Source organism: Engystomops pustulosus, chromosome 6 (genome assembly GCF_040894005.1).
Source record: "Engystomops pustulosus chromosome 6, aEngPut4.maternal, whole genome shotgun sequence".
In the NCBI taxonomy this organism is placed as follows: Eukaryota; Metazoa; Chordata; class Amphibia; order Anura; family Leptodactylidae; genus Engystomops; species Engystomops pustulosus.
Window position 1 is genome coordinate 48,911,811 of NC_092416.1, and position 60,948 is coordinate 48,972,758.

Consider the following 60,948-nt stretch of genomic DNA (forward strand, 5'->3'; position numbering starts at 1 on the left):
AATTGCAGCAGACTCAAATTTGGCCCATGCTTCCCGTGCATGTGTATATAAAGAGATAAACAAACATTTACAATAGTCGGAGATCAAAAAATATGCGGGATAAACAACGTGTTGAGGATCACTGCTGGAAATCCTTGTGTGCTTGATGTGGTTTTCTTTAATGCTTAAGCAATCACAACCAAAAAAAAATTATTAAAATATCATACAGTCTTACATAAATTGAGGTATCATATACTTAAAGAGGTTGTCCACTTTCAGCAAATACATGATATGGTTTGTATAAGGAAAAGTTATCCAATTTTCCAACATACTTTCTGTATTAGTTCATTGCGGTTTTCTAGATCTCTGCTTGCTGTCCTGCTATAGAAAGCTTCTTTGTTTACTTCCAGTGGATTGAAATCTGTTCATGTGAAGTAAACAAAGAAGCTTTTTATAGAAGGACAGCAAGCAGAGATCTAGAAAACTGTGAGAAATTAATAAAGAAAGTATATTGAAAAATTGCATAACTTTTCCTTACACAAACCGTATAAAATATTTGGACAGCCCCTTTAACACCATTTTGCTATGTTTTTTTTTTTTTAATTCAAGCTAAATCTAAAATTCTTTACTATGTTAAAGAGCATTCTTTCTGATACAGAGCTTCCAATCACATGTATGGACACCGAGTTAAAGGAACCTCCTTATGTGGAAAAGACCAATCTGTGGGTGGTGCTATTCAATGACTGACATGACTAGAAATATACTTGTATATGAAATATTATTAATCACACATGAGGACTACCCATTGGGCATCTAAGCATAGAGTTTTCTGTATATATTTATACTTTGAATTCAATATTGAAATAATATCTTATTGGCTCCTAGGTTCCCTCTAGTGGTGACTGCTTACAGCCAAAAATGTATCTTTGAGGCTACATTCATATGAATATGTGCTATGCCTGAGCACTGCTCACCCTCCCCTCTCCATGGGGACATCTGGTGTCTGGCCGTACTTAAAGGGAAAAGATGGAGCATACTATATTTTTTCCCGGTGTGTTTGCACACTGTAGTGTGGCCAGGCACCATAGGCCTCTATGGAGATGTATAGGCCAGCTATACTCCTCCATAACGCCCTTGTGCATGGGGCCTTACTCTGTTTGCAGTGTATGGAAGACATCACAGAAGCTAGTCTCCATTTATCAGTTCTAAAACAATTGAGGTGTGTTTTGTGCCCAAAATGTCTCAGGTTCATCATTGCACCAAAGCACAATCATGCATGCAACATTTTGGCCCCAAAAAACATTGCACTTACGAACATACAATTTTTTTGGCACAAAAACATGCTTCAGAATTTTGATAAATCCCTCCCATACAGTATGCAGATGGGAATCTGCTAAAAATGTAGAATACAAATCATAAAACAGCCATAAATAGCATGATTTATCCTTTACATACACTGGAGCAGATATACTAAAACTGTCTAAGGCCCAGTTCACACCTACTTACATTCTTACTTTTTAGCTAAAAATGGAAGGTGAATGGAATATCTTCCATTTGCCTTTTATTCCCAACAGACTTCACTGTATCTTCCGTTAGCTTCTGTTACGCCTCAATTATTTATTGCTGAAGAAAGATGTTCTGTGCAGCTGTTCCTGCAATGCAACCTGCCTAGCCTAAGTGTGAACTTACCGTAGCCTAAAAGTTAGATGGTGCAGAGTTAAACTAAACAGTCTCAAAATATCTAAGATTTATCATGTTATCTGATGCTGCATGATAATTCTTTTACATTATTGTCTAGTCTTACTTTGCGCCTCTTGTTGACTTAGTTCATGCCAAAAATGACATGTTTTTTAGGGGCATGGTGTTATAACCTAAGCCATGCCCCATTTCAGCACAAGTCATAAAAATGTCAAAAAAGTTTATCTAACAGCTAATAAATGTAATGCAAGGTCATGTTAGACGGTTTTTTTTGGCGTAAATTTTGCCTGAATTATGGTGCATTCTACTAAGTATATCTCCCAGACCGGTTTATTAATTTATGCAAAGTTTGTTGAAAGGTTAGGTACACTTTTGTAAGTTGTTATACAGAGGATGGAATGAGTATGAATGAATATGTTTGTTGTATTTTAGTAGAGAACTTAAAGTGCTATATAAGGGCAACAACATTTTTCACTAATAGCTTTTTGAAAAAATGTTAAAGACAAAAAAATATATAAAAACTATACACTGTTTATGTTTGGTGTGTTTTTATAGGAAATCTACTGTCAAAATGAAAAACCAGGGACACTTACTCATACTCCTTCTAAAATCAACTTTTTAAGTTATGCTAATTAACCAGATGGGCAATACAAGAGCCCCACCATGCTCTGTCTTCAACAGCTGTTATACTGTCTCACCCTCATCTAAGCTCCCTAAGCACTTCCCAATTGTGTACTGCTCAGATAGCAGGAAGAGGGAAGGGAGAGCATAGATGGAGTGGTGGTGGGTGGGGGGGGATCAGCCTGTGAAGACAGAACATGCAGGGGCTAAGGTAGCACTTTTGGCTCATTGGCATACTTTAAAGTTGATTTTTTAAGGAAGGTGGCCATGGGTAACAAATGTAATAAGATTACCACAGTCACAGTGCCTGGGTCTATAAGTGAGTGTCCCTGGTTTATCATGGTTCATGGTAGATGTCCTTCAAATGAGCTTGCCCCATCCACATGTTTTAGAGACTTTACTATCGCATTTATACTGCCTTCCTGTCTTCTAAAATGTGACCTATAAAAAGCCACAAGTTACTAAAATACCAATATAAGATCAAAGCAATGTATGGAAGATGGGCAAAAAAAAGCACAATCACAGCTCATAAAGTAAAATAGAAGAAACAAATAACAGCGGACACCATAAGGCCAGAAGTAAACATTTCCTCAAGGAGGGACCTTCTCGTAACCCGTTCTGTGATGGAACCTATCATCTCCTTGCTTGCATAGTTTACCTCCATCTAGTGCCAAACCATGTTGTAATTTCCAAGTGTAATTATTTAACTTGGAAGAAATAACTGTGAAGTGGATGTTAGCAACGAGCTATCTGTGCGCTAAATATGAATAAACCCGTCTTAGTAAAGGAGGTGGTGATGCAAGACGGCCTGGTGAGAGCAGGGGTAATAAAGTTAAGACACAAACAGCATGTGAAAAGAAAACTTGTATGAGGTGGACTTAAACAAAAACATCTGTTCCATCACGTCTTCCAGGTATCGTAATTTCACATTCACTGTCTCGGCTGATAAACGGACACATCTGGGCTGTTCGGAGCCTGTGGTTATAGGTTATGAGCGTTCATTCTTTGGTTTTTGATAATGATGTGTCTACATAGATATCATGTCTGGTTTAGCATATGGCTTGACTGCTTGGTCAATGTCAAAGGAATCTTCTCATTGCTCGTTAACATACAATGTTAGGCCCTTTACACACGTACATATGATCACTAGGACCATACCGGCGTAGCACAAAGCCTGGTGCAGAAGGGAGGGAGAGTGACTACTCCCCTCTCTCTATGGAATGTCAAGTGGCCTTACTGTGGAAATGTCAAAATGTATACTTTGAGACACTCTGTGCTAACCGCACCGCGACTGAGTGCCATAGAGATCTATGCGTACGTATCAGTTTTCCCCATAGGCTAGTGAGCATAAAGGAGTAAATACATAGCCAACCAAAAACGTGCCAGAAAACCAGATGACTTTGAGATTGTAATTAATAGTAATGGCATTAGGAGGATTTTCCTCGTCAGGAGTGATAGTGGTAGCATGCAGCCATGGATGAAAGATAGGCAGCTCTTATTACAGAAACCCTAAAAAATTGGCAATGGAACAAGACTGCACTGCAGCTAAGTCCATCAGGTGACTAGGCTAGATGCAGGGCTAAACAACGCTATATTGAGGGCTTTGTTTGGACTTTAAAGCATTCCTATCTATTTTTTAAATGGACTATACATAAATCAATAGTACATAAGAAGTAACACTAATTCTGATCCTGTATTTTGGTGCAGTTTTCTCCTCTGCGGGCTCTATCTCTGACTCTCAATTGTTCCCAAGCTGGTAAATAGAGAATAGTTACAGTACTTTGATATTTCCCATCCACTGCACACAGAAAGTAGAGTATCTGATCCGTATCTGCCCCTATTGGTGCCATTAATCCAATGTTTAAGAGGTTATAAAGCATTAATCCTAATAGTATGTCACAGTGCCATTAAGGAAGTATGGAGACCGACTGAGCCCTCTCCATACAACACATGTGTTTGCTGCAAATTCCAGGAAATTGTTTGCTTCTGTCACCAATTGCGGGTGTCAACCCGTTAACTGCTGCCAACGACTACCGCCACCATATTGGATCGCCACTCCCAATGAAGTCATCAGGGAGTGATCATCCATTCCCATAACAGCCTGGAGTCTCTATAAGGCTCCAAGAACGGTCATACACTGTATGAGGTCTGTAACAATGTACCAGTGGCAAATCACAAATTCCTATACTGCGATATGCTAGTATAGCTTTGAATCCAAATGTGTTATTCCTGACCCTTTCTCTCAATATAAAAGATCAGCGATGAAGGATAACCAAATATAAAATGTGTATTTTACCAGGATAAGTTTATGCTGCATACGATAGTCTTTATGTGACCATCCTGTTGCAGTAGTAATGTAGTGCTATGAGGGTTTTGCCATAAATCTTGCAATAAAGTGCGTATTTTTAACATGAATATTAGAAATTTTCATAAGGTAGTGTGAATGGGTCACTTCTGTACCTTTCTCCCTGTTTATGTACATCTAGACCTTTAACATTTTTGTGACCATAGATAAGCTGAGGCACATGAGAAGGCGCTGAAGCCGTGACCTGGCCCGTGACTTGGCTCGCCAGCTTGTGGTCCACATAGAGGCCTATGGTGCATGGGCACAGTGCGGTAAGCACACCGTGTCCTGACGCACTGTGAGAGAGCTATGTGGCCACACCGCAAGAGACAGAATGGGGCTCATTTACTAAGGGTCCGAATCGCGCACTTTCGTTGGGTTTCCTGACGATTTTCGACTTGCCCTGAATTCCCCCGGGATTTTAGCGTACGCGAACGGATTTTGGCTCATCGGCGTCGGCTTTCGCACAACAGAAATCGGGGGACGTGGCCGACGTAGCCATTGGTGAACTCCGGTGGACCTTGGCGCAGCAGCTACACCTGGTGGACATCGGGCGCGCGGACCTTAGTGAATCCCGGCAGAACCGTAATCCTCGTCGGACAACACGCCGCGGGATCGCGACTGGACCGGGTAAGTAAATGAGCACCAATGGGTCCTTTTCCTGTCTCTCAGTTTTCTATGGAGATGGGTGGGTTGTGGAGTACTCACCCCTCCCATCTCCACCCAACCACAAACTTTGTATGAGATCTGGCCTGGGTGCATAAGGTCTTAAGCTGGGCATGAAACTATCACACACTGATAAAACTTCAAAATTAATAACCCAATACTTTACTTTAACTATCTTTCTCTTGACACCTGCCCCCAAGAGAATTTTCTTTGCTCATATATGCTATCGGAATATAGGAATATACAAAGATGATTGCCAACATGTGCTGTCTACAAGCGTTATAAACAGTGATTCAAATGCACTTACACCCATTAAAGTAATGGTTCTTGAATGTGCATCTTGTTAAGATCATATTGATGTGTGGGCGCTTATCCCCTGTAACTGTAATACCTAGTCATGCAACTATAATTGAGTAAAGGGCATCAGATATCCAATATTTTTTTTCATAGAGGATAGGAATTAAAATGCCAATATGGCAAACATTTGGAAGAGTTTACAAATTATGTATTCCGAGAAGATGCTTCTTCTAGATCAAAAGGGGCCAACAATGCAGTTACATCATGTACTTTCAGTAACCTGAGGCAGTAACATTTAGACAATCTGTACTTTTGGTACAGTGGATTAGGTTTTGCATTCTTATTTTGTACCTACAATTAGTTAAGCTTTTATAATTGTATACTCTTTAATTATACTTAATATAAAACAGGACAAATTTCTGAAAGGAAATCTACCATCAAAATTAAGTATGATAAACTGGGGTCACCATCAACCCACTGCATTAAAGAGTTTAAAGACATCAAGAGATGGGGATATTTCCCTAACACACCCCTCTGAGCCTTTATGCTAATTGGCATAATTTTAAAAGTTGCTTTTAGAAAGAAGGAGGCCATGAAAGCAAATATAAGAAGATTACCAATGTCTATGTGCCTTCATCTTTGAGTAAGTGTCCCGGGATTATCAAGCTTGATTTGGGTGGTAGATTTCCTTTAAGCTTTATGACATATTGTCACACAAAATTATTATTATAATAATCCTTTACAATAATTATATATGATAAACAGAACTGTTTCTTGATTGAACTTCATTTTAAATGGGTTGTACCAAGTCATCCCTTATCAAAAGGATAGAGGATCGGGGAGGCTTTTCCAACCATTTCCTACCAACGAGATCAGGACCCCTGCAATCCATAGAACGGGAGTCCCATTCTCACTAATGGGTGGCACCCTGGAAATTGCCAATGTCCAGAGATGGGCGAGAGCTCTTCATGCAATTTTGATTCAAACTGAATCATTTTATAAAAAATACTTAGAATTTGACTTTGATGGCCAAAAATGTGCTCCAAACTGAAAATATTTACCTTCACATCTCCTACATGTAATAGATGGACATGTGTAGAGTTCACAACTGCCTCATATTGATATGTTCACATAAATAAATCAACATAATAACAGTAAAACAGAAATAACTAAATATCTGCTTTTCAGCTAGAAATTTTAAGTCACAACCTGCAAAATAAATCTATAAAACAGTTTAAAAAGTAAAGGCACCCGTAAGACCTATATAATTTTGAAAGCAGACAACCAGGCGATGCATTTGACAATTAACATTTGACCACCCTCATGTAACTTTGTGACAAATACAAATTATTAAAGGGAACCTACCACCACAATTCTACCTATAAAGGTAGAACGGGTGGTAGGTGGATGTAAGGGACGTGAGGATAGCTCTTTTTAGAGCTAATCCTCATGTCCCCGCTAACTACTGGTAAACTTTATTCAACTAATATGTAAATTTAGTTATGCGGCTACTGGGGCGTGGAGTAGCCAGGCACGAGGCTACACGCCCCGGCTACTCCACGACCCAGTAGCCACGTTACTCCTCCTACCGCGGCCCTGCGTTCTGTGGATGAGGGTGCGCAGCTATGAGGAGCTGCGCGCCACACACAACAGGGTAGGAGGAGTAACGTGGCTACTGGGGCGTGGAGTAGCCCGGTTACTCCAAGCCCCAGTAGCCGCATAACTAAATTTACATATTAGTTAAATAAAGTTTACCAAAAGTTAGCGGGGATGTGAGGATTAGCTCTAAAAAGAGCTATCCTCACGTCCCTTACATCCACCTACCACCCGATCTACCTTTATAGGTAGAATCGTGGTGGTAGGTTTCCTTTAAACAAAAAGTGCACTGAAAATGCCTTGATAACGTACGTTTTTACATAAAACTCACATCGAAGTGGAGGTTTACGCACAAATAGGGATTTAAAAATTATCACACAAATTGAGCGGATTTATATATACCACAATACACAACATTAAGAATTTACACTCCCAAAAATGCTAAAACAAAAACTGTGACATATTTGGTTTCTATCCACAATTGTGTTTAAAAATATATCACATACAAAATTTTTCCAGAAATCACCATGTAAACAAGATTAACTTTTAAATTCATACACACTACCATCTTCATGCAACTTTGCATTTTATTGCTGTTTGTACAATGTACAATGTACAACTCCAGAATACTTATATAAAGAAAACATACTTTCCTAAAACAGCAAGATATGAGGAGATAATACATGCCCCAAATATATTCACCAAAATATGCAGCAAAGGGAACGTTAAATCCACAAGGGGACTGTGGGGAATTGCTCTGGTAGTTGACAGGTAGCAGTGCAGGAAGCAGTGACACACGCAGGTTTAAAAGTCCAACTTAAGTGTTTATTCACACTTGCAAAACAGAACACAAATTCAGCCTTGGCTTAGGCACATGCAAAAACATTATAAAAGTAATTCCTGCCCGGCTAGGCGCTGTCTAATACATTTGGAGGACCCTAGCTATCCGGGTACCAGGCTGCCTGGCACACGCTCTTGGCCAGCAGCAAGACAGGAGGCCCTCAGTTACCTTTGCTGTGAGAATGCAATCTCGCTTTCAGCTCTCCAGGTAGGGCCTCCCCTACTGCTTCTGGCCTGCAGCCTAAATCAGGCCCTAACGAGGCCTGTGAACCGCACCTGTGGGTTATACAAAAGCCCAGGACCGAAGCCCGGGTGGAGTAGGAGTCCCACTACCAGCCTACCCCTACTCCATAATAAGCAGGCCCAGTACGGACATTACAAATGTGTCCATGTTAGCTAGGCCAACACAGACAAAACAGACTATTCCTGCTTATCATGTCTGCATTAACCCTTGGGTTACTGCAGACAAACCCAGGGCTTTTACCACCAGCATTTCATCTGCCTGTAAGACAGATAGCGGTTTTCCCACACAACACCTCTCACTTTCTCACAGGGACACAAAACTATTTTTGCAGAAAATTGCACTGAGCTTTACACAGATCTATCATTGTATTCTCCTTACACAATGGTAACCCAATTAAAAATAACTATATATCCACAAACCAAGCTAATGAGATAGCAAAAGTCCCTTTTAGATGTGCGCCATTGTATTAGCCGCACAATAACAAAACCCTATGTCATAACATAGGTGTAAATAATGGAGGATGGTGTGAAATAAAAACTTTATTAAAGAACCTGTGTATTTTTTGTGTTACATATAGCTTTATGGACATGTTCTGGGTCGTGGTGTTAATATGTAGCGACATTAGGCGAAGAGGATCGAAAGTTCATTGTATCAGTCAATTTTCGCAAACAAAAAAACTATCACAAAAAAAAAGGCAATAAGAGAGAAAGTGTGTTCTTAGATAGTTCTGGATAAGAGAGGGTTAAAAACATGAATATTAGTTGGGATATTATCCCTTATCAAAATGTAGTAACATATAAAGTGAATATTTCCATTATCTGTGAGGTGCAGCAGCTCCTGTGTGCAGCAAACTCTCCCTGCAGCTGCAGGCTAAGAATCTGGAAAACACTTCAGGGGGCTGTATCTCTGGCTCTGTGACACATAGGACCTCAATTCTATTTTCTTATGAAAGAAGAGAGTCTCCTCTTTTATATGAATCTAAACTTGTGTTTTTACATGTCAGGAAAACAGAGATATTAACTGTTAAAATGCAGTCGGGAGTGGGCCCTGCCCACTTTGCCTACCTACTAGCGCGAACCCTGATCAGGGGAGAAGTGGTTACATTTTAGCACAAAAACAATGACATGGCATTTTCTCATAGACTTACATTGAGTCCCCATAATATTCTATGGCAGCAGGGTTCCAAAGTGTAAACAAGTTTCCAGGCAGCACCTGTCATTCTAAAAGTCAAGCTGTCTGCTTGTCTGGTAAACAAGTCTGTTTTTCTTCTGCAAAACAATTTACAATACACAGTCAGAAATGTCTCTCATTGTTCATTAACCCTTTCTACTAGTCTGTACAGATTCAGTGATAATAAATAGAATGTCTATAACAAAACACTATAAATAAATTCAAGTTATTCCTTGATGTAAAAAGTATGAAGTGCTGAGGATGCATAGGGGAAATATTCAAATGTCCACAAATGTCCAAATTTCAATGCTCCTCTGATGCTCCTAGAACACTACAGCTGCAGATAATGATCCAGTTGTGTTTATTTCTGTCAACTGAAAGAAAGTGCACATTTCATTTTCATTGTATTTCTACAGTCATGGCCATGAGTTTTGAGAATGATACAAATGTTAATTTTTACAAAGTCTACTGCACAATGACAATTTGCATATACTCCAGAATGTTATAAAGAGTGATCAGCTTAACAGCTGACTGCTGGTGCTTGGCATCATTGTTTCTTTTCTGTTAACCATGGTTATCTCTAAAGAAACGTGTGCAGTCATCATTGCACTGCACAAAACTGGCCTAACAGGGAAGAGTATCGCAGCTAGAAAGATTGCACCTCAGTCAACAATCTATCGCATCATCAAGGAATTCAAGTAGAGAGGTTCCATTGTTACTAAAAAGGCTCCAGGGCACCCAAGAAGGACCAGCAAGCGCCAGGACCGTCTCTTAAAAGTGTTTCAGCTTTGGGATCAGGCTACCAGCAGTGCAGAGCTTGCCCAGGAATGGCAGCAGGCGGGTGTGAGTGCATCTGCATGCACTGTGAGGAGGAGACTCTTGGACCAAGGCCTGGTGTCAAGGAGGGCAGCAAAAAAGCCACTTCTCTCCAGAAAAAACATCAGGGACAAACTGATATTCTGCAAAAGGACTGGGTGTGGACTGCTGAGGACACAACAGGGTAGGAGGAGTAAAGTCATTTTCTCTGATGAATCCCCTTTCCGATTGTTTGGAACATCTGGAAAACAGCTTGTTTGGAGAAGACAAGGTGAGCGATCCCACCAGTCTTGTCTTATGCCAACTGTAAAGCATCCTGCAACCATTCATGGGTGGGGCGGCTTCTCATCCAAGGGAGTCGGCTCTCTCACAGTCCTACCTAAAAACACATCCATGAATAAAGAATGGTACCAGAATGTCCTCCAAGAGCAACTTCTCCCAACCGTCCAAGAGCAGTTTGGTGATCAATAATGCCTTTTCCAGCATAATGGAGCACCTTACCATAAAGCAAAGGTGATGACTAAATGGCTCAGGGAACAAAACATAGAGATTTTGGGTCCATGGCCTGGAAACCCCCCAGATCTTAATCCCATTGAGAACTTGTGGTCAATCATCAAGAGACGGGTGGACAAACAAAAACCAACAAATTGTGACAAAATGCAAGCATTGATTGTGCAAGAATGGACGACTATCAGTCAGGATTTGGTCCAGAAGGTGATTGAGAGCCGCCAGGGAGAATTGCAGAGGTCCTGAAGAAGAAGGGTCAACACTGCAAATACTGACTTTCTGCAGTAACTCATTCTAACTGTCAATAAAAGCTTTTGTTACTCATAATATGATGGCACTTGTATTTCTGTATGTGATAAAAAAAAAACATCTGACAAACACACATAAAAACCAGAGGGCAACAAATCATGTGAAAATATAATATTTGTGTCATTCTCAAAACTTATGGCCATGACTGTAGAACCTAGTGTCATGCTCCTCCCTTCATGCCCTGCACAAGGTATAATTCAATGAATCAGCTGTGACTGAAGTGTTCCTTTAAAGTTTGTAGCTTCCATAAAGTCCAAGATTGAGGCTTCTGAAGTGATGCTCCCCTTCAACCTCAAAAAGTGACTCTTCTCAACTCATTTGCATAACATAACTATTTTTTATAGGTAAACCAAACATAAAAAATCAAATGAATGAATGGAACCTTTGTTCACATCCTCAAGAAATTATTCCAGGTGGATTTTTATCTGTGCCATAAATGTCACAAAGAGCTTGGAAAGGCTATGGCTTAGCCCCTTGATATGCAGATAATCCTTGTGCAGATCCACAGCACATTAAGAGCTCATCTGCTGCAGAGATCTGCGTGTCGCCCACCGATTTCTGGCATGGCCTTCTGTGACCTGTGAACATACCCATCGTGCATTGGAAGTAGTGCCACCCACAGTTTCCCTGTTCCAGTAAATGGCATACAACAAGAGTATACAGAACTCAAAGGATTCATTTTGAGATTAAAGATTTAAGATTAATACAAGAGGCCAAATTATGTCAACTTTACGTCATTTAAAAATACTCACATCCGCTTCCATTCACTAGGTAATTTCCTTGTCAAACATCACTTTGGATGAGAACCGACTTGCTGTCACAGCATTACTTGTTTTCATATTGCGGTTAGTGATTTATCTGTCCTACTGGGCTCTCATAATGATTCTATTGTAAAGAAGATTCAATGTCTTAAGTCCATCTTCTGACTAAAAAAATAATCATCATTTTTGAAGCTCAAGATGATTTTGAGCATTTCAGAATTTTTTCCAGTATTAGTTCATTGATTACATATGTTTATACAAGAGGGGCTATATCATCTTTGTCTACTCTGACAACGTATCATTGCAGTTCACAAAGTTTTGGTAAAAATTCTCAGTTGCTTCCCATGCTAAATTTTGGATTCTAAAATGCAACACTGCGTGCAGGGGTTATAATTTTTAATCAATACTTAAATGGCTAGGGTGAAAAACCATTGGACTACAGCAAGAAAATGGTTGGATGCAGGAACGACAACAACAAAACTTGTCAATTGGGTAACAGGAGAGTACAAAAACAAACAAGAAATCCAGTGATTCAAGATGATGTTAGTTAGGGTCTGGGTCGTGACATAACAGCAATCCAGAAGATGCTAGGAGGATTGTCTAGGAACCTGATGGAACCTGGAACAGTGTTTCAAAGGAACTCTTTTCCCAAAATTTGGAGAGTGTGTGGGAATTTTTGACCATGCATTCAGAAAAGTGTGAGGTCAGTAACTTATTACTTAGAAAGCTAATCAGTGACGTCGAAAATAGGCTCTATGCCATAGAGTCTATGGAATGTCAAAAACGTGATAAAGGACATGAGGGCCTTGCTTGTAGTCTCTGTTTCTGTTACTTCCAAAGGTGATCAATGAGGTTGAAAATGGTCTCTATACAGAAGGTAAAGTACGTGATGAAGGATGAGAGGGCCTGGCTTGTACTTTCTGTTTTAGTTACCTCTAAAGGTGATCAATGAGGTTCAAGATGGGCTCTGTACAGAAGGTCAAGTTCTCGTAGTCTCTGTTTAAGATCAGTAGGATTAAAGTTGGGCTCTATGTGGAAGGCCAAGTTCTTTCACACTAAAATACTCCAACTATGTCTTTATGGACCTTGCTTTGGGTACTGTGCTACAGTCATTCTGGAACAGAAAAGGGACTTTCCGCAAATTTATCCAAAATGTGTGCATTTTCCGCTCACTGACACTATGGAGCCAAGTCCATTAATGTTCTCCTGGCCTACACCAAACTCAGACTCGGACACGACACAGAAGAGTGATTTGTTTCTTATGTCATAGAACATGTTGCAGAATGCACTGGAACACTTTTCTGGCATTTGCTGTAATCCCCATCTATATCTAGAACAAGTGGAAGCAATACCATATAAGTGACAAGTAATTCAATCTCTTGGTGGTGGTTCTTTTTACGTTTTGTAAAATTACTAGATCAAAGTTTTGGATTGACCTAGTCAACACAGATTCTGCAATATTACATCTGAAACCATGCTGTGTAAATTTGCAATGATAAGAGATTTCTGGAAAGAAACATATACATTTTCACAGCACTGCATACCTTCATATCTGACATTAAATTCATACCCGTCTGGACAAAATTACACAGTTTACACTCAGAAAAAAAATGGACAGGAACATAATGATCCACAACACTGATGTTTCCATGGCTCTCTCGAGGACAAACTGAAAAAAAAATACACCTAACTAGTTATGTAACAATACAAGCATGAGTCATCAATTAGTCTATAGCCGAAAAATATGAAAACAAAAACCATGTCTACAATACACTATAGTACTTACTGCATAAAGGAAGACACAGGTATTAAATAAAAGTATGATAACATGAGAATATTACATTTATATCTGAAGATGAGTTCAGTTGTTGTATAGTAGTACTAAGAATAAAATATAACCATTAGAAAAAAACATTAAATCATTAAAGGATCTCACCTGAGTAACTGTGTGCCCCGAGAACACACCTAAACTATATTTGTTCAAACATTTACCTATAACTGGAATGTAAAAAATGACATGTAAATACACATGTATAAATTTATAAAAACGACTCACACAATTTTTTGAAATTACATGAATGCCTGTGAAATAATTTTTTGATACACAATTTGGTTCTACAAGTAGATCTTTTTGAAATTTGTTCCATCATGGTTGTTGATGTCCTAGTTAAGATGTTGATGGGTCCAACATATCAGTCAGCTAGGATTTAGGCTGCATTTACACTGACATATGCTGGCTACGGCCAGGCGGGCATACGTCAGGCGCCATGGAGAGGATGAGGGGACACCTCTCCCCTCTCCATAGCAATGCATTGGGTAAAGGCCATAAGACAGGAAAAGATAGAACACGTCCTATCTTATTCCCGTGTACAGAGCGATGCGGTGCCGCACACTCTGTGCAGCCATTGTCATCTATGGGTGACGTATGTATGACTGCACTACCGTACCAAATAAGTTAGTGCAAATGCAGCCTTATTACAGATCCACTCAAAATAATGCATTAAGCTAGCGTATACAGAGGAAGAATTGAGGGTTGTATGAGGGAGAGACTGGGAACAAAAGGTCAGACACAAACTGCGAGCTCTAATTCTGAACCCATCAACCCACCCTACCTACTTACTAGAAACTACCCTAGTAACTGGGCGATAATCCCTGCTTAATTCTGTGATTACAAGTGATACAGTAGGCGAGGACAAGACAAACAAACAAATAAATAAGAATAGTCAAAACCTACAGGACAACTCAGTACCAAATTGACAGACAATAGGAAAAAAACAGAAAGACTAGCTAGAGTGTCAGTGGATACCAGATATCAGTAGGACATAATAAGCACAAGCTTGGTCAAGTGTGAACAAGTACTGAGGGTCAGATCCCAGGACCTTTTATGTCCTGTTAGAAGGTTAGAGGATTCTGTCAATCAGAGCAGGTTAATTGTTAGTGATCTGGGAAGAAGAATACTGGGTGTGGTGCATAATCAATCCATACCGTTAGAAAGAAATAGACCAGTGTTCAGATAGAACAACACAATCAGCGCAGCCTCTGCCGCACCTACAGTAGCCGATTGAGGAGAATGCTGAATATTACATGTTTCTTTCATAATTTATTTATTCTCTTGCACCCACCCCCTCCAATTCCTTAATCTTCAACTGCATGTGAGGTCATGTAATCTAAATGTGATATAATATAGACATAAGTCTACGTTTATGCCTTTGTTTTAGTTAAAGGCGAGTTTCAAAGTTCAAGATATTTATGACCTATCCTTCAGAAACTGGTCATTAAAATCAGATTGACCAGGGTCTAGAAATCAAATGGTGCAAAGTTACGTAAAGCAGTCTAGACACTGCTCCAGATGTATCATAGTAGCTGATGTTTATTATTATAGATGTTTATTATTGCACTATTAGACTAGCCTAGTGTAACTTTACACCTCCTATAAATAGGCATAATCCATACCTGAAAAGTTCAGTCCAGAATACTCCCTCATTTAGGTAGATGCTTGTATTGAGCTACAAAGACAATGGGGCACATTTACTAAGGGTCCGCGGACCGCATTTTCATCAGGTTTCCCAACTTTTTCCATTTTGCGCTGCATTTAACTGGGGTTTTTGGCGCACGCAATCGTATTTTGGCACAATCACATCGACTTGTATGCGACACAAATCGGGGGGAGTGGACGTCCGTCAACCCGACTGAATCGGACAAAGCGCGGGTTTTAACATTCAAAAATGTGTCGCAAGACAATGCACTTACATACACCGGGAAAAAGATGGTGAACTCCGCCAGACCTGAGCGGGGAAGCGACACATGCAGAAAATTGGACGCATGATCTTAGTGAATCACGGCAGCTCCGAATCCTTGTCGGACAACGCATCTCGGGGATCACGACGGGACAGGTAAGTAAATGTACCTCATTGTCTAACCCATTAAGTACAATGGACACTATTAAATTGCACTAATACCACAAGAAAAAGTTGAAATAAAAAGTTAAGAAAATATAAACTTGTGTTTTTCTTTACAGTATACACATCGATACCCATCATTCCTGAAACAAAGAAGAGGCACAGATTCTTTATATACCAACAAGATGCAGTAATCCCCTAAAGCCTTAGTTTTTTTGAGGTAAAGTAATCTTTGTATTAAGGGAATGAAATATAAAACATACTGTTTTTTATATAAGTTTTCAAACTGCTTACACCTTGAAGCCATTATTTCTCAAGGAGAAAAGCCCAGAAAACAGCAAATAAAAAAATCATAAAAGTAAGTGCGAACAGATGCCTCTGAAGCAACAGTTCTTATAGAAAGTCATGTCTCTCTTCCTTGATATTCACAGCAAGAGGTATTCAAGATGCCTAGACATCTAAAACATAGGTGACCTCTAGCACCCCAGCTGCGCCTATCCTAGATCTCTAATCATCTTCTGTCAGCTCACATTGTGAATGAACATTACAGGGAAATATGTTTCAGAAACTACTATGTGGACTGATGTATTTTGATATGTTGCTTTACTGTTGGTTTTTATCCTGGAAAATGAACAATAATCTAGCAAGCGGCCTGTGTCTTAAATGTTTTAATTTCTGTCCCGTATTCACAGCATAGGTTATAACAATCTGATTGTTGGAGAAACGACCAATGGGACCCCTACTGTTTTGTATACATGTGCCATTTTTTATGAAATATTTTTTTTGGGGGGGTGACTTGACCCCTGTGACTTGTTTTACGCAACATTTTATGAAACTCTGTTTCATCATTATTTTATAGTAGAGATGGTTGAAGGTTGAAAGAAAGATGTTGGCTCATCAAGTACAACCTATACCCTAAATCCTACAGTGTTTATCCAGAAGAAGGCAAAAAAAACCTACAAGGCTGATGCCAATTGGCCCATAGAAAGGAGAAATTTCTTCCCGAGAGTCAGAATAAGGGTGGTCTAAAATTAGCGTGTTTTTTTTTTTAACATTAGTGATTTTTCACTGAACCCACTGTGGCTTATGGACACATACAGATTGGTCTTCTCTTCCTGGTTTCAGCGATTTTTCACTGATGCCTTACTGACCCATTCTTTTCAATGGGCATTTTCACACTTAACGTAGTTTTTTTCCACTGATCCAATGTTGTCAGTAAACCCAAAAAGAACAAGTTCTAACTGATCACTGATTAGTGGAAAAAAAAAACCCTGAAGTGTGAAAAAAACATTGAAAAGAATGGGTCAGTAAGGCATCAGAGAAAACCGATCTGTACGTGTCAATAAGCCAATATTGGTTCAGTGAAAAATCACTGTTTTGAAAAAAAAACGCCCAAGTGAAACCACCCTGGATCAATATCAACTATTTACAAAATATTTTGTTCCCAAAACCATTGATAATTGTGATCTCATGAAATAAATCCAAACCCTTTTTGATGTATTTTCCTTTTTTAGAATTAAATTACGGTATGTTACTGGTACTGTGTAAAAGCTACAACACCTTCACTCAAGGTACCAATGGTCCACCTTCATTCAGACCATTCATACCAATGTCACTTATATTTTAGTCCTGATATATAGATGTTTCATATGTGTTTTTGCTGTCGGGACCAGTAGGTTACCAGGAAAATAGGAACAGACTATGCAGTAATTAATCAGTATTTATCACAAGATCATCAGTCTGTACAACTAACCACAATGAACTAGGTGTAATATGCTCCATTGAGTCACTTAGTACTCATCAGTTGTGACAGTAAATTTGGTGACGTGTCATAGATTGGTGATAGGTGCCAAATTTCTTGTCTTGCTCTCAAGAGGTATAAAGTAAATAGTAATATTCTGATGGTGGTGTAAACGTAGACACAAAGGTAAAGGTCAGAATTTCTTTGTGTTTCTGTTATATGCAGAATATAAGCAGCCAAACTAAATAGGTATTAATGTAAAAAAAAAAGTTATTGCTTTCTAGGGGATACAGGACATTGGTAGATCTCTACAGGGACCAACACTGATCAAAAGAATTTGGGTCTCAAGTCTATGATGTGGAATTTCAAGATATCTTGGTAGACCCCATGGGGGCTGGGATGATTGCAAAACGAAAATGTGAACTTTTCCCTGCAACTCTTGTTTCCAGTGATGCATCTCTCTACTTGTCTTCACATTGATATCTCATCCAGCCAAGTTGCCCTTGCAGAAGACTTTAATTTTTTGGTCACCCAAACCCCCAGGAGGTTATTCCTGGAAGACCCCTTTAAAGTATTGTTCCCATTTATGTGTCACAATTCATGACCTTCACAACAGTTTAATTCACTTTTGATGTTCTCTACTTTCCAATATACATTGATAGTTAAATAGACTTTTCTTGACTTCTGTGGAGGTTGTTACTCTCTTGACAAAGTACAGAAACATGAAACACTGACAACTGCTCATAGTTATTGGATCAGTATCATGTTGAGTTAAACGTTTTCTAGACTTAAAATATGAATGACCAAGAGCACAAGTCATGAACATAAGATTGTTTTCTGTTGTTTTAAAGTAAAAGAACATTTGCAACCCCTTGAAACTATAAATCCGAATAAATGGAAAGTGATTAAGTGATCCCTCCACCCACTGATGTCCCTCCAATTTAGCAGGCTGTGCTGAGATGTAATATCAGATCACCACAGTCTAGGCAGGCGGTTTAGACTAATAATTCCTCCTGTGTCCTACGCTGGGATATTTTTGTCTACATTCATGGCAATATCTGTTGTCATAACCGCTGCTTGTAATCGAATTAGCAACTATGGGTGGTCACTCGTATCTGTATGATAGTACGTTGTCTCGTTCCATAAATAATGTAACATTTGCCTTCAGGAAATATTTGTCTTCAGTTACAAGTGACCCCCTGTAAGACACATCCTTCTTCAGTGGTCACCTTCATGATGACATAAGCATACATTCCCTTTAGAGCTTTCTACACAAGTCATCTGTCTTCTTTAAGTACGTGGGTCCGATTTCCATACCACAAGGACTTCTCATTAAATCAAACTTTGCTACAAAAAGGAAAAAAAATCATTCCAGGAGACTGTCTGTACTGCAAGGACTGCCTCAATGTGGATGTGGACAATAGGGTATTGTAGCTGACACTTCAAGGGGCTTAGGTAAAAATGGAAAAACTAATACTGAATTTTCTACAGCTCAAAGCAGTGCTTAGGAGTTATAATATACAGTGAGTCTTTGTCTCTCCATATATATGGTAAACCCATTGAAAACAAATTAAATTTAAGTGCCCTACCTGGAATGACTAGTGTCTGAAATATTATACAGTTTGTAACAAGGCTGAAATATTCCCAGTTGGTAATTTAAGAGCAGTGTGGTATAATATTCAGAAGAGAAGCGGTGAAGACTAATTTTCCAGTGTGTAGGTAGACTGTCAATTCAGTTAGCCGCACACGTTCGCCTATCCTGGGCAAGACGAGAGGCTCTGTCTGAATGCCAGGTACTGACTCACGTCTCAAGAGGGCAAAGGATGATTTCAGGGGCCCTGGAATGAATAAAAAAACACTATTTACGTTACCAGTGTTTTCCCCGGTGAATTGAACGTCAACATTACGTCAAGAGATTTTTTTTTAAAGTATATTACTTTTAATAGCTACTTAAATTAATAACCAAGCTGGTCATTCATGTTGTACATGGCATGTCTTATGCATATATACATGTGGACAAAATTGTTGGAACCTCTCATTTAAACCACAATGGTCACAGTAATAACTTGAATCAGACAAAAGTAAAAATAAATGAAATTACCTTGCTTTTCAACCATGCTTCAGCAGAATTAAAAAAATAAAAAAAATTATGAAAATGATGGTTCCCTTAAGTTAATATTTTGTTGCGTAACCTTTTGAGGCAATCACTGCAATGAAACGATTTCTGAAACTTTCAATGAGACATCTGCACATGTGAAAATGAGCAAACTGCTCCAGTTGTTTGGGTTTTGAAGAGTGCCATTTCCAGACAGCATGTCTCAGCTCCTTTTAGGTCAGGGCTCATAGAAGGTCATGTCACGGGTGCTCCTGCACCCACGTCCCGGGTCGCAGGCACACCCGTGCCCCTCTCTATCGTGCCCGCTCACCCTTAGGTTCACTCACCTCTAGATGCTCCTGCTCCCATCCCGGCTTCCCATCCTAGGGGGCGTGCGCACTCCGGCGCTCGTAGATTTAAAGGGCCAGCGCACCACTAATTGCGCTGGCCATTTCCTGCAGTAGAATAAAAGCCAGCCTCTCCCAGCATTCCCCGACGAATCTTCATGCTATATGCCTAAGAGAGAGCTTGTTCCCTTGCCGTATATATCTGTATTGCCGTATATCCGTGTATTGATCTTAGTGTATTGACTAAAGTAAGCAGCTCCTAGTGCTACAACAGACGCACCAGTGCAACAGTGTTACATTGCTAGCGTTATCGGAAACCTCTCATAACGCTAGCAGACACTGCCGCAATATACACTAGAAACGCCGGACCGCTTTATTAGTATTCATAAGGGGGTGGTCCGAGGCACTGCCTCTTCCCTGGACCGCCCCGTCCACTCCGTTGGCCAGCGGTGACTGTAGTGACAATTTCTGAACACATTCTCATGCTGAGAGGTTGTGAGATTGTAAACTTTTCAAAAGAAAGAGATTTGAAGACATAGGGGCACATTTACTAAGGGTCGCGCTGCTCACTTTCGTTGGACTGTGCACCTTTTTCGGGAATTGCACAGTTTGCACAGGTATTTAGGAAATGTTTGCGCTGGGATTTTGGAGCAAGTGATCCTTTTTGGCAGAGCTGCACTGGCTTCCATGCGTCACAATTTAGGGGGCGTGCCGTAAGACGATTGATTCGAACTGAGCGCAGGATTTAACTGAGTGGGGAAGCGACACATGCAGGATTTCGGGCGCCCGATCTTAGTGAATATTGGGACAATGCATTATCATCGAACAACAGTGAACTAAATGTAATGTAAGTAAATGTGCCCCAGTATTTCATGGAGAATCTTGGACAAACTCTATGTAAAACTGTATTTTAATATTAAAGATAGGTGTATATAAGACAAAAAGTACATCTAGCATGGTCATTGAAAGAGCCACACAGAGTATCTTACTGTACAGTAACATTAATGATAGATTCCCAGCCCCAGCGCAAGCAGCATGTGTATAGGAATTATGCTGGCTCAGTGCAGGTGTGATATTTAAAGGCCTGTGAGAGGTAACACTTGCTTTCGCTGTGATACTGGAGTAATAGGATAAATGCCGCTAGACAGGAATGATCAAACAGCTGATAAATTGCTGGCAGAGGTGGGTTACGGCATCTAATGGATGGTGTTCTAGAATTTAATCCTGGAGGCATTTACCTTTAGTGACCCGGTAACCATATGTGGAGAGGTAATCTCTTCAAGGCCAATTCTGATTGACAGCTGCTTGGCTCCGTCCTAAACAACAGAATTCCCTTGTGGCCCCGTGACTTGTAAATCTGCAAATGCTAAAAGAAAAATGTTAGGCTGAAATGTATTTTCTAAGGCAGTTTTGGCCATGTATATAGAATATGAGGGCTACGGTTTACATTAATAAAGCAATAATGATTTATAGCAGGGTCTGTACAAGACTCGGGGGTGCAAAAATTGCTTAGGAGAATCACCATCTGGCATCCAGCGATACAATGGATTGCAGCTCTCTTCGATGGAGTTTGAAGGAGGCTATACTTAAAAATTTCTAGGAAAACTCCTGCATTTACAACTAAAGGATATATTATAACTATATCTATACAATATAATTGACAAGAGAAATTTTATTTATCCCTTATTACACTAGTTGCCAAAAAAGTTAGATGTATTCAAAGTTATTAAAACTTTGGTAAAGTGTCTAAAAACAATGCCCCAACCTGAGCTGTTATAAGCTTATATCCTGAGACCTGATCATAGACGATAGGAGGTGTACCAAGATGGCAGTGCCCTACAGTTGGCAGTGCAGTGACGTCACACACTGCGCCACCAGTGCCAGTATGTTGCTGACACACACAGGAAGCAGGGGGCGCCAGCACCAGGGAGCACATGGGGGAGCCATTACACCATTATACAGGCTGTCAGTCATGTGTATAGGAGTATCTCATATATACACAGGCTGTAGGGAGCACCAGCACCAGGGAGCACATGGAGGAGCCATTACACCATTATACCTCACATCATTATACACACTGTCAGTCAAGCACTGGGGGTGTGGCCAGAGCCGGATCATCATTGGCGCTATTGGAGCGCTAGCGCCGGGCCCCCGGATTAATTGATTGGGGGCCCCCGGCCTGGCGCTCCAATAGCGCCAAAGTGCAGTCCCCTGCTGGGCCCACCGACGGGCCCCGACCCTCTATTCAGCAGTCGGGCAGGGGCCTCGGTCCGTCCGGACCGGAAGCTCCTGCCCGTCACTATATAGTGCTCGATGCGGCCGTTTCAAGCCGCTCGAGCACTATAACTGGAGCGATGTGGCCGGAAGACAACCCCGGCGCACATCGCTCCAGGAACTAGGATGCGCGGCCGCGCGGTGACGTCATCACGCGCCCGCGCACCCCTTCCTGCCCGGACGCGGCAAGAACATAGAAGCAGCGGAGCCAGAGGTGAGTATAAGGTTTTTTTTTTTTTTGAAAATCAAACAGCAGTAAAAACATGGTGGGGGCTTATTGTGTAAAAGCATTCATTAGGGGTGAGGGGTGGTCGGCGGGAAGAACATGAAATAATTTATTGTGGCAGCATATAATATATAATTTATTGTGTGGGGGGCAGCATATCATAAAATTCATTGGGGGCGGAGCGCAGCATATCATATAATTCATTGTGGGGGGGCAGCATATCATATAATTCATTGTGTGGGGGGGGCAGCATATCATATAATTCATTGTGTGGGGGGGCAGCATATCATATAATTCATTGTGGGGGGGCAGCATATCATATAATTCATTGTGGGGGGGCAGCATATCATATAATTCATTGTGGGGGGGCAGCATATCATATAATTCATTGTGGGGGGGCAGCATATCATATAATTCATTGTGGGGGGGGCAGCATATCATATAATTCATTGTGGGGGGGCAGCATATCATATAATTCATTGTGTGGGGGGGCGGCATATCAAATAATTCACTGTTGGGGAGCAACATATCAAATATTCATTGTGGGGGGCAGCATATCATATAATTTAGTATTAGTATTCCAATATTCATTCTAGTATATTAAATTCTTAACGCTCCACGCTGTACTATTACGGCATGGAGCTGTTAAGCATTTATCAAGAAGGATCACAAATAGTTCACAAGGCGAGGGGGGGGGGCACTATATTAGATAATTAATTGATTATGGCAGTACATTAAGTAAATGTATTTTAAATAATTACTTGAGGTGAGCAGCATCTAAAATGGGGCACCACCGTATATTAGAGAGGGCTATAAATAGGTAAATTAATTAAAGGGGGCAATAAAAATGAAGTCATTCATTGGGGGGCAACACATATACCGCATATACTCATGTATAAGCCAAGTTTTTCCAGCACAAAAATGTGCTGAAAAACCTCACCTCGGCTTATACACATGTCAATTTAAAAAAATAAACTTAATACTCACCTTGCAGCGCCCAGATCCTTGGCGCGGCTCCTCTTCTTTCTTCTCTATTTCTTCTCTAGCCATCAGAGTCGCGTCCATGCGACCTGCCGGATGGCGCACGCTATGATGCGGCAGTGTAGCCGTATCATAGTGTGTACCGGCCAGCAGATCGCATGGACGCGACTCTGACTGCTGTTACAGCAAATAGAAGAAAGAATAGGAGCCGTGCCGAGGATTAGGAGTGAGTGAGTATCGCCGGACGGTGAGTATTAGGTTTTTTTTATGTGCTTGGCATACAGAGGGCTGGCTGTATACTACTTGGGGCAGGCTGTATACTACATGGGGCTGGCTGTATACTACATGGGGCTGGCTGTATACTACATGGGGCTGGTTATATAGTACAGGTAGCTGGCTCTATACTACAGGGGGTTGGCTGGATGTATACTACATGGGTACTGGCTGCATACTACATGGGGACTGGCTGCATACTACATGGGGACTGGCTGTATACTACATGGGGGCAGGCTGTATACTACATGGGGGCTGGCTGTATACTACATGGGGCAGGCTGTATACTACATGGGGCAGGCTGTATACTACATGGGGCTAGCTGTATACTACATGGGGCTGGTTATATAGTACAGGTAGCTGGCTCTATACTACAGGGGGTTGGCTGGATGTATACTACATGGGGACTGGCTGCATACTACATGGGGACTGGCTGCATACTACATGGGGACTGGCTGTATACTACATGGGGACTGGCTGTATACTACATGGGGCTGGATGTATACTTCAGGTAGTTGGCTGGATGTATACTACATGGGGGCTGGCTGGCTGTATACTACATAGGTGCTGGCTGTATACATATACTGTATATATGATATATGTGGGGGCACAGTGTGGTCAGTTGTGGTGTGAGGGGTATATATGATATATGTGGGGGTACAGTGTGGTCAGTTGTGGTGTGAGGGGTATATATGATATATGTGGGTGTACAGTGTGGTCAGTTGTGTGAGGGGTATATATGATATATGTGGGGGCACAGTGTGGTCAGTTGTGGTGTGAGGGGTATATATGATATATGTGGGTACAATGTGGTCAGTTTTGTATGTGAGGGATATATATGATATATGTGGGGTCAGGTGTGAGGAGTATATAGGATGATGCCAACCATGTCTGTTTTATAAACCTGCAGAGATGAGTCATGGATGGAAGAAGCCTCATGGAAGATCAGAAAGAAGGGAAGAGACAACATCAGGGACGTCACCTGTAAGACATTGGATCACACTGCAGCCTCTGTGCAGGACTGGTATATACTACTATATAGTCACTATATGGTGGTACATACTGGTCTGTGTGAGGTTATCATATAGTATAGTATAGTATTGCAGTATTATTCGGTCATTATGTAGTGGTGATAATCATGATGTAATGTTATTATTTGGGCTTGTACAGAGGTGTCACTTGTGATATTGTCCTCTGCTCAGTGGTGTTTGTATAATAACAATATGGTGGTAAAGATCAACAGTAAATGGAGTTTATATGTGGTAAATTATTGGTAATACTGGTCTGTGTATAGAGGCTTGTGCACATTATCAGGATGTTGGTATTATCTTTATGTTGTGGTGATGCTATGTGCTGCATTTTGGAGGAATCATTTATAAATTGTAGCGCTAATTGTTTGGAATACTGGTCTTATGGTAGTTTTAATTGGTTACAGTATTGTGGTGCCATTATTTTATAATAGTATGGTGGGAGTATTTTTTTGTTTCTTATATCTCTAGAGCTTTGAAACAGTATAACTATGTGGTATCTTTTTACTTATATTGTTGTGGGAGGGGGCCCCGCATTGGCAGCAGAGCTGGGGGGGCCCCATCCTAAATTAGGTGCTCCATACCGCTGGGACCCTTAATCTGGCCCTGGGTGTGGCTGTGCCTCCCACTCATGAATAAGCTTCCCTTGCCCTGGAATCTGCCCATACAACAGGTTACCACCACATATGGTGTATTGGCACACTCAGGAAACCACTGAAAATGTGTACATTTTTTGAAAAACACATTCATTCATTTAGCTAAAAAAATTAAAATTTCAAAATTGCACACAATTTTGTTTTATACCCTGTAAAACAATTAAAAGGTTAACAAACTTCATGAAAGTTGTTTTATATACATTAAGGGGTGTAGTTTCTATAATGTGGTACTTTATAGGGTTTTACTTTTATTTAGGCCTCTTAAAGTGACTTGAAACCTGAGCGGGTCCCTCAATAGCGTGATTTTGTGTTTTTATGAAAAATCGCACCTAAAATTCAAAGCCCCATAACATCCTACAAAAATGAGAGGATGCAAAAAAGTCCTTGTCAACATAAACCAGACATTCGGGTTATCAAGATTCTATGCTGTTATAATTAGGTATGGAATAATTAGAACATTTAAAATTTCGAAAATCGAGAATTTTTCCAAATTTTCACCAAATATCAGTTTTTTCATAAATAAACGCAAAACATACCACATAAATTTTTCACTAACATGAAGTACAAAGTGTCACGAGAAAACAATTTCAAAATCACTTGAATATGTTAAAGCATTCCGAAGTTATAACCACTTATAGTGACAAAGGGCAGATTTGAAGAAAAGGCACGTGTCAGAAGTTAAGGTTAAGTTAAGTTAAAGGGGTTGTCCGAGTTTTGAAAAAAAAACTATATGTGGCCGGGAGCAGGCTGCCTAAAACAATAAAGATGTACTTACCTTCCGTTGCCCTCCGGTATCCAGCGCTGCTGTCGCTCCGGTCAGGGCGTCATGTAAACAAACATGGCCGCCGCAGCAGCGCTGCATTCAGCTTCCGGCCGGACCCGACAACCTTCCGGCCCCCATACACAATGCTGTGAATAGGGACGGATAGGCGTACCCGGCCACGGCCGGCCGGAAGCTGAATGCAGGATACCGGAGGGCACCGGAAGGTAAGTACATCTTTATTGTTTTAAGCAGCCCGCTCCCGGCCACCTATAGTTTTTTTTCAAAACTCGGACAACCCATTTAAGGGGTTAAATAAAATGCCCAGTAGCAGCCTCCCTTCACTAATAAAATATACAGTAGCCGCCTCCCCTCACTAATAACATGTCCCAGCAGTGGCCTCTCTTCACTAATAAAGTGTCCAGCAACAGGCTCCCTTCACTAATAATAGTCCTACAGCGGCCTCCCCTCTCTAATAACATGTCCAGTAGTGGTCTCCCTTCACTAATAACATGTCCAGCAGTGGGCTCCCATCACTAGTAACATGTCCACCAGCGGCCTCCCATCACTAATATCATGTCCAGCAGCGGACTCCCTTCACTAATAACATGTCCCAGCAGTGGCCTCTCTTCACTAATAAAGTGTCCAGCAACCGGCTCCCTTCACTAATAATAGTCCTGCAGCGGCCTCCCCTCTTTAATACTATGTCCAGCAGAGGCCTCCCCTCACCAATAACATGTCCAGCACTGGCCTCTTCTGACTAATAACATGTCCAGCAGCAGCCTCCATTCACTAATAATAGTCAAGCAGTGGCCTCCATTCACTAATAAAATGTACAGTAGCAGCCTCTCTTTACTAATAACATGTCCAGGAGCAGCCTCTTTTCACTAGTAACATGTCCCAGCAGCAGCCTCCTTTCACTAATAACATGTCCAGCAGTGGCCTCCCTTCACTAACAACATAATAATAATAATAATTCTTTATTTATATAGCGCACACAGATTACGCAGCGCTGCACAAAGCTTGTCAAATTGGTCCCTGTCCCCATGGGGCTCACAATCTAAACAACCTACCAGTATGTTTTGGAGTGTGGGAGGAAACCCACACAAACACGGAGAGAACATACAAACTCTTTGCAGATGTTGACCTGGGTGGGATTCGAACCCAGGACTCCAGTGCTGCAAGGCGGAGTGCTACTCACTCAGCCACCGTGCCGCCCAGCAGTCCAGCAGCAACATGTCCAGCAGCAGTCTACCTTCACTGATAAAATGACCCAGCAGCGGCCTCAACTCAATAATAACATATCCCAGCAGTGGCCTCCTCTCGCTAATATGTCCAGCAGCGGCCTCCTTTCACTAATAACATGTCCCAGCAGTGGCCTCCCCTCAATAATAACATGTCCAGCAGAAGCCTCCCCTCACCAATAACATATCCAGCAGCAGCCTCCTTTCACTAATAACATGTCCAGCAGCGGCATCCCTTCACTAATAACATGTCCATCAGTGGCCTCCCCTCACTAATAACATGTCTCAGCAGCAGCCTCCCCTCACTAATAACATGTCCAGCAGCGGCTTCCCCTCTCTAATAACATGTCCAGCAGCAGCCTCCTTTCACTAATAACATGTCCAGCAGCAGCCTCCCCTCACTAATAACATGTCCAGCAGCAGCCTCCCCTCACTAATAACATGTCCAGCAGCAGCCACCCTTCACTAATAACATGTCCAGCAGCAGCCTCCCTTCACTAATAACATGTCCCGCAGCGGCCTCCCCTCTCTAATAACATGTCCACTGAAGACAGCAGCAGCCTCCCTTCTCTAATAATAGTCAAGCAGTGGCCTCCCTTCACTAATAACATGTCCAGCAGCAGCCTATTTTCACTAGTAACATGTCCCAGCAGCGGACTCCTATCACTAATAACATGTCCAGCAGTGCCCTACCTTCACTAACAGCATGTCCAGCAGTAGTCTCCCTTCAATGATAAAAATGATCCAGCAGCAGCCTCAACTCAATAACAACATATCCCTGCAGTGGCTTCCCCTCACTAATAACATGTCCATCAGCGGCCTCCCCTCACTAATAACATGTCCCAGCAGCAGCCACCCTTCACTAATAACATGTCCAGCAGCAGCCTCCCTTCACTAATAACATGTCCAGCAGCAGCCTCCCTTCACTAATAACATGTCCAACAGTGGCCTCCCCTCACTAATAACATGTCCAGCAGCATCCTCCCCTCACTAATAACATGTCCTACAGCTGCCTCCTTTCACTAATAACATGTCCCAGCAGTGGCCTCCCCTCACCAATAAAATATCCAGCAGCGGCCTCCTTTCACTACTAACATGCCCAGCAGGGGCCTCCCTTCACTAATAACAAGTCCATCAGTGGCCTCCCCTCACTAATAACATGTCCCAGCAGCAGCCACCCTTCACTAATAACATGTCCAGCAGCAGCCTCCCTTCACTAATAACATGTCCAGCAGCGGCCTCCCCTCTCTAATAACATGTCCAGCAGTGGCCTCCCCTCACTAATAACATGTCCAGCAGCAGCCTCCCCTCACTAATAACATGTCCAGCAGCAGCCTCCCCTCTCTAATAACATGTCCAGCAGCAGATTCCCTTCACTAATAACATGTCCAGCAGCAGCCCCCTTAAACTAATAACATGACCCAACAGCAACCTCCCTTCAAAAATAATAAAATATATATATATATATATATATATATTTACCTATTTTGTCTTCACTGTCTTCCACTCCAAAATTCCAGCTCCTCCAGGCCTCATCTGTCGTTGCAGCGTCGTGTTGGGTCAAGTCAAGTAACCAGGGCGGGTTCAATGGTGGGTGAGCCACGGACTCGAACAAGGTACCAAGGCAGGCCTGGGAGAGAGGGGGTAGGAACAAGGCAATAGATGGGCCACCTCCTCTCTGCCTTGGAATGCAAGTTAGAGTCTGCTTCAACATATACAAAGTTAGGCTACATTCACACTGCCGTTGCCCGCCGTACCGTAGCAAGGCGGGCGCACGGCAGTGACGGGGAGAGGAGGAGGGGGAGAGCGCCGCACATCCCCACCCCTCTCCATAGGAATATATAGCGCTTGTGTGCTGCATCGTACCCTTTCCCGTTAGGCCCCCTGTGCCCATTGCCGTCTAAGGGGGACGTATATCGGCCGTATATATGTCGGCCGTATATATACATCCCCCATACGGCAGTGTGAATGTAGCCTTACTCATCTGATTTTTTTAATTTTCTTCTGCTCTCTGTGGCATTACAAGTCTATGTCACCTGTAATTGTTTATTTTGTTTTGTCAGGGTTTTTTCTATTTTTTTGCCATAGTGCCCAGATAATGTGTACATACCCTACTAGGCAGGCAATTTTAGTCTTGCACCAAGGAGACTTTTGAAACTTTAGGGTAATGTCTCTTTAAATGCAAGTACAAGTTTCCCTGAGCTTTCTCATAAATTCTGGAAGTTTACAGATCGTTCTGGTCTGTGATTCATATCTATGTAAAATTCAACAATCCCTCAATGGCTGGAAAATAAACTAAAATGAACTAAATATAAGTTATATAAACCTAAACCAAAATCTAAAGAGCAAAGGGAGATTTGAAAGTGTGGTAATCCGTAATTATCAAGAAATCTATTGCTCATCGCTAGGAAGGAAGTGGTTGGCGTAGACGTTTCAAGTGTTTAAACGTCCCCCTCTCCATCCAGACATATACTTCTTATTTCTTAACCATTTCAATTGAACACAATGAATTGTGTAATTAGTCAGCCTCTTGGGTTCACTGTGTTTGTAGATATTGCCACAAACAATTATTTAAGTCTGCCTGCTTATCCAATCACTGGCAACAGCAATCATGGCTGGCTCCATCACCCAGCATTCCCGGGCAGGGTCCAAAGCTGCTGGGATGGCCCACTCGCAGGAACATCTCATTCACCAGAAGCTTGGCAGGGCCTAGGTGCTGGCGCTGTAAAGCAGTGCACTGTGCACTGCAGGATGCCGACCTGCTTTGCTGCATGGCGTGGCTCCCAGTAGAAGACCCAAAGACAGGAGAGGGGGAGCCCTTGCTGGACCTAAGGACTTAGGTGAGTATTACTGTTTATTTCTTTTTTACTGACCACATTTGGCCAGGGCTGCATATAGTTTATCCATGGTGGGTGAGGGTGGCCTAGGCTACATATAATTAATCTATAGAGGGGAGGGGATCCAGCCTATATATAGTTAATATAGGGGTTTAAGGGGGCTGGATATAATTAATACAGGGGGGTAGAGGGGGGTTTATATAATTGGGGGTTGTTATAATTAATCCATGGGGAGGACAGCTGCATATAATCCATGGGGGATTAGACGGCTGCATATAATCTATGGTGGGTGAAGGGGGCTGCATGTAATCCATGGGGGAAGAGGGCCTGCATATAATCCATGGCGAGGCTGGGCTGTATATAATTATTTCATGAGGTAGAGCATATAACTAATCCATGGGACTTGAGGAGGCTGTTTATAACGAATCCATACCGCTTCAAGAGTTTACTGCAAAGAGGCCCACTAAAGCTCTGTCGCCTAGGGGACTACTGAAGCCTGGAGCTGGCCCTGACAGCACTGACCTATCTCAGGCATTGTTAAGAAACCAGGAAGTAGAGACTACAGTAGTCACCAACACCCATGGAAGCAGAGCGCCACAGGGATCGGTGAGGGCGAGTATAACTCAGGTCCAACTCAGTCAAGACATCTAGGTAAACATGTTTGGCTCATGTCCACCCTAAGCACAGTTCAGGTCTGAGGAATCTCTTATAAAAGTGTGTAACAAAAATGAATGGAATGTGGAAGTCGAATGGAAGATCTTACGTTCAAATTCCGGTCTCCATAGTGTGCCAAGTATGGAATGGTAGCTTTCATTATTTATAGTGGAAACAATGACTTGGGCTGCAGTGCTATATTTTGCTATAAATATTGTAAGGGCACGATGGAGCGCATGGAACTCAGATATGAGCTTAGCCTAATGTGTATGAACCTTACACTCAAGCATTTCTGATGCTCTGAAAACATGCAAGACTAAACAATTACATTGAGGAGACTGTTATTAATATATTAACTAGAAAGTAACAAAGTAAATATTTATAGCAGTAAACAGAAAACAGCTGAAAAAAAGATGTTATGGTCAAAAGACGAAGAATGCAATGCAGGGTTCCGAATAGGGTGGTACAATTCGCTTTCTGTGCTAGTTTTGGAGTATGACTCACCTTGGATAGTTGTGATATATCACACAAACATGTAGTGAGGCTTGAGTACCATATCTGCTGTTAATAATATGGTTCCATCTAGAGGGGGCTTGATGGAATGTCAATATTATAACAATGTCATTGTTATAATGTACACATGATAATATGCCGGCTTCTATCATGTGTAATCACAGAATATAAATCCACCCATGTATAACTCTTTATACATTGTACTTTCTTTAGGGGTGGCTAAGGATAAATGGAGGTTTTTTTTTTTACAGTGGTGTGGGCTTGCATACAGTTGGTTTCAATGTAACATAATGTCACAGGTTATAAATTATTCACAAATTTTTGCTCTACATATCTATGTTTTGAATGTTAAATCCCGCACTCAGTCCGAATCCGTCGGATCGTCTGACGACACACCCCTCAATTTCTGCCGCATGAAAGCCAGCACAGCTGCGCCACAATCCGATCACGTGCGACACAATCCCATGTTAAAAACCTATCACAGCCGCGCAAAACCCAAAAACATTGGAAAGTCCGACAAAAGTGCAGCCGCAGACCCTTAGTAAATAAGTCCCTATATGTCAAACTGAAACACCAGAGAGAGGTAAGTATATGTTCATTGTTATTTTTAGACTCCCATGAAGCCCATAATTAAAAGACCCATCACATAGAACTCTGTTAAATGCTGACCCTAATGTAATAATGAGATTTTACCTTTGTCAAACCCCAATAAGCAGGTCTATTTGGTCCAATCATACACTGCCCTTAGATGGGATTGATTGAAACATCACAAAATATAATTTCATCTCGTCTAATATACCATAATAGTAGCAGCAACACCAGAGAACTGAGAGCAACCACCAGAGGACAAGAGAAAACCTTGTGGAACTACCATACAAGGATTTTCCTTTCAGTTGTCCAAAACTAGGCAATTTCTTAACCAAAAATGTAATAAGATACATTAATTATAAGATTGTGCTATGTATAGAACAGTATCAACCAAATCAAAAGGCTGCACTTAAATCACAAGATGACCTCTAAGGGTAGTAAGTGCAGTCCATGACCCAAAGCCAAGAATCCAGCAGGAAGGAGACATTTTTACTTTATATGTTTTATTTCACCCAATTCTTGCTTTGGCTCAAAAAATGCACATGATGTTTTCGATTTAGGACACTTTTTGGTGCATTTAAAAACTGCACTAAAACTACAACATGAGTAAAAGCTGCTCTAAAAAAAACACCACATTTTAAGTATGAGTTTTTTGTTGAAATTACCACTGACCCTGAAAATATTTTGTTGTATGGAGTGGTTCAACTACATGTAGCAATCTGGAAAGGAGCTTCAGAGGGCATCTGAAGAGATGAGACATCTCATTCAATAGTCTTCTGAGTCCATTGAAGGTATAAATTAGTATGGAATGAGGATTAAAATAAAGTGCTGTACTTGGACGAGATCCCACAGTCCATTGGGAAGAATTCATGCACAATATAAAAAAATCACATCCTTGCAAAACCATGGTCCATCCATGGAAACAAATCATGCAAAGTAGAATTAATTGTTTCCTAAGGGATACTTCACATCGAAGCTGATAGTCGCAACAGTAGTTAAGTCAGTCAGTTAACTTTATATTTTATATGGGGAGATTTATCCAGGGACAAATCTAAAAATAAAAAAAGAAAAAACACAAAAGAAATGTAAAAAAAGGATATGATAAGAATTTTAAAAACAGACATAACTATTCTGAAAATCATTGAATCAGGACCGTTTATCATAAGATTATATTATGTGGAATAGTTGTTTATGGAATTAGATTAGCCCCAATGACTTTAATTTACACATTGGGGCACATATACTAAGTGCCGTGCACCAGTTTTCTGTCGGACTTTGCTCGTTCTTTTTAGTGCAAACTGCTTGCACATGTATTTAAGAAGTGTCTGCTCCACATTTGTGTGGCATGCAATCCTTTTGTGGCGCAGCTGCACTATTTGCGACACAAATTAGGGGGCGTTCCAGTGCTCTGTTGGACCGTGCACCAGATTTAACATGCATAGTCCGACAGAATTGTATTGCAACTCTTATGTTAAAGGGACACCTAAAAAAGGTGTTACACTCTATCGGAGCTGTGCAGGGGGCGCCAGATTCATGAAGGACGTGCACCAGAAATCCTGACTCTGGCGTCCTCTGCACACTACACAGGCAAACTGCATTTAGTGCAGTTTTCACTGTTGTTAGTAAATGTGCCCCAAAGTGAGGGACCATGGCATCATATGTCATTACATTTCTTAAAGGAAACCTACCACTTAAAAGTGGTAGGTTTATACACATATACATGGCACCAGCTCAGGGTGAGCTGGTGCCAGAGCATATTTTTGTTAGGGGAACAAAGCCCCTATCACAGAATTATAAGTTATATTAACTTATAATTCGGCGCACCGCACTTGGGCACGGCGCACCATGCGCGCGCCGGATTCTAAAGTGCAGGAGAGCCGGTGACGTCACCGAGCTCTCCGGCACACGCGCGTCTGCGCAACTTAGCACAGCCTGTTTCCCCGTGCTAAGGCGCGCATGTGCCGGAGAGCTCGGTGACGTCACCGGCTCTCCAGCACTTTAGAATCCGGCGCGCGCATGGTGCGCCGTGCCCAAGTGCGGTGCGCCGGGTTATAAGTTAATATAACTTATAATTCTGCAATAGGGGCTTTGTTCCCCTAACAAAAATATGCTCTGGCACCAGCTCACCCTGAGCTGGTGCCATGTATATGTGTATAAACCTACCACTTTTAAGTGGTAGGTTTCCTTTAATGTTTGATACACAGCAACTGCAAAAGAGAAATCTAGGGAAGGGTCGACATGACACAACCTGGAGAGGGGGAACAATCGTTAGGGAGCAGGGGCTAGAGAGTGGGAGTTGGCAAGGGCAGGTAGATGAGGAAGGAGATTGTTGTTTAGTTGCCATCTTCGCAAAAGCACTGAGGAGTCTAGCTCACCCACCCCTTATCTTTTGGTAGTAAGGAAGATGTGGGGGTTGATTTTCATGGCAGCTGGGCATGTTGGGGGGCAGGTCCTTGGAGTCAGTGGACTTGACTTGGAGGAAACTTGGATAGTTTCCCAGGAAAATGGGAGATATTTGTATTTGGTTTAGAGTTGTGGGCTACTGGTGGGTGGTGAATAGATTATCTGCTGTGGTGCCGGTGTTCCTGAAGCGCTGGTGGTAGTAGATAAGGTGGGGGGCAGATTAGCAGCAAGAAAATCTTTGAAGCTCCAAGGACCTCCTCCCAAAATGTTCTCAGGGTTTTATATGAGAGTTTATGAAATTGTTTATGTTTTGTTAACTATTATGTTAATAAATGTATGGCTAGGTTCGCCATTCTATTCCAAGTTTGTTCTCCATGCATTATTTATGGGGGAATTTAAGAAGGCGTTGGTGGGGTTGTGGGGAGGGAAAAGACAGTGACAATAATTGACAGTGCCAGAGTCATATCATGGTTTTATTTCTCTATTCTGTTTGCCGTGGTGATGTAGTGTCACCTCCACAGCCTATCCTGCCATGGTTGCTGTTGACAATATACAACTTGTATGTAGTATAGCATGGTGAACCGATATATGGTAGTAGATAGAGTCACTGAGTAACATTGAGGGGTTAAGCTGCATGTTCCATTTTTATGCAGTAATCATTAGCATAAGACATTGCATGGAATAACAAAGCAATAAATGACAAAGAACATTACTCTGAATGCACCAGAGAATATAATGGCAGCAGACATATGCAGCAATGTCAACAATGAAATACAATTTCCAAGAACAATTAGCTGCAGGGCGGATATATCCGAAACAAAGAGCTATAAAATATATAGTGAGACATAAGGCATAGCACAGACAGTAAACCTACAGTGAAATGAATTGCCCAAAGTCATTCCTACCCCTAGAAAGCAGCAGCTATTTATTTAAAGCAGCAGAGGAATCTCATCTGCATAGACACTGGAGATCAGAATTAGAGACCAATATATGATCACTTGATTTTTTTTTCAAAATAATGTGATTTTAATTGATCAACATTTGAAGGATTTTTTTGTAAGGGGTACACCATGCCACTAGAACAGTGTTTTACAAAATTACCAAAGAATAGCAACCTAAAACCTTTATTTAGCAAAACATTGCTATGATTATAATTAGAGAACAGCAATGACTGTATTTATTGCAGATTATAACTACTTTTATGAAGGTTTCACCAGTCACCATTTAGATCTTTGCCTTTGCCTGATTACTTTTCTGACTCTATGCTGCGCTTGTTGGGAGCGCAGCATAGAAGCAGAATCCAAAACTCACCGTTCCTCGTTCCCACGAAGCGGCGCTCTGCATGGTATGCGACGGGTCTGAAGCTGGCGCACATGGTGACGTCATGGTGCTGGCGTGTACGGGAGGCACAGGCCGAAGAAAGATGGAGCTGTTCCTGCGCTGTTACGGGGGTCAGTGTGTCTGCAGGGAGAGGGGGGGTTAGTGTGTCCGCAGTGGGAGGGAGGACAGTGTGGCCACTGGAGGGCGGCCCACGAAGGGGCCTATTAAAGCTATGTTGCCCAGGGGCCCACTAAAACCTGGAGCCGACCTTGCCCGGACTGCCCCACTCGCTCCATAGCTCGGAGGTGACTGCTGCGCGCCATGCGGCAGTCACACCGCCGCTAATCCAGCCCACAATCCTACCCTCATGAATTCGCAGGACCGCTTTGAGAGTGCAGTGGTGTTAGATAGCGTTATCGGAGGTTTCCGAAAAAGCTATCGTTGTAACACTGCTGCATTTATTTCTGGGAGACAGGTCCTTTTTAATTCTTGCATGTAGCTATATGAGAGGTCTAACTCCTGCTACAGTAAACATTCCTAAAACCATGACACCATGTCACTGACTGAATCCTCTTTGCACCCTTATGCAAGATCTGGCCTTGTAGTCCTTTTTTATGGTCCCCTTTTTCCTAAAAATTATGTTTTAAAAATATGCAAATGAGCTGCTCCGGCAATAACAGCCCCCCCAACCAATGATCTGCACTGCACTCGGCCCGAACGCTCGTGTTTCCAGAGAAACGCATGCGATCGGCTTATCAATCGCATGCATTTCCCTGGAAACGCATCTGCGTTGGGGCCGAGAACCGCCCCCTGTGCGCTAGTGTCGCGTTATTAACGGACGCCTAGTGGTATGTGTGACCGCGGCCTAAGACTCTCTAAACTGAGAAAAATGGTACTTTGTGCGCAAATAATTACCATGGTGTAAAAGCAGGTTTCCGTCTAACCTCCTACTTGTCTCCTGATCAGTTTTGTATTTTGTACTCACACCTGTTTTTATTTTCATGTAATGTATGTGAACCCCTTACTGATTGTACAGAACCATGGAATTAACGGTGCTCTATAAATAAAAAATAATAATAATCAGTTGTTTCATGGTTACAACCCCAATTATCTGGTCATTTGGGGTTCCAGGGCTCCCACTATTGTGGGATGGATTGGGAAGAGGTCGCTGTGTGTGTCAGGTCACTATCTTATATGAAATATTGGAAATGTGGAAACAACAATGCATTCTTATCTAGACACTTCAACATTTCTGCATTGAACACGGTATGGAAAACCCATTTTTATGGTTTGATTGATTGATTGATTGATTGGATTCCACCGAAATACTGGACATTGCTTCGCACAAGAAACTGTGATTGTTTTAGCGCTTCTACATCAGTCTTCTGGCATAGAAGCACGCATAAATATCCCCTTATGTGTTTTCATTATTAACATCCACAATCAGGCCCCTGCAGCCTTTGCGTTGCATTTAAGGCCGCGGTCACACGATCCGCTAGGCGTCCGTTCATAACGCGACGCTAGCGCACAGGGGGCGGTCCCCGGCCCGAACGCACATGCGTTAACAGGGAAACGCATGCGATCGGCTTATCAATCGCATGCGTTTCCCTGTTAACGCATGTGCGTTCGGGCCGGGGACCGCCCCCTGTGCGCTAGCGTCGCGTTATGAACGGACGCCTAGCGGATAGTGTGACCGCGGCCTAAAAATGCAACAACAAAGACTGCATGGGAACGAGGCCTGAGGTGGCAATCACGCATTGCGTTTATATCACATTTATGTAAATGCAATATAACCTCAATGTAAATCAAACGCGTGAAGGAAGGTGGTCAGCAGACTCTCAGGCCGCGTTCACATGACGCGCTGCATTTTTTATGCATTCCAAAGGATTGAATCCTGATCACATGTTGAGATTACATTTCGTTTTAGCAAATGCAGTGCACAATGTAACCTTAGCATGTGACCAAGGCTGAAGCCCTTGGAATGTGTCAAGAACGCTGCAAAAATCATGGCGCAACACAATGGGGCACATTTACTAAGGCCGAACAGCACATTTTTGTCGGGTTTCCGGACTTTTTTTTACTGTTTTGCCCTGAATTGCCCCAGGTTTTTGGCGCACGCGATCAGATTGTGGCACATAGGCGCCGGCTTGCACGTGACACAAATCGGGGGGCGTGGATGTTGGGCAACCCGTCTGATTCGGACAAACCGTGGAATTTAAGAAGCAAATTGTGTAGCAAAATCAGCACTCAAACGCACGTGGACGCACGATCTTAGTGAATCGCGGCAGCTCCGAATCCTCGTCATACATTCCGGATCGGCGGCGTCAATGGTACGGGTAAGTAAATGTGCCCGTTGTTAGGTCATAAGTAGTTGGGAAAAACCCTTGAACTATCTGTTGTAGACGTAATTTCTGTGTGTGTTGTCAGCCTTATGTAGGAAAAGGTGTGTTTTTGGGTAAAATATGTTTTTTTTTAAAATATTTATTACTTCTCTTGATGGGAGTCGTAAATACTGCTTTTGTAAATAGTATATGATGGAGTGGGACAGAGTCAGTATACGCTTTACATAATGCAGGGCATCGCCCATACTATAGTCCTGGTGTGGTGTGCCGTACACAGCGCTGACAGGAAGTGAGTGACGGCTGATGGAGCGGACATTTTCCCGCCCTTTCCCCCCTTCCGCCTCCGTCCTGTCAGCGGCAGCAGCCTCGGCTCCGTGTACGTATGTTGTGGTGATGGCGGCTCCCTGTAGCCGTGTTATTAGCGGTTAATCACGGTGCCGCTCCTTGTGACCCTCTAATCACTTTTATCGTGATTATAATTAACCGGTAGCTGCAAACACAAGAACAATGGCGGTAATCACACAGGACGGCGTATTGTACGGCACAGCGGCCGCTCGCCACAGAGCTCCGGCATCATGGCGGTGTAATTCGTGGCTGTAACTCCTGAAGTGCCGAAGTAAAAATTGCAAATGAAAAAATTAGATTTTTGGGGTCTCACACACTTCACAGTGTACATGTGAGAAGAGGGGATGTTATTTCCTCCCAGTATGTGACTTGTTTAGATGGAGACTGACAGATTCATGACAGTGGCACAAACAGAGTGGTGACTGGTGCCAATGCTAAAATTGCTCCTGGACCTTCACCACAAAGTACTGCACCAAAAAAGTACAACTACTGTGCTGCAACATATGAAACATCCTATATTTTGCCATTTTTTTTAGCACAGCTGCCTGGCTTTCAATGGAAAGGGGATGGGTGATGAGCGCTTCCTCCTCTTCTCTTCTTCTCTTCCCTGGGCAAGCATACATTCACATGCAAGGGGCTTAAAGGGAACCTACCACCACAAATCTACCTATAAAAGGTGGAACAATGGGACGTGAGTATAGCCCTTTTAAGGGCTAATCCTCACGTCCCCGCACTTTTTTAGTAACTTTTATCAAACTTTTATGCTAATTTTATTATGCGGCTACTGGGGCGTGGAGTAGCCGTATCTGAGGTTACACGAGGCGGCTACTCCACGCCCCGGTAGCCTCTTTTCTCCTCCTACTCACCATCTTCGCATGCGCAGACTGCAGGATCATCGGACGAGGTGGTGAGTAGGAGAAAAGAGGCTACCGGGGCGTGGAGTAGCCGCCTCGTGTAACCTCAGATGCGGCTACTCCACGCCCCAGTATCCGCATAATAAAATTAGCATAAAAGTTACTAAAAAAGTGCGGGGACGTGAGGATTAGCCCTTAAAAGGGCTATCCTCAAGTCCCATTGATCCACCTACCACCCGATCTACCTTTATAGGTAGATTTGTGGTGGTAGGTTCCCTTTAAGCCTGTGTTCACACTTTGCACTTCAGTTGCGTTTTGAAAAGCAATTCAGCACATTGAGGAGGAGTTTGTATGCGTTTCCATTTATAAATTAGTTACATGCTTTTCTGATTAACAAGAGAAACTCCTACCTTATACTTGTGAATACCTCTTCGAAATGTTACCTTTAATATGTAAGATATATCAATGCAGGAATGTGAATGGTGCCCTAGGAACAGTTGTGGACCAGGGGCATGCAGAGGATAATTGCATCGTCACATACACACTTGCCAGCTTATTCCACCTAGATGGACAATGGTGGATTTATGAACCCGTTTTAATCAAATCCCTTCCACAGACTGCAATACAACGTATATTTGCAGTGCAAACAAAGAAACCTGACACAAACTTCTCAGGGTGGTGACACACATGTTGTTTTTAGGACGTTTTAGTAGTGCGTTTTCACATCGTTAAAAAACGCATGCGTTTTTGACCAGTTTGAATTAAGATAATTGGTCAAACCTGTCAAAAACACAAAAACGGCCCACAAACGCCACGTGTGTCCCCACCCTCAGTGTGTCCTCCTTGTGTGGCCCCTGCTCTATTTATGCATATTTGGTTAAAGCCTGGTTCCGGTCTGCCTGCAGCTCTCACCAACACTTTACTTTACCAGCATTCAGAGGTCGCATTAACGCCTCACCACGCGTCATAGACGCGTGATGAGGCGCCATTACCCCCCAAAATAATTGCCATGCGTAAAGTTACGCTTGGCAATTATTCCCTGTAGCGCGCAGGCTGAGCGGCCCGGCGCGCGCTGCAAAAGAGGTAAATGTCTGTAGCGCGATCACAGCGTGCGCCGGGCCGTTCAGCGGGACACGTGACACAGTGATCTGTGTCATCAGCGCTCGGGAGCGAGAGCGCAGGCCCTGGGATACCTGTGGACAGCGGGGCTGCTGCTCCCTGTCCTGCTGCATCTCCCTACCTGCCCGCAGCTGCCTGCATTTATGTTATCCCGACGGGACTTAAGGCCGGGTGTGTGTGTGTAGTGTGCGCTGTGTATGTGTAGTGTGTGCTGTGTGAGTGTAGTGTTGTGTGTGAGTAGTGCAGTGTTGTGTGTGTGCTGTGTGAGTGTAGTGTTGTGTGTGTGCTGTGTGAGTGTAGTGTGCGCTGTGTGAGTGTAGTGTGCGCTGTGTGAGTGTAGTGTGCGCTGTGTGAGTGTAGTGTTGTGTGTGAGTAGTGCAGTGTTGTGTGTGTGCTGTGTGAGTGTAGTGTTGTGTGTGTGCTGTGTGAGTGTAGTGTGCGCTGTGTGAGTGTAGTGTGCGCTGTGTGAGTGTAGTGTGCGCTGTGTGAGTGTAGTGTGCGCTGTGTGAGTGTAGTGTGCGCTGTGTGAGTGTAGTGTGCGCTGTGTGAGTGTAGTGTGCGCTGTGTGAGTGTAGTGTGCGCTGTGTGAGTGTAGTGTGCGCTGTGTGAGTGTAGTGTGCGCTGTGTGAGTGTAGTGTGCGCTGTGTGAGTGTAGTGTGCGCTGTGTGAGTGTAGTGTGCGCTGTGTGAGTGTAGTGTGCGCTGTGTGAGTGTAGTGTGCGCTGTGTGAGTGTAGTGTGCGCTGTGTGAGTGTAGTGTGCGCTGTGTGAGTGTAGTGTGCGCTGTGTGAGTGTAGTGTGCGCTGTGTGAGTGTAGTGTGCGCTGTGTGAGTGTAGTGTGCGCTGTGTGAGTGTAGTGTGCGCTGTGTGAGTGTAGTGTGCGCTGTGTGAGTGTAGTGTGCGCTGTGTGAGTGTAGTGTGCGCTGTGTGAGTGTAGTGAGCGCTGTGTGCGCGCTGTGTGAGCGCTGTGTGCGCGCTGTGTGCGCGCTGTGTGAGCGCTGTGTGAGCGCTGTGTGAGCGCTGTGTGCGCGCTGTGTGTGTGCTGTGTGCGCGCTGTGTGAGTGTTGTGTGCGCTGTGTATTACCGAAATCTTCATACTCCTCCTCGGGTAAAAATACTCCTCAAAAATGGTGAGAGGAGTATTTTTACCCTTCTGGAAAAATGTTAGTGCGACCTCTGCCAGCATTTAATTCCAATGAAGGAAAGCACTTGATTTCGATGAGTTTTTAAAAATTTTCTTGGTTCCAGTACAGTAACTATTGTACATGGGACTGCAAAGTATTTGCCATTTGATGCAAAAAGGAACTCATCTGAATATTGACCAGATTTAACACAGAGGTCCACTATGTGCACTTTGCCTGTGAGTGTGCAGGGTGCACCAGATTCATCAAAACCGTTGCACTGTCTTCATTCATTAGTCTAATCACCTCACTCAGCAGCATTTTTAAGCTCTAACATGTCCTTTTAGGGGCACATTTTTTCTGTCTTGTCGGACACTGTGCTCCCGCAACACAAAACTGGCGCAAACACTTTAATAAATGTGGGCCAGAGTCACTTGTGTTGGCCCGTACAAGTAGCCATGTAGGCGAAGAATGTGATGTATGTGCATATAGTAAATCATTAATACTGAACTCTGCTGTTTTATAGGTTATTCCCCCATGTCTGAAGAGAGGTCTGCTAAACTAAAACTAAAGCGTAAAAAATGTGTGACCCCAGCGCAAAGCGGAAAAGCGACAGAAGTTAAATTACAGCCTTCATCAGCACCTAATGTGTAAGTTGACAATGTGATGGTCATATACTGGTAGCTACTTGTTACACAATAGACAAAGCGCCCTGTGTGGCGCCGGCCTTAGGGTGCCAATATACAATTCGGCCAGAAAGCAGCAGACCACATCCAATGAAGAAATTTTGCTGATAAATAATTACTAATTGATTATTTGGTGTCCGCATCATGTGCTGTTTACACAATATAATCACTTAATAATTTTGTAATGAATCATCAGAAAAATGTCTTCATTGGATGCGGCTGGCTGCTCCGTGTATTTTTATCCTTGCAGTTACTAAGTCTGTGGCCATGTGTACTGCTTCGTAAAATCAGTACCCGCCGTACATTTTGCTCTACATCTGCCCTTGAAATCACGTGTTACATGCTTTCATAAGGTAAGTTTCTGTCCCCCTGCACCTGTTCCCATGTTGTGACAGACCCTAATGACTATATGGATGTAGCAAATCCCGTGACGGGTGTCATTGGAGAAGGGCAGTAAGTGAAGCATAAGGAGGTCAGGAGTAGGATCCTTGTTTTGGGAACTCTTCTCACATGACTGCATATTGTGATGTGACAGGAAAGTAGTACTTCAGAAACATACCATTAAGTTTTTTTTCTTGACCTTTATCATTTTTATTAATAAAGGTCTCTATATGGTTTATAAATAATGCAATAATACAAAAAATAACCTCTACACTTCAAAAATTATTTTGAGCAAACCAAGCAAATATATTTCCTAAAGGTCCTATTACCTTAAAAAAAAATATTGAGACACTTGTTTATAAGACATACTAATTTGCTTTATTGAAAATACATAAATCTAGAGCCGTCATATAAAAGTATCTGAAACCGTGACAAAGGAGGGAGATCATAACCTTGTAGTAAGTATTATATTGATTGTATGAATGTACTGCAAACCAGGAATACGAATATTAAATAACATCCAGTAATAGATCCATTGACCCAAACCTACAGTACCATAAATCCCTTGGATACTGCTATTATCCTAGTATAGTAAATAAGGTTGGAAAGACACAGGTCCAACCTATAAGAATTAGAAATGTTTTTTCCTCATAGCCCGTGATATTTTTGTTCTCAAGAGCAAATGCCTCTTTTGAATATGTAGAAATGATCCACAACCTCCTGCGGCAGAGTTCCATAGTCTCACTGCTCTTACAGTAAAGAATCCCCCTCTACGATGACTGTAGAATCGTCTCTTCTCTAGGCGTAAAGGATGCTACTTTGTCCGGGCCACAGGATTTTTGGAGAGATCTCTTTACTGCCCTTTCAGGTATTTGTACATTGTAATGAGGTCTTCCCTTCGCCATCTTTTTTTTTCTGAACGGAATAATCCCATGTTTAGTAACCTATCATTGTAATCTATTCCACCCATTACCCTAATCACTTAGTGACCTATTAGTTTGGGTTTTTACAATTTCCCTCTGGATTTCTTCACTTCTGATCTGCCGCTGCTTGTGATATGAGTGGACTCAGTCCAGAGTGGAGCTGTTCTCAGCCTTTCACTTGAATGGAACTTGGCTGCAAAACCAGATACAGTCAATGCACAATAGTGTTGCTGTTTCTAGCCAACCAACTACAATCTCAAATTTTAGGGTTAATTAATGTATTACCTACAAAATTGGACCATTCTAAATTTCACCTCCTTTTTGATTTAATTACTGTGAAGATCTCAAGGGGTTAACAATCTCCCTAAAAGCTGTTTCTGACAGATTTGAAAATTGGTTGATATATAGGGGGTTTCTATATGATATATTTCAAATGTCAATCAAAAAAAGTCAATTCTGAAATCCTGAAAATATGGAAAACTGATATTTGATTTGTAAGCAGAGTGACATCATTTATCCAGATATTTCAAAAATGATGAAAGTGTGAAGCAGACATATGAGAAATGTTATTCAGCAACTTATTTAGGTTGTAAAACTATCTGGCTGAAAATGAGAATTTTGAATGTGGCAAATTTTTTAAAAAATTCTTAATTTTTTATAAATAAACACAAAACTTTATCAGCCAAAATTTACCACCAAAATGAACTACTTTCTAGTGGTAAATTTTGATAGGTAAAAGTGTTCAAAAGCTGTAACCATAGGCAGGGCTCACTGGCAGCCTGGAGAAACATGACTCTTCTATTCACGTATTAACTTACCGTATTTTCTTATCAGAAAAACTGGTATAATTAAGGTTCAGTGTAAGTAAGTTGCTTGGGTCATTCTCTCAGTCCCACCCCTTTACATTTCAGTTGGGGGAATTTATTATATTCACGTATCAGGTTTTGCAAGCAAAATGTATTAATGACCTATCCTGAAAAAAGTACTTCCATATCAGATTACCTGTCAGTCCAAAACTCAGCACCCCCACAGATTAGTTAGTATATACAGAATAGAACAGGAAATAGCTCCATTCTCTGTGTAGTGGCTGAACATAATGACTGCAGCTTGAATCCCTTCAAATGAATGGAGACAGATCTGCAGTACCCTGTTGTGACACTACACTCAGATTGAGTGCTTCCCCTTATTTCCCGAATTGAGTGCATCCCACTCAGGTGCAGAGTTGTGCCAAAATTGATTGTAATTGTAATTTCTGCGCCCCCCCCCCCCCCCTTTTACTAGTTCTCTGCTTGTCCCTGAATACCCAGTACTGGTCACCAGTTTTCACATCATGGCCATGTTCATTAGTATTCAGAGAAGTATGGAGGGCTTACATAGTGTGGCCTCCCCTGTTTTTTGATTTATAGTTGCCATGCTCTAATTACATGTTTGGGGCATCATACGGATAAACCTTTAAGCACATTGAGACAAAATAATGACAGCTATCTGTTGTTCCTCTCTTATCTGAATACCAGATGAGGACACAAAATAATTGCAGCACGCTCCGGCATGTTTACCGCCGTTGGCACACAATTACCGGACAGGCGTGTTTTTCTTTCTCTCGGTGAATTTCATGTAAACCTGATTAGTGAAGCCACTTAGGCTGCTAAATTAATTACATTTCTGCGCTGTTATTCTTGTCTCGTACTACACCTTGCGTGATGATGGAGGCAACAAGGCTTAAAACTGTGGCGAATTGAAAGCAGACAAGTTCTCGAGCCGCTGAGAGAGAATAAAAGCCTGGGTGCTCTGTAATCTCCCTTGATGTAAGACTACATGTCATTTCCAAGAAGGGCCAAAAGCTTCCATAGAGGGTGAGCTGGTTCAGCAGTGTGTGAAAGAGGCCACATGATGTGGGAAGACAGCTGTCAAGTGAGTGTGCCTATGGAAAATATAGCTAAAAACAGAAAAACATGCAGCAACCCCCCGAGACGATTGGTTTGTGTTTACCCAGCCAGAGGGAAAGTGGCGCTTTCCTTTATAGACTGTGTATGTTTGTCATTTATAGCTACTACACAACAATTCCAGGCTACCTGATTTTATACTGTGACTTGCATAGGCTCTCTAGAAAGCTTCAAGTTCTATGTTGTTAACCCTTTTTATTGCAGCGTTCACAGTGAGGGTCAGTTCACATCTCCATTATTTCATCTCTTTTCTGTGAGACATGTGTGGAGAAGATGTAATAGAAAGATTTGCACCTGTTATGTGTGTTTCACCAAACCTAGTCTTGACTTAAAATAACTGAAGTGTTAACTGACCTTTAGGCCGGTTTCCCACATGCGAGTTTGTTCCATCAAATTCGCTCTGTGCGTGTGCCAAATTTACCGGTACAAGCCTACGACTGCTCATGTGGACTTGCTAAATTTAGTTCACCAGTTGCTGGTTCAGTTCGGTCCAGTAAACTTGGCATTTGCTTGGCCAACAAACCTTAGTGACATTCAATGACTGTTCCTGAAAAGTAACAGATGGTTTCAAAAATAATTTTGGAATTTACATTGGGCATTTATACTGTTTAGAAACTCAATGCAAACGCCTGAACTTTCCTTATCGCATATGGGTTTCGCTAACTAGCATGTAAATGCATATACAAATGATCCAAGCTCACCCCCAGGCGTTTGCGTTACACACAGGACTCCAAGGCTCCTTCTCTGCAGAACAGCATTACTGAACTGTAAGCATGATAACGCGGATAATGTGGCTGTTCCCTGGAACTTTTGCAGCAGCTCCTTGGTTCGTACACTAGTCCAAAGCACATTGTTCATGGTCCGATATTCATGGTCTGACCACGCCACGTGTGCTTTATGCCTATTAATCTATAGTTTGGTGGTGCTGGAGTCTTAATTTTTTAAGCCAATTTAAGAAAATAAATAAATCTTGAAAACCATTTGCCCCACAGAATTAATGTAATGTACTACCCAGTTGAAGTGCTGGACGTTTCTTTAAAGGGGGTCACTGCTGGACATTTCCTTAACCCCTTACTGAAATGTGACGTAGCAGTAAATCCTGGTGGTGCGTGGTCCTCCACATCTTGGATCCGATCGTCGCCCCTGTGACGTCATCCGGGGGTGTTGATTGGTTACCATGGCAGCCTTTGGTCTTTAGCTCATTGAAATGAATACTGTGCAAAAATGCCATATACTGCAATACATTAGTATTGCAGTATATGGTAGGGACAATCAGACAGTCGAGGCTTAGTGTACCCTAGAGGGTCTAAGAATTAGGGGGAAAAAAAAAAGTTAAAATTAAAAAAAACCCCCAAAAATTCTAATCACCCTACTTTCTCTAGAACTGATATAAATATAAATAAACACTACAAAACATAAACATGATAGGTTTTGCCGCGTCCCAAAATGTCCGATCTATCAAAATATAACAACAGGTTTTCTCAGCGTTTAATCCTGTAACAGAAAATGGCCAAAGTTGAAAATTCAATAAAAAGTGATCAAATGTTTTCCCAGTTATTTGTGGCAATATTAGGTGCCTTGGCTTATACTTGGGTCAGTTTATACTTGAGTATATAGGGTACTTATATTCATAGGCTTCATTTGTAACAAACTGATTTAATTTCTATTTAACTTTTAATAAAAAAAAGGACATTGATATTGCCATGTGGCTACTAATTGTTTCCTTGATATGTAAGGATTTTATGTTTTGTTCACCTAGTCATATTGCAGATGTTGCAAAAAGGGGACATTGAGAGTTCCCTGCAAAAATCCATTGAATCTAGCAAACTTACAAAGTTGTAAGAGAACAAAGACATATACATGTTGTGTGAATACATCATCAAAGCTGGTTCCATGTATTAACTGGAAGTGAATCTCTTCATTATTTATGAATTTTCTTGGAATCCAGACTTGGTTCTATGAATGTAAATCTACCCGTGCGGTGGCTTGTACTAGTGTCCTGGAAGGAGAAGTAAACATTGCTTTTTCTACACACATATAGTGTTTCTTCAATACACGGTCTTATTTTATTCATAATAAGTGATGCATGTGATATCTAGTTTCTTATTTATACATGTAAAGTGAGATTTTAGCTGAACCAGCCGGGACCAGTGTAGTCGTGTTATCTTTGCAGTTGCTGGGTTGCGTTTATGTTGGTTCAGAGCATCCCTTGGCCCCTCCTGACATTACACGTTTCCATCAGTTACAGAGTGCGCTGAATTGATTTGACAGAAGTGGCACTTGGTGTGAGCCCTTTCTGCTCGTGCTCATGGGTTGCTGCATTTGATCTCTTTCAGGAGACAGGACTTCACTGGTTCCTGGTTTGATGAAATCGAATTAACTGCTGCTGAACAAATATGGAAACGGGTTCTGAACTGCGTGTATCCAGACCTGAGCAGCGTGGACTGGGGAGCTTTACCTTGCCTGCCAGACGTCAACCTCGAGGTGCAGTAGATTGAAGATGTTAATGAACGTGTTGTTATTTGTTTTCATCTAATCTCGTGCGCATACTAAGATCTTACTAACAGGGATGTCTTTGCAAGTTGGTTGCTACAATGTTCTATTTATTCAATTCTTTTAGATTGGTCAGGAAACTCTGACATGGACAATCGGTGGTCTCCAGTAAAATGACAGTGAGGGTAAATCCACCGGACTATTCATGTTTATAAGAAAATTTTATTTACGCACTGCCAATTGTTCCTGCAAGTGGTATTTAAAGGTTATCTACCATCAGAATACTCGCTACTCGCCCTACATCCCATGCCGATCTGGAGTAATCTTCTTTTAGTATATCCTAGAAGTGCAGCGTTTAGTTGAAATCAAGCTATTAAAAATATGTAAATTAGCCTGAGGCTCTCTCCCCAGTGCCTCTTGGCTACTTGGATTAGTGACTGTCAGCCCAGCTGGCTCCGCCTACACAGTTGTCAAAAAACCGAGGACATCAACAACTCTCCCTCTGCAATTCTTGTGCTATGCGCGACCGTAGCAGAATATGTAGATGTAAAAATTCACGCATGGTGCAAGAATTGCAGAGGGAGAGACCGTGACAACGGCTCTGACCGCTGTGTAGGCGGAGCCAGCCGGACCAAGAGCCACTAATCGGAGGAGACGAGGCGCTCGGCAGAGCACCTCAGGGTTAATTTACATATTTCTAAAAGATATATTTTAGTATATATTTAGTATATATTCTAAGATATACTAAAAGAAAATTACTGTAGATCGGGATGGGCAGTGAGTAGTAGGCAGTAGTAGTACAGGTTCACTTTAAGATACTGATTCTTTGGGGCTTGTACAAAATACTTCTAAAACAGTAAAATACAAGTGTCTGCTTGCCCCAGTCAGTAGACACAAGAGTTACAGTAATTAACAACTACTGTAGCGGTAGTGTGTGTAAAAAAAAAAAAAAAAAAAAAAGGTATACAGAACGTTTATCTGAGATACGAGTATGTTGATATCACTACATGTCTTTGTGCCTGTACCTGGGTGACAGTGAAGTGTGACTGTATTTGTGCCTATTTTTTCTCTGTATGATTGCAATTATATTTACAAAGCAATTATATTTACACATGGGCACTAAGCCTGATAATGAAACTCAAACAGTCCAAAAAATATAACTGTAGTGAGTATACCTCCAGGCCAGTGGTTAAGTAACCTCTAATATTAATTTTAATAGCGATCCTGAGAGGTACTGACCTGGGCCTTACCCAAGTACGATCCACCACTCGTACTCAGTAATTCGGGCCCCCATTACTTCACAGAGGACAGGTAGAGCAGTGTTGCACACCCTTGCGAGTGGACATACAGTGGAGATCACCCAGGAGGTGACATGTTCTTTGCATTTCTCCAAAATCTCTGTACAGAATGCTCCCCAGAACCCCCTATACCATTGATGGCGAACCTTTTAGAGCCTGAGTGCCCAAACTTCAACCAAAAGCCACTTATTTATTGCAAAGCGCCAGTGCAGCACTTTAAGCAGTAATGTATTTCTCCTTGTTCATTGACAACTTTCAATCGTTCAGCCTCCCAAGGACACCGACGCAGTTGAAAGGAGGAGGGCAAATTCATCTATCATTATAGGAAAGTTCTGCAGGCAGATTCTTTGAGTTCTGTCTGGTGAACTTCATTCTGGGGTGATGGCCTGGGTGCCCACAGAGAGGGCTCAGAGTGCCGCCTCTGGCACCAGTGCCATAGGTTCGCCACCACTGCCCTATACACTTTGCTTTGAGTGAAAGCAGTACCTTCATTCAGGAGATCCTATACTCATTGCTGGTGAATAAAAACTAAGTAGTAGTAAATAAATAGATTTAAGGACATACAGTACATTAAACAAACAGCGGTTCAATCCTCTTTCCAAAAATTGTAATTTAATAAAACAGTACAGATTTATTGGTTTGTACGACTGTTTCCAAAAGGAAATGAAATCCAGAACATAAGATGTCACCATAGTTAGACATAGCAGTGGTGACGAATTATGGGGCAGGAGGTTCCAGGTCATTGGCAGCACCAGGGATCAATAGACATCGGATCAGATTGTAATGATGTATTAGGTGCGTCTGTTCAGAAGGATGACGCGCGCGCTCCGAGCCCAGTTATTACTTGAACAGATTGTGAAGCTTTTTCTATTGGAGAAACTGCATTACTTAAACTGGCAGCGTCAATTTTTTTCCATTCTGGCTACAGTAGATTGCAAATAAAAGTCTGTTTCCCTAAATGCTATAGTTAAATAATTTATATGGTACTAAATGCTCCGCAGCTGTATTGGCACAAATGTGAGGTTTACAGAGTTGCCCTATGTCAGGAAATGCACCCTTTTATTTCATTTCAGTTCGGTGATTTGGGTAACGTCTCTTAAGTATTTTTACTGTTACTATGGCGACAGGACTTTTATGTAAAAAGCACTGCCTCAATTGTGTTGGGTGGGTTACAGAATACTTGTAGGGAATTGAAAGTTACCATCTGTTGAATAATGATGTCACAAAGAAGTTTTGCCATTCTGCAGGACTTCAGAACGGTCGTCTTTTATTCTAGTCGGAGCATCCTTGTATTGTTGCTTTTATAGGATTTTTGGTCTACAAAATATGAATTTCAGAAACACAGTAAATGCTTTAAAAATAAATTTTAAATTTTTTTTTTGCAAATGGGATTATTGTCTGATTATAAGCCCAGGCTCTCATTACCTAACTACCAATGACAGAAGCATTGCTTGTCTTGCACATGAACCATTTGACGACACGGGGTGCATGTCCTGGAGATAATGTACATGAGTTCTGTACATAAAAATGCTCAATGAGTAGCCGTTGTTACTCTCAGGAGGGGTCCTGCAGCAGTTATACCCTTCACAGACAATTCCTATCATCACAATTTAACCTTTAGATTAAGTGGTCTATGGGGACCATGGCATCTAAAAGGTTAAGTAGAGAGAAGGTGATTAACTATTTCTTCCGAGCCAACCTATTCACCAGTAGTATGTAATTTATATTGCACATATAGCAAAGGATGTTCGGTCTTCACACTGTACAGTAGATATGACATCATAGTATCATAGTTTATACGGTAGAAAAAAAGACACTTGTCCATCAAGTTCAACCAAGGAAGGGAAGAGATTGGATGAGGAAGGAATTTGGGGGAAACAATTCTAAAAAGACATCTAGACCCTTCTTGAAGCGCTCTGCTGTCCCTGCTGTGACCAGCGCCTGAGGCAGGCTATTCCACAGATTAACAGTTCTCACAGTAAAAAAAAGCCCTGTCACCTCTGGGGATTAAACCTTGTTTTCTCAAGACATAGACAGTGCCCCCTCGTCTTTTGATTCTATTTAATCTGGAACAACTTTCCACCATTTTTTTTTTTGTATGGACCATTCATGTATTTATATACTCGTGTATAAGCCGAGTTTTTCAGCACAAAAAATGTGCTGAAAAACCTCATCTTGGCTTATACACGAGTCAATAATAATAAAAAAAAATTAATACTCACCCTCCGGCTCTCGGAACCCCGGCGGCGGCTTCCGGTCCTCAGCGGCGGCTTCTCTCTTCTATCTTTACTTGCCGGCAGTCGCGTCTATGCGATCTGCCGGCGGGCGCACAATATGCGATCTGCCGACCGGCGCACAGTGCGATGCAGCGGTGTCGCCGCTGATGACGTCATCAGCGGCGACACCTCCGCATCGCACTGTGCGCCCATCGGCAGGTCGCATGGACGCGACTGCCGGCAAGTGAAGATAGAAGAGAGAAGCCGCCGCCGAGGACCGGGAGCCGCCACTAAGCATCAAAGGTGAGTATCGTCGGAGGGTGAGTATTAAGTTTATTTTTTTATTATTCGCTAGGCATACTGAGGGCAGGCTGTATACTTTTTGGGGCAGGCTGTATACTTTTTGGGGCAGGCTGTATACTTTTTGGGGCAGGCTGTATACTTTTTGGGGCAGGCTGTATACTTTTTGGGGCAGGCTGTATACTTTTTGGGGCAGGCTGATTGTATACTTTTTGGGGGCAGGCTGATTGTATACTTTTTGGGGCAGGCTGTATACTTTTTGGGGCAGGCTGTATACTTCATGGGGGCAGGCTGATTGTATACTACTTGGGACAGGCTGTATACTACAGGGGCTGGCTGGTTGTGTACTACACCCTCGGCTTATACTCGAGGCAATAGGTTTTCCCATTTTTTTTGGTGGTAAAATTAGGGGTCTCGGCTTATACTCGGGTCGGCTTATACTCGGGTCGGCTTATACTCGGGTCGGCTTATACTCGAGTATACAGTAAATTAATCATGTCCACTCTAAGTCCTCTCTTTTCATAACTGAGCCCCTCCATACCCATTATCAATTTTGTGGCTCTTTGTTGAACCCTCTCCAGCTTCAGGGCATCCTTTTTATGGACTGAAGCCCTGAACTGGACGGCATATTCCAAGTGAGGCCGAACCAATGTCTTGTACAGCGTTATTATTACATCCCTATCCCGAGAGTCCATACCACTTTTGAAATAAAGGTGTCCATGCGTCAAAAATGGACTATACCACAAAACACATAAAGAAGATGCGCATATAGTACAAAAATTTGTAATGCATTAATATTTTATTATGCCATAAACACATACATAAAATAACCGGACAAAGGCTAAAAGCACAAAAAACACACTATGGGTGTGTGAATCCAGGGCTAAAGTTGGTGTCAACCCAGATGCCCCTCTGACTGCAAATGGCCAAGGTGCCAACATATTAATCGACATGAAAGTATAGAGATAATAGACAGACAACTAAGTGATATAACTACACAATGTCAAGAGAGTAATGTCATACCAAACATAGGTCCATAGATAATTGCGTATATGCAGGCATAAAGGCAGATACAGAGGCAGGGGGAAGGTGGCGGAATAGGAATCAAATTGGGAACTTGAGAGAAATTGTTGTGTTGTTCAGTCCACCTGGTGATAACTACATGTACAGAGGCTTGTTAACCCCTAGGGGACTCAGCATCTTTTGGCCTAAAGGACGCAGCCCCATTTTTCAAATCTGACCTGTGTCACTATAAGTGGTTATAGCGTGGGAACGCTATGAGATATCCAGGGGATTTTGAGATTGTTTTCTCGTGACACATTGTACTTCAAATTAGTTTAAAAATTTGGATGAAATCTTTTGCGTTTAGTTATGAAAAAAAACAAAATTTGGCAAAAATTTTGATAAATTCTTTATTTTCAACGTTCTAAATTCTCTACTTTTGATGCAGATAGTCAAAGCACCCAAATAAATTCATAACTTACATTTCCCCAATGTCTGCTTTATGTTGGCATGGTTTTTTAAGATTCCACATATTTTACTAGAATCGTATGAGGCTCAGAATTTGGGTGCCATTTTTCACATTTTTTGTAAAATCACCAAAACCCATATTTAGATGGACCTGCTCAACTTCTAATTGACACTGAGAGGCCTAAATAATAGCCAGACTCATAAATTACCCCATTGTGGAAACTACACCCCTCAACGTATGAAAAACTACTTTTAAGAAGTTTGTTAACCCTTTACGTGTTTTATAGGGGTTAAAACAAAACGGAGGTGGAGTCTGCAAATTGTAATATTTTTTCACAATACACTCATTTTGGGTGGAAAATTAAACATTTAAAATGGATTAAATTAAAAAAGGCTCCACAAAGTTTGATACCCAATTTCTCCCGAGTACACGGATACCCCATATGTGGTGGTAACCTGCTGTATGGGCGCACGGCCGGGCATAGAAGGGAAGGAGGCGCCATACAAATCAGATTTGCTATGTCACATTGTACATGCTATAATTTTTTTCTTTTTTTTAATGAGGACCTATAGGGGCTTATTTCTTTTGCCACATGAGATGCACTTTTCTGGTATGTAATTTTGGGACATCTACAGCTAATTGGTGAGATTTAATTAACTCTTTGTTGGTGGAGGAAATGAAAATCATCAATTTTTAGGAAAATTTTTATGTGTTTTTTTTTTGGCCGTTAACCATACCATAAAAATAGTATATTATTTTTATTCTATGGGTCGCCACGATTATGAAAATACTTCATTTATATATATTTTTTATTTTTTACCATTTTTACTGAATAAAAAGTAATTTGGCAATATTGTTGTTAATTTTAGCATCACCGTCTTTCATATGTATAACTTCTTTTATTTTTCACCTCACAAATCTGTTTAAGGGCTTATTTTTTGCGAGAATGATAGCTCTTTTTAGTGGTCTTATTTTAGATTGCGTAACTTTTTATAATCACTTTTTTTAGAGCATTTTTAAAGGGCATTAATAAAAAATCATCTTTTTCAGAGAGAGTTTTTTTAGGTTGTTTTTTACGGGGTTCACTTTGCGGATCTAATAACAATTCTGTTTTATTATACAGATTGTTACGGACGCAGGGATACCAAATATGTGGGGGTTTTGTGTATTTTATTCAATTGTACTGAATAAAAACTAATTTGGAGAAAATCTTATTCATTTTAGCATCACCATCTTTTTATATGCATAACTTTTTTATTTTTTGGCTGACAAATCTTGTTAGGGGCTTATTTTTTGAGAGAACAGTTGTTCTTTTTAGTGGGCTTATTTTGGAGTGCATAAAATTTTTTAAATCACTTTTTAGAGCATTTTTTATAGGGTATTAATTAAAAATGATCTTTTTTTGGAACGTTTTTTGCGTTTTTTTCCTCCGGCGTTTACCGTGCGGGTCCAGTAACAATTCTGTTTTATTATGCAGATTGTTACGGACGCGGCAATACCAAATATGCGGGTTTTTTTTTTGTGTTTTTATGTTTTTTATACTTTATTAAGTTTTTTATGGGAAAGTGACATTTTAGGGGCTTATATTTTTATGTATTTATTTTTTATTTATTATAATGTGTAGTGTTAAGTGTTTTTGCATATTTTTACTTATACATACTTGAACTTGAACCAGTGATGCTCTGATCACTGGTTTAAGTTCAATACACTGCTCTACAATACTATTTTATTGTAGAGCAGTGTAAACTGTCTGAGCAAGCTTGCGCATGCTCAGACAGTTTGCAGTCAGACCCGGAAGGGGTCTGGCTGCCATGGAGACCGGGCAGCTCCGGGGCACATGCCAGTCCTCGGAGCTGCCCGGAAGAGGATCGGATCCCCCGGTAAGCGGCACGGGGGATCCGATCCACAGCAGGAACACCCTTACACGCCGCGGTCATGCTTGACCGCGGCGTGTAAGGGGTTAACACCCGCGATCGGAGTCGGCTCCGATCGCGGGTGTTACAGCGCGGTGTCAGCTGTGATAGACAGCTGACAGCCGCTGCTTCTGGTACCGGCTCCGTTCGTGAGCCGGTCCCAGAAGCTGGACGTTATACTACGTCCCAGTGCGCTAAACATCTAGCCCCGGGGACGTAGTATAACGTCGTGGTGCGCCTAGGGGTTAAAGTGGTTTCCACTGAAAGCAATGGAAGCAGAAATTGGCACAAAATCTGCCCTGAAATCCACCTTAAAGAGGACATGTCAGGCTGATTTGAGACCTTATGTACCTATGGTTTCGTAAATGGAGAGTTGACGTTTCATGCAGTGTGATAGGCTTGCCTAAAGAGATGGGTTTTAAGATAGCCTGGGGTAGGGCATTCCAGAGAATTGGTGCAGCTCAGAAGAACTCCTGGAGATCTGAGTAAGAGGTTTGAATTAAGGTAGAGATCAGTCTAAGATCACTGGCAGATCAAAGGGCACGGGTTGGGCGATAGACTGATATGAGAGAGGAGAGGTAGGGAGGTGAAGCATCATTCAGAGCTTTGCAGATGAGTGTGTATAAATACAGTTTAATATAAACTGTATTCGGATGGAGACGGCAGCCAGAGCAGTGACTGGCACAAACTGGGGGCATCCGAGTAGCGTGTGGTCTTAAAGACAAGTCTGGCTGCTTCATTAAGAATACTAAGACCACTGCATGAAAAGGACATAAAAATACGATGCATGTATCCCACTGTGTCCATAATGTTGTATCTTAGTTTTTGCTTTGTGCTCCTGGCTTTTTTTTTCTTTTTCTGCTGATCAAATGTCTCTTAGGAGTTTTGCCCTGTTGGTACACTAAAGACCTAAACTCAGATGTTTTACATCTGTAACAGGGTGATAACTCAGAGAATACTGCAGAAAACAAGACAGTGGCAAACTTTGAAGGGAGGTTGTCTTGGGCGCACAAAAAAGGGCACATTCACCACAAAATGTTGCAAAACAGAAGAAAAAGCCAAAACAAAAGTAAATGTGTCCTAGTGTTATCTGTTAGTGTTGCTTATTTTTCTTATTTTATTTTTTTGACATTAAAATGTACTTAGCATTAAGGTATCACTGAATATTCACTATTATAATTATGTTTACTCAGGTTATTTTCTTCTCCATGATCAAGTTGCCCCAATATGCAGGCTCTGGACCCAAGTGATTTTAAATGTTTATTTAAATACACATACAGAGTGCTAGTGACCCACGGGTCCACAGCGTCCCAAATCGACCTGACAGGTTCTTTTCCATAGCAGGGTCTTTATTTTCACCTTACATTTGTGTCTAGCAAACTGTGCTAAAGAATAAGGATGTGCTATCCAGATATGTCAGTCATTCTTTCCATATACTGTGGTTGGTTTGTAATATTTGTTTCTATAATAACATCTTGCTATTACCTTCAGATGTGTAAGAAGGAAGTGGAGCGGGTCAACACCGAAGTGTTTAAAGTTGGAGACGTGGACTTTGAATGGGTTGCATTGCCTCCTGCCTTCACTGTTGGTGGCAAAGAAAAGTCTGGTGTTCCAGAAAGTGAGGACAATCTGCTGAACATTAAGCACATGACGAAGCCGAAAGCAGATAAACTTCCTGATAATGTTCAGCAAAGAAAATCCACAGAATTACTGAGCAAGGAAGGGGAGATTGCAACCTCTAGTGAGGATCTCGCAAAAAAGACTGGCTGCCCACCCACACCACAAACCTCAACTTCAACCAAAAATGTCTTGTTACATCCACAATGGAAGTCACAATGTAGCACTACAGACAGTGTCGCCAAAATAAACCTTTCTTCCAAGAGTGTCAGGGAACCACAGAAATCACAGAAAGTTTCCTCAAGGACACATGGATCCACAAAGCACACCAGGGAGCCGCTGACCTCCCAGAAACCAAATATTAATCTGTGGGCTACAGTCACATCTATGAAAAGTAACACGATGATACAGGGTAATAAGGAAAGCAAGGGGCCTGGGACAGAAGCAAAGCCTCGGCCTAATGATGTAGTTATGGAAGAAGCTTCAGAAGGCAGCAGCACAGGGCAGAAGAAAAAAGAAAGTATCGAAAAATCAGCAGATACCACCGGTGCATTGGACAGTTGTCCCATATGTTTGATGCAGTTTACAAGGCAGTAAGTACAATATATATAATTAGTCCTGTGGCATTTATAATCCTACTGACAAATTCTACATAAACCCCATACACACAGACGTATATGGCAGCCGTAAGCTAGCCGCACGAATGACCACTACCATACATCCGTCATATATGGGCCTTGTGCACGGTACAGTAAAGACACACCTGAGTCACTGTGCCATCACTGGGAAAAAGATAGAGCATGCTCTGTTTTGCTGGAAATACACCGCAGCTGCACCACTCCCTTTGGAGAGGGGTGAGTTGAGGAGTGCTCCCTGTTTTTCTTCTCCAGCCCGCTGTATGCTACGCATGGGTCTGGGTCTGGGCATAGCATTTATTTTTGAGCCCTTTTCCTGATAGAAATACTGTTTTTCAGAAATAATGAAAAATGTATTGTCTTCCTCAACAGGTTTTCTCAGCTTGATATGGACAGCCATCTGGCGCAGTGCTTGTCTGAGACAACTGTTGATGTAGTCTGGTGATTGAACACTGTGGACTGAACAAATACTGCAGCAACGTTTGGACCCTCGCATGGACGCTGTGCACAATCTAATTGGCTGTTTGATTTTTTTTATTATATATATCTAATATATTTTAGGAGGAGATATCAGCTATGGTTTTTTTGCACTGCTTTGTATTGCTAAAGGTAGGGTTCCTTGCTTTATGACTAACATTAAACAACCATTAGGGTTGTTGCAAATAATCTCTGACATGCTGAAGCCAGAGCCCACACACAAACCAGCAGAACTGATGTGCTGTGTTCACCAAGTGTTTTCCTGACCAAATATGGCTGATGCAGCGCCTCGAAAGAGGTTTTTCTATAACGTTGAAGACTAAAGGTGCTGCAGAGTAGAGGAAGCACATACAGCCCCATACATTGTGTACTGACCATGCCTGGTGCAGTACTATACACTTATAGCTGTTCCAGCTTACAGTACATTTGGTCCATTTACATTAGATGATTAGTGGAGGCGCCAGTGGTTGCTTCCTCCCACACTCTGAATATGGTGATCTGTCCAAAAGATGCTTCACCCGCATATCACTATAAAAATTACTAGTTTTCCTTTTCTATGAATTTTGTTACACAATACCGAACACTGTAGTATTACAGAATGGAAGAAACAAAACATACAGTCATCACTGCGATGCCAAAATATTTTCACAGTGAAAGCTATACTGCAAATGTAAAAACGTGTGAATGAAGGGGTATTCCCACATAGACAAGTTTCTTATATGTACTCAGGATAACACATTCTCTAATTCACTGTTATTAACATAAATGCAGCATTTCACAGATATACGTCTCCTATTAGTCCTGGTGTACACATTTTCAGTTGCCCCTAGACACGACCCTGTTACTTCTGACTTGGGGTCGGCCGCCATCTTGGATTTCTGTGTGACAGGCATGCTTGCTGAGTTTCTGTGTCTTTCTGCTGCTCACTGATTCCCCTCGCGCCAACACATCGTGAGCAGAGAGTAAGTACAAACAGGAGCTAAGGGATCCGAGGGAAGATGGGGGGGGGGGCAGTCACATATCTGTGAGAACAGAGATGTAGCAGTGCTGACAGAGTAAAAGTCTGTCAGCCTCTGTGTAATAGGTATCTCCTCATCTCTAATCTGTCTCATCTCTTTCTCTCTCACTCCCCATGTACCAGTCTGTTAGTACAATGTCAGAAGCCAGATAAGTGTATATGCACCTGTACCCTGATAATGTAATCACATTGTCATCCCTACCCTGTTTCCCCGAAAATAAGACAGTGTCTTATATTAATTTTTGCTCCTAAAGAGGCCCTAGGTCTTATTTTCAGGGGATGTCTTATTTTTCCATTAACAGGAATTCACTTTTTTTGGTGCACAATAAAAACTACTTCTCAAACATCCTTATAACTCTTCAAACTCTGAACTATTGGAATATTTGGCCCAATCTCTTTTGTTTAGTAAAAGCATTTTCCTTAAATGCCCACTTCTTGTCCATGTAGCTGCTTGTAGCGCATTTGCACTGCAACAGTTTTTATTCCACAAATTCATCACCCATAACACAACCTCTTGCAGCATCTAAAAGATCTATTAATACTAATGTACGGCGTGAGGGGAGATAGCAATGTCTGCCACTAGGTCTTATTTCAAGGGAGGCCTTATATTTCTAAGATTGAACAAAATTGTAGTAGGTCTTATTTTCAGGGGATGTCCTATTTTAGGGGAAACAGGGTAGATGCATCATAATGTGTCTGCTTAGAGAGTCCGTCTACACACTGGGATTTTGCACTTACCAGCCCAAGGGAGTGATAGGAGCTAAAACCCCAATAAAACAGAGTAAAATTGAAAGGTAAGGGGTTAAAATTATCTTTATTGTGTCACTAGGGGATTGAGATGTGAGAATTTTTGTGGGAAACCCCCTTTAAGTCGTATTCAAAGTCTGAAAATGGCAGTAGAGATTAATAAAAAAAAAACTGTAAAAGTTAGCCATGTCCTGCACCAGATTTTTTTGGTGACGCGTCTTATTCTGCGAAGGAAATCTGTTGCAATATTAGACTAATTTCTAGTTTAATTGTACAACTTGTATTGGTTGGCTTGGTTTTACGCTAAGAATTTGCAACGTTTTTTGTATAACTTAGCTGAAGTTTCTTTCCCATCAGTTTGTCGGCAGGCAAATTAGAACTAAAGGCAATATCTGATCCTGGTGAAAGAAGCAAGACCCATCAGGAACACATATGCAAACCTCATGTATGGTATGAATATAGGCTTTGGGGTTAGTTCTTGGAAAGTGACAAACAGCCTTGTCCCGGCTTTAAAAAAAAAAAAAAAAAAAGGGGTTTCTGATGTTATGCAGTTTTTTCTTACACATGCCCTGCTACCTGCAATAAACCCATGAAGGGATTGTATAGTCTGTTGGTGAAGTTTCCACCTCGATATGAAAAGACCCCAATGTTCTGCATGTTATCAAAAGATCTCAGGAGTCGTCTTGTGTTAGATTCCATGCAAAGTTTAAAATGTAAGGTATAAAAACTTTATGGTACAGAAGTACGGGTGTCCGGGAATCTTGTAGCAGCACAGAACTGAAACTGCTGCTTCAAGATTTTCAACTGGGGGAGCAAGGAGATGAGGGAAGAGTGTTTTGGCAGGTGTGTGATAGCCAGAGTCTCTACAGAGACATTATCTTAATGTTAATGAACCACAAGTGCTTCAGCGGGCATTATCAAAGTTCATTTTATACCTACAGGACTGTCACCAGTACAGGATTCTCTAAGGCAGTGATTTCCATGCTCCAGAAGAGGAGAAAGATAACATTGTCCTCGCCTTTCTTGTAGGTAGACATGTTGGAGAGAATCTGCCTTCTCTTGTTGTAGGCCCTGTATGAATGCTCTTTTAGTTTAACGTCTGAATATGGACTTTGCCTTCCAAAGGTGCAGTAGGTTCTAAACTTCACTGTAGTTGAGAGATTATCCTCCCATCAGCCACAGCTTTTACTATCTATAGATGGATTAAGCTCCAAATCTTCATGTGCCATTAGGGCTGGGAGCCCATTCAACTTGGGCAGCTTTAAACTCGTGAGCAGAGTTTAAGGAGGTCTCTGGATCAAATCTGCAGGGCAGCAACCTGGTTCTCTCATACTTTCATCCGCTACTACAGGCTGAATATTACT

At 41.9% G+C, this 60,948-nt stretch overlaps 1 protein-coding gene across 2 annotated transcripts; it reads left to right on the plus strand.

Annotated features, from left to right (window-relative positions):
* Window positions 1-38,279: 38,279 nt before the first annotated feature.
* FAAP20 (FA core complex associated protein 20) lies at window positions 38,280-59,767 on the plus strand. Of its 2 annotated transcripts, none has more exons than XM_072155976.1 (5): window positions 38,280-38,405; window positions 41,993-42,116; window positions 47,736-47,883; window positions 56,582-57,300; window positions 57,715-59,767. In XM_072155976.1, exons 1-5 carry the CDS (start codon window positions 38,333-38,335, stop codon window positions 57,785-57,787), a joined length of 1,137 nt encoding a protein of 378 aa, XP_072012077.1. In that variant the 5' UTR covers window positions 38,280-38,332; the 3' UTR covers window positions 57,788-59,767. The 2 variants fall into 2 exon arrangements, with proteins under 2 accessions (XP_072012077.1, XP_072012078.1); XM_072155977.1 differs by lacking the exon at window positions 38,280-38,405 and adding an exon at window positions 38,553-38,645.
* The last annotated feature ends 1,181 nt before the right edge of the window (window positions 59,768-60,948 follow it).

Excerpts from the sequence above, each read along its gene's own strand:
- FAAP20 (XM_072155976.1), top strand. The coding sequence starts at position 38,333 with ATGGAGCGGACATTTTCCCGCCCTTTCCCCCCTTCCGCCTCCGTCCTG. Across the intron at positions 38,406-41,992 it reads GGCAGCAGCCTCGGCTCCGT|GTTATTCCCCCATGTCTGAA; the intron begins GTACGTATGTTG and ends GCTGTTTTATAG. Across the intron at positions 42,117-47,735 it reads CCTTCATCAGCACCTAATGT|GAGACAGGACTTCACTGGTT; the intron begins GTAAGTTGACAA and ends GATCTCTTTCAG.